The 72,089-nt window shown below is 37.9% G+C and overlaps 3 non-coding genes and 2 pseudogenes across 3 annotated transcripts; 4 read left to right on the top strand and 1 right to left on the bottom strand.

The window, feature by feature from the left end:
- The first annotated feature begins 22,263 nt into the window (after positions 1–22,263).
- LOC131342963 (U5 spliceosomal RNA) lies at positions 22,264–22,378 on the top strand. The gene has a single exon (XR_009203090.1). It is a non-coding gene; the product is annotated as a U5 spliceosomal RNA (small nuclear RNA).
- Positions 22,379–24,009: 1,631 nt separating this feature from the next.
- On the bottom strand, positions 24,010–24,166 carry LOC131342962 (U2 spliceosomal RNA; annotated as a pseudogene).
- Positions 24,167–24,689: 523 nt separating this feature from the next.
- LOC131342953 (U5 spliceosomal RNA) lies at positions 24,690–24,804 on the top strand. The gene has a single exon (XR_009203083.1). It is a non-coding gene; the product is annotated as a U5 spliceosomal RNA (small nuclear RNA).
- Positions 24,805–25,161: 357 nt separating this feature from the next.
- Positions 25,162–25,322, top strand: LOC131342961 (U2 spliceosomal RNA; annotated as a pseudogene).
- Positions 25,323–25,593: 271 nt separating this feature from the next.
- LOC131342952 (U5 spliceosomal RNA) lies at positions 25,594–25,708 on the top strand. The gene has a single exon (XR_009203082.1). It is a non-coding gene; the product is annotated as a U5 spliceosomal RNA (small nuclear RNA).
- Positions 25,709–72,089: the final 46,381 nt, after the last annotated feature.

A 72,089-nucleotide genomic window follows, 5' to 3' on the forward strand; every position in this document is an offset into this window, starting at 1 on the left:
TAAAGTTTGATTATGAATGATAGAGCACATGGGGCAGTTACTTCAAGATGGCAACCAGGTAAGATCATCTCTTTATATTTTTCCAGTTAAATATTAAATATTCTATTGTCAGAATGTTAACACGACTTTTTGATTATCATTACCGAAACAGGAAGTTTTCTACATTTCAAACATTTTTAGATTTACAATTTTTTTATGAAAATGTACTCTATTAAGGTTTAATTATATACACTGAGAAAAAATTAGTAAAGCCATCATGGGGCACCTCATCCCCTGCAACACCATTCTCATATACCGCAACCATTTAAGGCCAGTTGCAGTAAAGAGAACTTATGTTTTGGGAATAAGAATTTAAGCACATTGTTTATGACTCAAATATCTCTTATGAAATTAATATTAATTTAAAATTTACTAACTGTTGATATTTTGCTAATTTGTTTCATTGTAGATAGTCAGGAAGTGAGAAAAAATAACTTTAGCAAAGGCCAGGTTGACAAAGTTCAGGGAAAAATTATACAGCAACCCAGAACTGCTGGAGGAGTACAGAAGGAAGGAGAGAGAGAGGTTAAGTTTGGAGATGTTACAGCAGGTGTAATTAGCAAAAAAACTACAGTGTTAAGAAATGTACATGACACACACACACACACCCCTTTAGCCACTACTATAACAGGACTTTGGTGCTGGATTGAGTGTACTGTTCATACTATGGGAAATTCCCGCCACACTAAGGCATGTAGGTTGTGTGATTCTTAAAGTGACAGCAACCTAATAAATTTGCTGCACACTGTCATTAATTTTAATTAAAACAAACTTCAGTAGTTTAAATTGTTAATAATTTTGATATAGTAATAATTTAATTACATAATAAACATTTATTTGTTCTTCTGTTTGTCATTTGTTTTTTTTTTTTGTTTGTTTGGGGTTTTTTTTTTCAATTTTCTTGTTTACTTTATTTTTCAATTTATTTCAAAGACTACAACTACAGGCCCAGTATAGAACACACACACAGAGAGAGAGAGAGTAAGCAAGTCTATACTATATGATGATGTATACATAAAATGTTTTTTCCCCATGTTATGAGACATGCTAATTTAATTTAATGCTTTCTTTCCACTTCCAGATATCAAAAACGAAAACAAACTGGCAAACAAAGAAAACTGAAGAGCTGACTAAGAAGCAGCATGAAAAGAAAAAAAGACAGTGGTCAGTTATTTTTTAGTGCCATGGTAAAATGGTTCATGTTTTTTTAGGTTCACATTGAAATGTTACCCTGTTTCTTCCTGTATTAATGTTTTTCTTAATTTTTATTTTTTATTTTTGGCTTTTGTATTTTTGAAGCACTATACAATACTATACAAAACTGTTTTGAACTTGGATTCATGATTATGCAAATATTATCTGTTTTTTTCTTCATTGTCTCAGACTAGTATACTAGTCTCAGTATAAATCTCAGACTAGTATACTTATCATTACCGAAATAATTAACCACATTACCAAAACCTATATATCATTACCACAACAGATGTTTATTAGTTGTTAATTTAAATAATAGAAATATAGTACTTTGATTTTAAATGCATGTGCAGAATCTACAAATTATGTTCTTTCAGGTTTGTCACGTAATTTTGAAAAAATGTCAGGTTTCATCGAAATATTTTTAAAAAAATGGTTGTAAACTGAAAGGTGTTGCGGTAATGAGAGAAATCAGTAAAAATTTAAAAAACTGTGAAATTAAAAATAAATATTATTTCAGAACTTCAAGTAACTGTGCATGACTATTAATAATCCATTTTTAAAAATGTGAAAATGTATTTGCTTTTCTAACAATGTTGATGTTTTTAGACTGTTGCGGTAATGAGATTTTTTTAGGACTTATTTTGGAAATTATGTTCAAAAAGGTGGTAAATGGTAAATAAAAGTTTTTAAATTAATGTTCACAAATACTCCAGATTTTGTTGCTAATGTCTGAAAAAATAAAACTTAATTTAAGCATTTTTGAAATTTTTAAAAACAAGATTTCTTGAGAATCACCCAGTTAGTTGATTTCAAATATTTAATTACATGCAAAATATGTCTTCTCAGTACATATGTACTGTTAGAAACATTGTCTAAATAGAATTTTTTTTTTTACCAAAGATAAGAATAATAGAGCACAAGACACACAAAGTATAGAAATCTATAAACAAAAAACTAATATATATGTTAGTTTTTGTTTATACATTTCTATACTTTTTACTATTTAATAATTTATCACTTACGTATATTGTTATGGTTGTCACTATTTAATTATATATATATACACTATATTACCAAAAGTATTCGCTCACCTGCCTTGACTCGCATATGAACTTAAGTGACATCCCATTCCTAATCCATAGGGTTCAATATGACGTCGGTCCACCCTTTACAGCTATAACAGCTTCAACTCTTCTGGGAAGGCTGTCCACAAGGTTTAGGAGTGTGTTTATGGGAATTTTTGACCATTCTTCCAGAAGCGCATTTGTGAGGTCACACACTGATGTTGGACGAGAAGGCCTGGCTCTCAGTCTCCGCTCTAATTCATCCCAAAGGTGTTCTATCGGGTTGAGGTCAGGACTCTGTGCAGGCCAGTCAAGTTCCTCCACACCAGACTCTGTCATCCATGTCTTTATGGACCTTGCTTTGTGCACTGGTACACAGTCATGTTGGAACAGGAAGGGGCCAGTTCCAAACTGTTCCCACAAAGTTGGGAGCATGGAATTGTCCAAAATGTCTTGGTATGCTGAAGCATTCAGAGTTCCTTTCACTGGAACTAAGGGGCCAAGCCCAGCTCCTGAAAAACAACCCCACACCATAATCCCCCCTCCACCAAACTTTACACTTGGCACAATGCAGTCAGACAAGTACCGTTCTCCTGGCAACCGCCAAACCCAGACTCGTCCATCAGATTGCCAGATGGAGAAGCGCGATTCGTCACTCCAGAGAACACGTCTCCACTCCTCTAGAGTCCAGTGGCGGCGTGCTTTACACCACTGCATCCGACGCTTTGCATTGCGCTTGGTGATGTATGGCTTGGATGCAGCTGCTCGGCCATGGAAACCCATTCCATGAAGCTCTCTGCACACTGTTCTTGAGCTAATCTGAAGGCCACATGAAGTTTGGAGGTCTGTAGCGATTGACTCTGCAGAAAGTTGGCGACCTCTTCGCACTATGGGCCTCAGCATCCGCTGACCCCGCTCCGTCAGTTTACGTGGCCTACCACTTCGTGGCTGAGTTGCTGTCGTTCCCAAACACTTCCACGTTCTTATAATACAGCTGACAGTTGACTGTGGAATATTTAGGAGCGAGGAAATTTCACGACTGGATTTGTTGCACAGGTGGCATCCTATCACAGTTCCACGCTGGAATTCACTGAGCTCCTGAGAGCGACCCATTCTTTCACAAATGTTTGTAAAAACAGTCTGCATGCCTAGGTGCTTGATTTTATACACCTGTGGCCATGGAAGTGATTGGAACACCTGATTCTGATTATTTGGATGGGTGAGCGAATACTTTTGGCAATATAGTGTGTATATATATATACATATACATTATGTGTGCGTGTGTGTGTATATACAGTGCCTTGCAAAAGTATTCACCCCCCTTGGCATTTTTCATGTTTTGTTGCCTCACAACCTGGAAATAAAATGGATTGTTTGAAAGTTTGCATCATTTCATTTACAGAACATGCCTACAACTTTGAAAATGTGATTTTTTTTATTGTGAAGCAAACAACAAATAGGACAAAATAAAAGAAAACTTTGCATCAAAGTCAAAGAGGCTTTATTGTCACTTCAACCATATATAGCTCATGAAAAAAAACAAAGTACAGGTGACGCAGACAACCATAGAACTAAACATAGAGCTGAGCTTTAGAAACTAAACATACATATATATATGTGTGTGTGTGTGTGTATTCCTATATTTACATCTTCTCTGTACAACGGTGGACCTAACAACCAAATACACCAAATTAACCTGATCAACTGTCTCCTCATTATTTGTGCTCTGACCGGCACTCAGGGGGGTTCACTCATCCACCAGACAAGACATTACAGTCCTTATCCTCTACAACACTAAGAGTGAGAAAGTCTATAACACTTGACATTTAACAGCTCACATTTCAAACATCAATTAAACAACTTTTACACATTCAGCATTGTTACTCAATTAATGAACGTTTTGTCTTTCTCCTGTCTCAGTCTATTTAGGGTTTGGTTTGCAAAGGCGACCAGCTCTGGTCACATATGGAGTGTTAGAAAGAGTTTTTGTGGAATGTTTAGTAAATGGTTTCTTCTTGGTTCCTTGTGAGGTGCATTGTTCTCCGACTTCATCTGGAGTAGGGTGCTTGTGTTTGGACTCAGCAGAGGGGTCTGGACAAAGGGAAGTGATATCTCACTTTGCTTGAACTGTTGTGGTGGGGTTTCTGAGATGGTAAGGATATGTTTTTGGTTTCGTCTGTATTCTTTTCCTTCTGACTGTATGAGGTATGACCTTGGTTCTTCACAGAGTTGTTTAACAAGTCCAATTCAATTATGGCCTTTGGAAGTTGCGAGTCTCACTACTTCACCATGCAAGAGTCGTCAGAGTGCTTTACTGGATTTGTCATAGTATGTCTTTTGACATTGCCACTTCTTTGAGAGTTGATCTTTGACAGCGATGTTGTTTTTTGAGGCTGGCACAAGAACAGACTTGCTATTTGGTAGAGTCGTTCGAGTCTGTCTGGACATTAATCTCTCTGCAGGAGAACCCAGAGTATGGTCATGTGGAATGTTTCTGATGTTGAGCAAGTTTTGAAACACATCCGATCCATCTCTTTTGGATTTCTCCATTAGCTGTTTTGCACTTCGTACTGCCCTCTCGGGTAGCCCATTGGCTTGTGGATATTCTGGGCTACTGGTGATGTGTGTGAAATCCCAAGCTGCAGTGAATTCTTTGAACCGTTGACTTGTAATTGGGTGTCGTTGTCTGAAAGGACTTTGTGCGCACTCCCATGAACAGAAAAGTGCCTTTTGAGTTTTGTGATCACTGTGCTGGAGGACAGGACATGAAGTAAATCAATTTTGAACCATCCCGAATATGAGTCAACTAGCATGAGGTAGTGTTAACCATTCCACTTGAAGATGTCTGTGGCCACTGTTGACCATGAGAGATCTGGGATGTGGTGTAAGTGAAGAGGCTCTTTTTGTTGGTGGGACTTCAGACTGTTACAGATAGAGCATGACAGTACCTTATTTTCAATGTCTTTGGTAAGAGAAGGCCAGAACACAATGTCTCTTGCTCGGTGCTTGGTTGCCTCAAGGCCTGGATGGCCTCTGTGAATGATTGTGATATATTTGCTGTGTAGGGATTCAGGAACAGCTATTCTCTGTCCTTGAATGATTGTGTCTTCATTGTCCCTAAAGAGAAAATACTCACGAATTTCTACAGGTAGCTTCGACTGGCCAGATGGCCATCCTGAGTTGAGAATACTGCAAAGGCGTTGAAGAACCGGGTCCTGTGCAGTATGAGTTTGCAGCTCTTTCAGTCTGGAAGATGAGATGTGCTGGACTGACATGACTTCAAAGTCAGCTGGATCATAGAGTTCGTTTGGACAGGCTCTAGGGGAATGTGACAGTGTGTCGGCAAGGTACATCTGTTTCCCTTTCTTGTATGTGATTGTGAAGTTGTATTTCTGTAATCTTAGCATCATGCGTTGCAGTCTTGCTGGAGCTGTGTAGATGGGCTTGTTGAGGATAGCTACTAGTGGCTGGTGGTCTGTTTCGATGTGAATTTGTTTGCCATATATGTAATAGTTGAATTTGGTGCATTCAAATACCACTGCAAGAAGTTCTTTTTCGATATGTGCATAATGCACTTCTTTCTGAGTCAGTGTCCTAAGGCGTATGCGACTGGAGCACCTTCCTGAAGACATGCAGCTCCAAGGCCGAACTGGGAAGCATTGCAGGTGAGTGTGATAGGTTTTTGGACATCCTAGTATTTCAGGGTAGGTGGACTGGAAATCTTCTGCTTTAGATCGTCAAAAGCATCCTGATGTTGATTAAACCAGCACCATTCTGTGTTTTTGCAGGTCAACTCATGCAGGGGTGCGGACAGCTCACTGAGGTTCGGTATGAATTTTCCTAAGTAATTAATCATACAGGAAGCGTTGCAGTGCAGTAACATTTTCTGGTGGCTATATTTCTGTGATTGCTTTTGTTTTTTCCTGGGTCTGGTCATAGTCCCTTACTTGTGAAAATGTGACCCACATAGCTCACCTCACTTAGACAGAATTTACATTTTTGAGGATTCAGTCTCAAGTTCACTTTGTGGGCACCAACTCTTCTTAGATTTGCATCATGTTCCTCTTTGCCGTTTCCACCCACAATGATGTCATCCACTATGACTGCACCCAGGTGGCCAGAATAGATCTGTTCAAGATCTGGCTGAGTAAATGCCGAAGGGCATCCGAAGGAATCTGAATCTTCCAAATGGCATACTGAACATTGTCAGTAGAGAAGACTTGTGGTCCAGTGAGATCTGCCAAAAGGAGCTCTTGGCATCTAGCACCGAGAATACTGTGGAATTTGGCATTTGCACTGCCACCTCTTCGACTGTGCGCATGGGGTGATGTGGACGTTTTAGGAACTTAATCAGGTCTCTGGGATCAATACACAGTCTTATTTCATTTGAGTTTTCTTGTGAGTGGCCACCATGGATGATACCCAGTCGGTCGGTTCAGATACAGGAGTGAGAACACCTATAGCGACCATCCTTTCTAGCTCTGCTTTCACCTTGTGTTGCATTGCCACAGGAATTCTAAGTGCTGGATGAATGACAGGTTGAGGTGCTTTGTAAAGTTTCATGCAGTATGTCACGGGAAGTCTCCCTATTTCCTCTTGGAAAAGATCTGCATACTCTGTGCTGATCTGCTGAGCAAAACTTAATGTTTCTTTTAGACTGACCTGGTGTACTGCTTTATTGAGAAATGAGGGCCACCGAAGACAGTCAGAGAGCCCAAGCAATGGCTGTACATCCCTTTGGACCACATAGAACTGTAGAGTGTAGATCTGACCATTAAGATGGCACGGTAACACAGTGGATCCAGCCGTTTGAATCTCCTCTCCACCATAAGCATCAGGCTTTACATGGCTTGGCCCATGAAGATTCTTGTCTTTCTTTACTTGTACAAATGTCTGCAAGGACATGATGTTGCATGAGGCTCCTGTGTCAACCTTCAGTTCAGTTGTTTTCCCATTGATTTGAACTGTGCAAGATGTTGCAGTTTTCTTTGGCTGTTTTGAGTCAAATTTGGTCACAATTAACAGACTTTTTTAGATTTCTTGTGCGATGAACCTTAGTTGATTTGCAGCATGTTTGGAAGTGGTTCTGTTTGTTGCACCTGTGACATTGCTGGCCATATGCAGGACATCTCTCCCTTTTGGCTTCATGGTTGCTTCCACAATTGCTACAATTATGAATTTGCTGTTGGGCAAACTTGACTAGCCTGGGTTTGGGAGTACTAAATGGCTTCCTTTTTACCATTTGTTGAACACTATTTGCCAAGTTGTGTTTTGGTCCAGCTAGTGTTTTAGTGTGCTGAACTGTTAGTTCGTGTATCTGACATATTTCAATAGCCTTTGCTAATGTCAACTCATTGTCACACAACAGGAGTTTCCTCATTCCATTAATAAGTCCCACACACAAGTCGATCCCTTATCAGTTCTTCTTGTAAGTCTCCAAACATGCAACTCTGTGCCTTGTTTCATAAGTCACTCACATATGCCTCAATTGTCTCACCTGGCTTTTGGTTTCTTGAATTAAATTTGTGTGTAAACTTGCGTTTTAAACACTCCGGGTCTTCGCATGATTCAGCCTGTGTAATTATTCGTCGGCCCTCACCCTGACCTGTATACACTGCGGGTGCATAAACGAACGTTTGTTCATGTTCAGTGTCTTCAGAGCCGGCCAGGTTATGCAGTATGAAGTGTGAGGCTCTTTCTCTGAGTCTGCCGTGGCATTAAATATATCAAATTCCTGTTCAAAAACATACCAATTTTTGGCGATATTGCCATCAAAGACAAGCGGATCGGGTCTGCAGAAACCCTTCAGCCATTATTTATCATGCGACGATCTCTGACTGCTTACTGTGTGGATGTACAATAGAAGAGTTTCCTTCTCTTTCGCCATCGTCACTTTTCTGTATATCCCACTTCTGACACCATGTTGGATGACGAGCCGTAAGACAAGGGAACAGTTTAACAAGTGTATCTTTACTTGAGATGCAGGAGTTAGTTCTCATACATGAAACTTCTCCACAATAACACTATTGACCATGCGTAGAGGCGAGCCTAGGAACCGAGAATTTAAAGCAACAGAACACTTATGTTCTACAGCATGGCTTTATGTCTTTTCTATACATACCTTCTGGTGAGGAGCAGGTCTGTTGCCAGCTGCAGAGGGCCACACACCTGTGATGGAAAACTGCCATGGCCTTATGAGATTTTTGAGGCTTCAGTAGTAGAAAATCTGTTGAAAATAAACAAATTCTACAGTTATTCTTTTAAAATGCCCTAGGTTTCATTCACAGTTTCCATTTTTACCAGCTTAGGCAGTGTGAAATGTAAATTCAACATGTGGAATTGAATAATAATAATTAAACCATAATATGCAATAATTAAATAACAACATGCAATTTCATACAATTTCCAGCCCTCTTAAATTGTAAATTGTACATAATAATGCACATTATAATAATAGTACACTATAATGTATTTATAATGCAAATCAACACATGATAAACATCGAGGCATGGCTTTATACAAAAACAGCTCTTTCCTGTCCTGGTATAACATTCCAGAACCTACTAAAATAAAGGTTAATCAAAACACACAATTATAATAGTCCAAAAGTTATTAAAATACACAGGCAAATATGCCATATAAGAAAACACATGCTGCAAACAGCATAGATAAGCGAACACACTTAACTTAAATGACACTGCTCTTGGTGCACACCATTTGATTGGCCAATCCCATATCTTTCCTTGGGTGGGCCCATCGTCGTGAACGAATGCAATTGGCGGAGAAAGATGGAAACACGACAGATTCGATTGGCTCACTATGGGTGCAGCCATCTGTTTTTCGCACAGAGATTGGGGAGGAAAGATAGAGAAAGATGAAATGGGCCAATGTGATTTGCTGAGAAAGATGTGCAGGGTGAGCTGTGATTGGGTGGCTGAACCAGGCCATCGTTAACACAGAATATGTACATGAAAAAATAGTTTCCTGAAGTCTGTGTGGGAAACAAATTTTCTTGTGTTCTCGCAGAGTAAGGCTCACTAACCTGTTCGGGAAAGGTCGTAAACATTCTTTCTCGCAACCAAATGGGTCGCAAATCTTAGTGGGTAAACATAGTCTCTAATAGGGGGTAGGGGAAATGGGGGGGCTGCTTTAACACCACCTGAAGGACAGCCACCAAAGTCTGTATAAATACCAGAGGTTTCTTGTCTGTCTGTGGAGATCTTGATGACCACAGCACTTCTGAGAGTGTTCTAATCTTCAATAAAAGATTCCTGCAACATACTTCCAAGTCTCCGTGATCGCTCTTCTACTGGTCTTCGGTTAATTTACAACAGTTGGTGCCGTGACCCGGATAGAAGTTGACAGAAGAATCAGATGCCAGAATTCACATCAGTTGGTGCAAGGAACCTGAAAGAGCTAACTGATCCAGAGCTGAGCCTACACCAGTGACGCTGTTTGTTCCAGACTGATCACCTGAAACAAGTCCACACTGAACTTCTGCAACTCAACTCTCAGATTTGGTGAGTGTCACTCTATTAAACAAACCTAAAGACTAGGATTTGAGTAAACGAGTTATCCTCTGATAAAGTCAGGGAAGTGTTAAACACAGCTGTGGGGTGTTTTAACAATTGGTTATCCTCTGTAAATCAGGGAAGCCTCTGTACATATTCTGTTACAGGGAAGGTTAACTACCGTCGTGTGTTAACAAATTGTTTATCCTCTGTAAATCAGGGAAGCCTCTGTACATACTTTGTTACAGTTAATGTTAATTACCGTTGGGTGTTAACAAATTGTTTATCCTCTGTAAACCAGGGAAGCCTCTGTACATATTCTGTTACAGGGAAGGTTAACTACCGTCGTGTGTTAACAAATTGTTCATCCTCTGTAAATCAGGGAAGCCTCTGTACATACTTTGTTACAGGGAAGGTTAATTACCGTTGGGTGTTAACAAATTGTTTAGCCTCTCTTTATTAGGGAAGAAGTTGGTTTATTTTATTTTATTTTGTTTGTTCTTGTTGTTGTTGTTTTATTAGGGAAAAGTAATAAAACAGCAGAAATATAACTAGATAGTTTCTAAAGTAACTGAAACTGTAGTGAGCCCGACGCACCGCGGCTCTGTGAAGTTTAAAACCCGAAGTAGTGTGGTTTTGTCCAACGAACTGTGACAGTGTTTTAAACTTAAGTTTAAGCCCGAAGTACTGTGGCTAAGTTGACTGTTTTAAAATATAACACAAAAACCCAACATACTGTGACGGTGTTACTTTTAAACTGTTTGTGAGTGTTGTTTGTGAGCTGTGAGTGTTATTGTAGTTGGACTTGAGGCCCGACGGAGTGTGGCTGTGTCTGAAACAGTGAGACTTTCAAGTTCAAAAGCCGACGTATTGTGGTGGTTTATTCATTTTGAGTCCGAAGTACTGGAGATGTGAATAAATAGACTAACGGGTATCTTAAAGTAACTAGATAACGTGTAGTCACTAAAGTTGTTCATACTAAATTCATTAATTCAGTAAGATTGTGAAAATGGAAGAGCTGATTGTTAAATACATCGCTAAGCATGGCTCTCAGGGAATGTTCGATGGAATCGAGAACATAGTTGATCAGCCTTATGAATGGGCTCTTGCCAAATTTGAAAATGACCCCAATATGCCTAAGAATAAAAAAGGAAAAATTGCCAATGCGCTTCAAGCAGTTCTGGGTGCATACAAAGTAACTAAGAAGACTCTAGATGTGTTAAAGGCTGAAAATGAGCAACTTCAATCTAGACTGGGTGATGGGCTAATTTGTAAAAGAAATTTCCAGTCTAGTGAAACAATCTGGAAAGATGAAAAGGCCAACATGAAGAATGAGATTGCATTTCTTAGAATTAACAACAGCATGCTAAAGTCATCTGTGGAAACACTGTCCAAGGAATTGGAAGAATCAAAGATTGCTTGTCAATTTCTGATAAAAATGGCACATTGTGTAACCAGGTTCCAGAAATGAGAGATTTGTGTAAAGAAAGCAATGAAAATTTAAAAAGAAATTCTCAGCCAGTCCTTGGTCAGTACTCTGATGGAACAGTTGATTTACCCATGGCACCAATTCGCTGTACTGCAGCTGTGTGCACTGGTGAAGGAAGGGAGAAACCTTTGCCCTTAGCACCAATGGCAGAAGGTGTTAAAAAGCTCCATAGGAATAGAGACCGCAAGGTTTTCTGTAGAAAGGAGGACCAAGATACTGGAGATAAAAAGGAAAGACCACCCCCTTGTAACCCTGATAACCTCCTAGTGTGTTATTCGTGTGGCAAGGAAGGACATATTTCCAGAAATTGCAGATTTTCTCTTAAGAAAGAAAAGAGAACAGGCCCAAAAATTGATCAGTTACAGGTCACTGTAAACAGATTGAGTGAGGAGCTCAAAAATCTGTGTAACTCTTTGCCTGCTATTTATCGCCAAGCCACTCAGCAAATTTGGAATAGTCAGAAAAACAAGATGTCTTTTGTTCAGAAAGTGCACCATCACAAATTTGAAACTAGAGATGAGTTAATGGTAAAGAACTACCAACCTGAGGGCCCATGGGCTGCTAACTGGGTGCGACCATGCAGAGATTCAGTTTATAAGCTCTGCCATAAAACTAAATACCAACAACCTGTTAAGAGATGGTCCCACAATGATCAGTTAAAAACCATAAAAATTTGAAGCCAATCATACTGGGCCATGTAAATAGTTAAGTGTATATTGTAAGTCTTTGTAATGTTTTCTGTCTTATGTGTAGGAAAAAGGGGCATAAATTCATTAGGAGAAATCGGCAGCATAATCACATGCCTAGTCAGCCTGCTTATAACCCTAGTGTTGTCCCCACACTTTCCACTGAACGTCTAGGACAACTTGCTCAGGTACTTCTGAGAGCACAGCAGGGGCAGGCAGAGCAGGAAAAAACTAATTGTTTACCTTTCCCTGGTTATGTACGATAATGATAAAAGCTGGATATAGTTGCACAGGGTATGGGTCCATGTCTTAGAACAGTACAGGCAGTTCACCTAGCCTTACTAGCCTGTTCAGGTATTGTGTTGGGACAGGCTTTAACTGTAAGATGCCCACATGCAGTATCTGCCTTAACGAGTCAAGCTAAAATCACATCTTTCACCTTCTCACATAATATAATTTTGCAACGTGCCCCAGTCACTAATCCATCCTCTTGTATGATGTTCGCAAGGACTGATGTTTCTGAAGAGAATGAGAATGAGGTGACTCATGATTGTGTTATGCTTACACACTCATCTCCGAGTATAATTGCAGAGACACCCTTAAAGAATGCAGATTTTGAATTGTTTGTTGATGGTTCTGCACAAGTCATTAAAGGAAACAGACAGGCAGTATATGCTGTTGCCACCTTGACTGAAGTAGTAGCTTCAGGCCGGTTGCCAGATCACTTTTCTGCACAAGCTGCAGAATTGATAGCATTGACCAGAGCATGTATGTTAGCATCAGGCTCAACAGCAAATGTTTATACTGACTCTAGATTTGCTTTTGGAGTGGTTCATGATTTTGGAATTATATGGCTAAGTCGTCAGTTCCTCACATCTTCTGGGACACCTATAAAGCATGCTGACTTAGTCAAAGACCTACTGTTTGCTATGACACTTCCTAAACATCTAGCTGTATTAAAAGTGAAAGCACATGCTACCCTTAACTCTGAAGAAGCAAAGGGCAATGCTCTTGCAGACACAGCTGCAAAACAAGCCTGTTTAGGTGTGCTGGCAAGAAAGCTCAAAGTGTTGTTGTGCCCCCAGATTCATTCAGTGATCTGTAGAATGTAGATGTTCCACTTTATGAAGCTTGGACATGGCTAGACAAGGGGGCTAAAGTTGATTCATCAAGCTGTTGGGTCAAAGGGGGAAGATATGTCGCACCTGAGTCTTTGTTACCCTATCTGGCCCAACAGCTACACAACTTAGGAAACATTAATCCAACAGCAATGGTTCACCGATTTTCTAATCAGTGGTGGAACCCAGCTATCAGAGCAGTAGCGACAGAGACAGCAAAAAGATGTGTTGCATGTCAGCAGAATAATGATGTCCCAGCAACAGTCACACCAGCAGCACACACTCCAGCCCCACCAGGGCCTTTTCAGCAACTGCAGGTTGACTACATATCATTACCACGATGCAGAGGAAAAACTGAGGTCTTGATAGTGGTAGACAAATTCTCCAGATGGGTAGAAGCCTATCCCACCGGTCGAGCCACTGCCACAAATACAGCTAAATGCCTTGTCATTGACTTTATCCCCAGATGGGGTCTGCCTGACACTATTGACTCTGATCAAGGTACACACTTCACAGGTGAAGTAGTTAAAGAGGTGGCAAGGATGCTCAAGGTTAAGTGGAATTTGCATTGTCCATATAGACCACAAGCCTCAGGCCAAGTTGAAAGAGCTAATAGGACAATAAAGACCAGACTGAGTAAAATGCATCAAGAAGGAATACCCTGGGTTGAAGCTCTTCCTGCAGTACTCTGCAGCATCAGAGCATCCCCCAACTGGTCTGTTGGGCTTAGCCCTCATGAAATAATAACAGGGCGTCTTATCAGAGACCTTATCAGAGGGAATCTGCAGCCACTGAAGACATCTGACACTTTAGCACACCGAAAGTTGAAAAATCTGCCACATAGAGTTTAAAGTGTGCTTGGACTACATCATATCTATGAACCTTCATAATATGATAATGGAAAATTCCTCATGGTTTGGAGGTTCTTTTTGGTCAATCATGGTCATGGATTAAAGAAACCACTGTTTTTGTCAGTTACCTTCTATTAATTTTACTTTTAGGCTATGTATGCTGTCAAGTATTCATATGTTGCATACGACTGACAGCTAAACCACATTATAGAAATGCGTCAACTGTTAAAGTTAAAACATACTACCCCTGAAAATTTATTACAGTTATGAGAGTTTATAAGGGAACTCTCAAAGGGGGAATTGTGGGAAACAAATTTTCTTGTGTTCTCGCAGAGTAAGGCTCACTAACCTGTTCGGGAAAGGTCGTAAACATTCTTTCTCGCAACCAAATGGGTCGCAAATCTTAGTGGGTAAACATAGTCTCTAATAGGGGGTAGGGGAAATGGGGGGGCTGCTTTAACACCACCTGAAGGACAGCCACCAAAGTCTGTATAAATACCAGAGGTTTCTTGTCTGTCTGTGGAGATCTTGATGACCACAGCACTTCTGAGTGTGTTCTAATCTTCAATAAAAGATTCCTGCAACATACTTCCAAGTCTCCGTGATCGCTCTTCCACTGGTCTTCGGTTAATTTACAACATCTGACTAATATTTTTGTGCCTTGGTTTCATTGTAAATTAATTTATTTACTTATTCACTTAGTAATTTATCATAAGCAGTTGTTGACAGTAAAAGCTATGCTAACCAAATGTAATGCATTATGTGTTTGTACAGTGAAATGCTGGCAACCAGCTTCTGGTAATTTACCATAAATTTGAACTTTAAAACAACATACCATAATGTAATATATGGTTCTATTGTGTTTTTATCTGGTTTACAGTATATTTGTTATTTCAAAGTAGTTTACCGTGAACAGGTTTTACATTCTGTCTGTTTTTTGTTTTTGTTTTTTACAGTATCTTGTTGTAAACAAACAACAGTGCTCTACTGTGAAATTTACGGTTGCTAATAAAGCATTTCGTAAAGTGGTGAACAGGGTCACTGTACAATTAACCTTGAACTTCCTGCAACCACAGCTGCCGGTATTTTCCCGTAAAATACACAATACAATTTCAGGTGCTGAAAATGCGATTCCACAAGTTTCAAGGCACAACGAGAAGAGGAAAGGATTTTTTCTGACAAAGCATATGTGCTGAACGGGGATGTTTTCAATGACCTTTTGCACATCTTTGGGGTGAACCATGAAATGAAATATGATTGTTTACATTAAAATGCAAAATTTCACAACAAAGATATTAGAGATGAAGTTCATTCATAAATCTCTTAACAAATTTATTTTTCATCTAATAGGATTGTTTCCAACACTGAAAAAAGAGAAGAGGGGGTGTTGTTCACTTTATTACTATGCACTTCATATTCTCTACACAATTCACTTATATTTCTTCTCTGAACATCAGTCATATAAAAATCCTTAGATCAAAATGTATGTAAAATGAATAAGTGTCAGTCATGTGTCAACTTAAGGATGAAAATTAGAACTTGACTAATGTGACCATTCTCTGTAAACATAATTGTTATTTGAATGTCAAAGTCCCAATTTTATTTGGTTACATATAGCTACAGTTAATACCAGAATGTTTATTTTAGCTTCAACCGTTTACATTGGTTGAACAAGTTTGGCATGATCTCGGATAGAAAAAATTATTTAAGAGTTTAAGAGTTATTAACGTTAATTAAAACCGTATAAATGGCACATAGCTAGCGCATACAGTATTCAGATGCATTTGCGGTGCACCTAACATGCCTAAATTTGACTTGATGTATGTCATTATAATGCTAAAAAGTGATTTTTATTTATTTTTAATTTTTTTTATATTTAGTGTTCCTGTTATTGAACATTGACCTCCACTTTGCTTTTAGTGATTTCAAAAATGCTGATTTCATGCATTAGTTGGTATATTTGAAACATGTTTAAATTCGAATTTATGTGTTATGTGTCTTGAATTAAGGAGTGATAACCCAAATTAGTTTATTTAGTTTGAGACCAGTATACCTAAATGAATATTAATTGGTTCCTGATTGCATTTAAATGATAATAGAGAATGCTGGTGCAGGAATGTTTATTTAAAGAGAAGTTCACTCAGAACAAAAATTTACAAATAATTTACTTACCACTTTGTCATCCAAGATGTTCATGTCTTTCTTTCTTTAATCGTAAAGAAATTATGTTTTTTTGAGGAAAACATTTCAGGATTTTTTAGCATATAGTGGACTTCAATGGTACCAATGGACTTCAATGGTTCAAAACGTTAATTTGAAGTTTTTTGTTTACCTTACTGATGTAGATGTTATAATCCTTACTATTTAGTCTTATTTACTCAATTTAGTTACTGTAATATGATTTGTTTGAGTGCCATTTTGTTCAGAAAACTTTTAGGCTATTGGGTCAGTTTCCATTCTACTGTCAATCATTTTAGCTTGTACTTAGAAGTTCCTGACCTTTAAGAACCTTCATAAGATAATCCAAACACAAAAGCTAAATTAATAAAAATCGATATGAAATATGAATGAGTGATAAGAATATGTTATTTGTTTTAAAGGATGTTAAATATGTTTAAAACAAACATTTTTTAAAAATGAATTACGCATAATTTAATTAAGACCGCAACCATGTACTGAACATTGGGTATGTAGAGACCTCTCTCTCAGGTCTTTTGAGATTCCTGACTTTACTGTTGACATCCACTACAGACTGCGACAAGAAGGCCTACTTCATATGAAGGATGGAACTTGTCTCACTGTTTCTAGAGACATAAAACATGAGATACTGGAAAAGTTGGCAAAGTGCATGTACTCATATCCTACTAATGAAGATTTTGCTGAAGTTGCCACAGCTCTTATCAGCAAGCATCCATGTCCTCGAGAGCAAGGATCCTCAACAGGGTGTGGAGTCCCAATTTTAAGGTGGGCAGTTACCGGTCAAAACTCCATGGATGCCTTGATGTCACAGTTAATGGAGGAAAAAGGGGCAAGTACTCTCCTGAAGGACAGCCTCCAAAACAGAACATTAAAAAACCACGAAAAGAAAAAAAAGAAATTACCTTCCTGATTTCCCTTATGGAAAGGATAAAATATCTCTTGAAAAAGGTAAGGAACTGCTTGTTGAAGAAATGCAAAAAAGATTGCCAAACAAGACCTTACTTGCCCAAGTGATGGACCAAACATTTCCCTTACAAAGAAAAATAGTGGAAATGGAGCCATTGATCAAAACAATGTTGGAACGCTGGCCAGCACTTTTTACTGAGCGTGAGGTAAGACATCTTATTGTGATTGGTTATTTGCATTTGTTTCATTGGTTAAATAATTTTGTGTTTTGTAGATTTTTTTGTATTTTGGGTTTTTCAGTATTTACTAGGATTGCCTGCAAGAACCTTCAGTGTCAATTTTTTGGTGAACTTGCCAGACACACACCCCATCTAATGATGATTTTCCAGCCTAAAACTGGAACCTTGGGTCAGACCTTATCAAAATAGCAAGTTGAGTCAAGAAGAAACACCAGTCAAACATCAGATCAGGTATGTTTGTTCATGTGTGAATGTAGCTTAATTTCTTACTGCTACTGTGTCTTAAACAGTACACTTAAGACTCATGTCATCCCAGATGTATATGTCTTCAGATAAACACATACAAAGATTTTAAAGAAAATAATTTCTACAAATTCATATAATGCCATTGAATGGCTGACAGTCATTTGACGCATTAAAAAACATAAACTGCAATTTATTTTACCCATGTTAATCAGCCATTGTCTCAAGTGAAGCAATAGGTGTGTGGAAAAAAAAAAAACTAATATTTGGAATTTTATTTTTAAATCCAAATCAATGGTTCCAGTGTTATTAGGTTATTAATGTTATTAGGACGATCACCAAGGGCACATTGTGACATAAGAAAATGTGAAACTTGTGCAAGAATTGACGATCTTCCATGCTTCAAACATTACTTCTCATACTAACCCACTCACCTAACTCTAACTCCACAATGCACTTACATCATGGGGTCACAACATCCATTGCATGCATGATCACTCATGTGACAGACTGGAAGCATTGATTTACAGTTTAAACTTTCCAAATATTAGTGTTTCTTGCACACACCTTCACATTTTTTCTTTAGAAGACTATGATTTATCCACTTGGGTCATGAATTGGTGTCATGATCAGCCCATTTTATATATAAACTCACCTGAATTATTTTTTAATAAAAAATCTGAAGAAAGTCATATAATTGGGCATGGCATGAGAGAATAATGAACTATGAATTATCCCTTTAAATTGTTGTACTATTCTTCATGCCTTTATAAATGTTAAAGAAAAACCTATTCATGAAAATAAGATTTAATGTCATATTTTAATTTACGGATAAAAAATACTAAAATGAAATATGGTTCCTTCAAGAAACTACACTGAAGCAAATTACAAACATTAAGGCATTCTTTGCACACTCTGAATAACATGGAATCTCATGTATGCCTCTGTTTTTTTTTTAGAAAACGAAAGTTACAATTCGACAAACTGTGGTTTTTCATGGTATCCCTGTCCTTCTTGGGGACAACCCCTCAGAATTTTTCAAGGTGTGCTTTGTAAGTATAGCTGAAAAAATGATGATTAATATTTTAAATTTTTTTATAAGGTTAATGAATTTTATGTTTTGTGTGACCTGTGCTACAGAAAACGTTATGTACAGCTCTGTCTACACTACCAGTCAAAAGTTTGGACACACCTTTTAATTCAATGTTTATTGTTTAGGGATTTATTTTCTACATTCTAGAACAATACTGGAGATTTCAAAACTATGAAATAACACACATGGACTTAAGTAATCCATATGTAATGACAACAAAAAACAGTCAGTTGTTATTTTAAGACACGAAGGTCAGGTGTTCTGGAATAGTTCTTGCAAGAACGGTATTGACAAGTGCATTTGCATAACCCATCAAGCACCATGATGAAACTGGCTCACATGAAGACCATCCCAGTAAAGCAAGACTAAAACTTGCCTCTGCTGCAGGGGGGAAGTTCATTTAGAGTTACCAGCCTCAGAAATCACCAATTAACAGCACCTCAGATTAGAGCCATTATGAAGGCTTTACAGAGCATAAGTAGCAGACATATCTCAATATCAAGTGTTCAATCGAGATTATTGTGTATTTCGGGCACCTTCAGCATTGTTTTACAATGTAGAAAGAAATAAACATCAGGAAAGACCATGGAATTAGAAGATGTGTCCAAACATTAGATATATTTACTTCCATTTTTTATATTCATATCTTTTCAGGACTCGGACAAAAACAACTTGGAGCACATTCCTCTTGGCATTCTGACAGTCAACAATGAAGACTCTCCTAACTGCTCTTCATTGATCCTTGTACAACCAGTTATTTACCTGAATCAACACATCTCAGATTATTAGGTTGAAATTAACTGACCTGCAGTTCACATGGTCACTACCGAGATGACATGATTCACAACACGATGTCATAGCAAAAAAAACGTTTGGTCAGTTCCACTTTTTGAATGGATTCAGTTGTTTATTCAGTATTCATATTTGTTTAAAAGCCTTAATACATTTCAGTAATAATTTGTATTTTTCATTATTTTCCTTGTTTGACATATGTTATTGGATCACTGTATCCTTGTATTAATGTTATTATTGTGTATCAATCAGCACGATCTGCTTACAAGCATTCAAATGAGGTTTGTAAAATGTTGTACAGTACAGATGTTTAGGCAGCTGAGGTTTTCCATTCTACAGTTCTGTTGACTTTATTTCTGAGATGTCAGGTATTTCTGAGATGCCATTTTGATGCAGGACTTCTTTTCATGTAGATGTTTAGCACACAGTGGCAGTCATCCAGTAACTAGAAATTATAGTTATCTTGTGTGTTAGTTCAGATTTACTCAATTGCTTCACCTATGTCTGCTGTAATCAGCATTTTGAAAAATAAATGTTTTGAAGTGATCTGAATGGAAAGTTGTGATTTTACTAATTGCACTGTATTTGAAACTGTATATAATACTGAATAGGGATATTACTATTATAAATAAATTAATCTGTTATTATTAAGAAATTATAATAATTATTGTTGTATGCTGTAATTTAAGTAAACTTTACTGGTAACATTCCTTAAATCACAGATTCAGTTAAGTTAATAAAACCTAATTGTTAATTCTTAAAACTCTAATTCTTAAGTAAATGTGACTGAGTAGAAGTGAGTAATACTTTTAATATATTAGTAAATGTGACTTAAATGACACTTAATACGATATAGTTAAGATTACTTAATTGAATTAAGGCAAGTTTGCATAATTCAATTAAGTAAATTTAACAAATCGCTTTTTTCATTTACGTACTTTTCTAAACCTAAATCTTTTACAGTGCTGCACTGGGCAGTTCACAAGCTGAACATGAGATTTTGTGAGTTAGCATGTGAGCAACTGAACGGGGAAGGTTTAATTGACTTTTTTCACATCTTTAGTGTGAACTATGATACTAAATATGATGTTTACATTATGATGCAAAATTTCAAATTAAACATGGTAAAGGCTGAACGAGTTTGTCGTTTTTTACCTTTTGGGGCTGAATTACGATATAAAATATTGCATTAAAATGCAAAATTTCATAAAGAATGATGCAGTTTTCTTTGACTTTTTTCACGTTTGGGGTCTACTATGATATGAAATGTGATTGTTTACATTAAAATGCAAAAATTCATAAGGAACATGAAAACAGTGATAAAAAAATATGAACTTTGATATGAAATATGATTTTTTACACTGAAATGCAAATATTGATTAGAAACATGGAAACAGTGATATTTCATCAAAATTCACTTAACAAAGTCAACTTTCATCATTTTTCAACAGGCTTGTTTCCCGTCACAGCGCATTGTGTTCTCTGCATTGTGCTTCTCTGGCGCTGAAAATGCGATTCTATGGGAAGCCAAACACATCAAAAGTGGGATGTAACCGCGCCACCCGAATGAGCGGACCAAATATCTGCGCGGTCCAATGGACAGTCTGGATAGCGCAGAGATGAGGTGGTTTACTTGCGCAGCGCTGCTCGAACCACAAACCTGCGTGACCCACTGGGCAGCGCTGCGCGACTCTGATAAAAATACACCCCGCCCACCATGTCTTATTTTCTGGAGGGGAGGGTGCGTGTAGTCAAGACGGAGGCTTTAGTTCGGAAAAGAATATAGAGTTTATGATTCGCATGCAACACGTACGGCACGCCTACGTGTGTGAGGGTTAAAACATGCATCACTCATCATTTACGTACCAGTGGTGTCGCAACGCTAGTGTCGTAAATATTACATCCTCTTTCTTTTGAACAAAACAAAAACTAAAGAGAACACTAAGCAGGTGCAGCAAGTAAACTTAATGTAATTACACTAGAGCCTTGTGAAGGCTTAATGACTTATATACCTACAGCCAGGGGCGTCGCTAGGGCTATTCATTCGGGGCTCGAGCCCCGGATGTTTTTAATCTAGCCCCGAATGTTTAATCCCGAATTTTCCACAGGAGTGTAGAGGAATTAATGAAATGTTGATCGTTTTATTAGAGCACTGTTGCCGTTTACTGTACACGATTTTGACTAAAATACCGCGAGTGTGCGCTCGAATATGCTGTAGAACTGCTCTCGCGATACTTTAATGTCCTACACCTATCGGTCTGCACAGCGCCGCTTTCACACCACGTGACTTAAATACCTTACAGCCCTTAAACGGGACAGCAATAAAAATGTCAGAAAACACAACAATCTTATTATTCAGATAAAAGTCTAACTTCTAATATTTAATGTTAACACAGTTGATAAAAGTCGGCTAACACATGTATGTTGTGTCAAAAAGGAGGCCCACTGTCTCTGATTCTGAAAACCCCTGACATATAGGACCCTTTAGAATATTATTCCATACCCAAGACGAACAAAAGCCTTAAATTAAATCATCCTAAAGATAGATCTCAATAAAATCTAAACTGTTAAAGTACTAAGACATTACAGTCTGAACCTCATGACTTTCTATTATTCAACTAATGCAGTATTTAAGATAAAATACAGACATGACTTACGTGAGCAATGGACCAGAACAGACTCCATCATTCGGCTGTTCTGTTTATTGATAAAGGAATTCTCAGCACTAGAAATACTAGTATGATAATTGACCGTTTTGCTTACCCTCATCGAGCATTGTGTTTCTCCGACAAGGGTTTCCTGGTGCTGCTCGCCTCCCCTCTTTTTTTTTTAATTATAGCTCTGGTTTCTCTTAAGTCATGCATTAATCTTTCACCTTTTGTTAAAGATTTCTGTGGAGAGGAACATCAATGAATTTGATGTATTTTTATGAGCTTTGCTCTGGCAAAGCTGTGTATGCTTCAACGTTAAATGGGTTGTTTCCAGGAGTTGGGTCTTATTTGCTTATGTGACTTTATGCATGCCGGTATAGGTGTGGCCTGAGGCTGTCCGTTAAGCAGAGGAGATAAAAGTTTATTACTTCTTGGCCTTTTGGCTAAGATCGAGAGTTCTCTGGTCTGGTGCATAGACATCATTTTTCATCGAACTGGCTAGTTTCCTGCCTCGGCGCAGTGTGCTCTCTGCATTGTGCTTCTCTGGCGCTGAAAATGCGATTCCGCAAGTCTCAGCGCTCTACGAGCAAGGGAAAGCGGATTTTCAGGCAATCGCATGTTTGCAGCTGAATGGGGCAGTTTTCTTTGACTTTTTTCACATGATTCGAGTCTACTATGATATGAAATGTGATTGTTTACCTTAAAATGGCAAAATTCATATTAAACACAGGAAAGTCATAAAAAATATGAATTTTGATATGAAATATGATTTTTTTCATCAAAGTGCAAAAATTTGTTATAAATTTGGAAAAAGTGATACTCCATGAAAATTCACTTAACAAAGTCAACTTTCATCATTTTTCATCGAACTGGCTCGTTTCCTGCCTCGGCGCAGTGTGCTCTCTGCATTGTGCTTCTCTGGCGCTGAAAATGCCATTCCGCAAGTCTCAGCGCTCTACGAGCAAGGGAAAGCGGTTTTTCAGAGAATAAACGCATGTTTGCAGCTGAATGGGGCAATTTTCTTTGACTGTTTTCACATGTTTGGAGTCAACTATGATATGAAATGTGATTAATTACATTAAAATGCCAAAATTCATAAGAAACATAGGAAAGTGATAAAAAAAAATGAATTTTATTACTTTTATTCTTCTCAAGGCCAGACCAAGTATTGTAACATGAACGCAGACCACGGTCAATAAGACAGACCAGTGAACACAACAGATCCTAGCGAAAAAGCCTGAGAAGCGATCCTACACAAACCCCATTCCATCTAGACCCAACTCCTGGAAACTACCCATTTACCATTGAAGCATACACAACTTTGCCAGAGCAAAACTCACAACAATACATTAGTCATTGATGTTCCTCTCCACGGAAATCTTTAGTAATAGGCAAAAGATTTATTTTTTTCTTCAGCTTGTACTCCCTCAGCCTCTTTTTGTCTGTTTACTATTTATTTATATTTGGGGTTTGTCTTTTTGTTGTGTGTGTGTGTGTGTGTTTTTGAGATTGTGTAAGTGTGATGTCTGGTTTGTTTAGTTCCAATTGCTATTATAAGGGTATATGGGTGTTGGTGGGGGGTAGGGAACGATGGGGAAAAGGATTGTCTTTTTTTGGGGACTGATTGGAAATGTGTTGGAAAGGCAAGAAATTCATGCATGAGTGAAGAGAAACCAGAACTATAAAGAAAAAAAGCCGAGCAACACCGGGAAACCCTTGTCGGAGAAACACAATGCTCGATGAGGGTAAGGCCGGCCCCTTTGTTTTTGGTTGAGTGGAAAAAGGATGGGGAAAGGTTGACGAGCAACAACTGACAGTGGTGAGCAGAAACAGGCGAAGATAGGCTAGGGAACAGGGCGGGTTGAATGCAGACATAATTTGATAAGTAAGTAAGTAAGTCAGTAATTTTTTCTCTTTCGTTTTACATCAGAAAATGGTGTACCAAGCCTGGAAGTACTGCAATACCAGGCTGATCGGACGTAACAAGCCCCTTTTCCGGCTCCCAGTGCTAAGAATCTGATTAATATAGAGAACGTATCAGATATTAAACTGATAAGAACCGATTTTTTTTTTCAATCCAAATCCTAACCATATCCATACCTAACCATTCGCCTTCTCAAGGCCAGACTAAGGATTGTAACATGAACCCAGACCAAGGCCAAAAAGCCAGACCAGTGAACACAATAGATCCTAGCTGAAAAGCCTGAGATGCGATCCTGCACAAAATCAATGAGTTTGATGTATTTTTGTGAGCTTTGCTCTGGCGAAGCTATGTATGCTTCAGTGTTAAATGGGTAGTTTCCAATACTTGGGTCTTATTTCATTACGTGACTTTATGCATGCCTGTGTAGTTGTGGCCCGAGGCTTTCCGTTCAGCAGAAGAGATGAAAGTTTATTGCTTCTCGGCCTTTTGGCTAACATCAAGTGTTCTCTGGTCTGGCTTTGGGCTGTGACTGTATTGACATTGCACTTCTTAGTCTGCCTTTGAGATGGCGAGTGTGACGGAAAGGATATAAAAAACAAAAAGAAAAAAAAGGGGCCGGCCTTACCATCATTGAGCATTGTGTTTCTCCGACAAGGGTTTCCTGGCGCTGTTTGCCTTTTTTCTTTATGGTTCTGGTTTCTCTTAAGTTGTGCATAAATCTTTGGATTTTTACTGAAGATTTCCATGGAGAGGGACATCAATAAGTTTGATGTATTTTTATGAGCTTTGCTCTGGTGGAGCTGTGTATGCTACAATGTTAAATGGGTAGTTTCCAGGAATTGGGTCTTGTTTGCTTATGGGACTTTATGCATGCTGGTATAGCTGTGGCCTGAGGCTGTCCTTTAAGTAGAGGAGATAAATGTTTCTTGCTTCTTGGCCTTTTGGCTTAGATCAAGTGTTCTCTGGTCTGGTTTTGGGCTTTGACTGGGTTTGAGAAGGAGAATAGATGCAATTGGGTTTGTGTAGGATCGCTTCTCAGGCGTTTTAGCTAGGACCTATTGTGTTCACTGGTCTAGCTTTTTGGCCTTGGTCTGATTTCACGTGACAATCCTTAGTCTGGCCTAGAGAAGGTAAATGGTTAGGTATGGATATGGGTAGGATTTGGATTGGAACCAAAGAATCTGTTCTTATCAGTTTAATATCTCATACGTCCTCTATATTAAAAAGATTTTTAGAGCCGGGAGCCGGAAAAGGGGCTTGCTACGTCCCCTCCGAGTATTGGCCTGGTATTACAGTACGTCCAGGCTTGGTGGCAAGTTTTCTGATGTAAAATGAGGGAGAATCAATTACTGAATTATTGCTTTACTGACTTACTTATTTACTTACTTACATACCAAATTAAGTCTGCATTCAAACCGCTCTATTCCCTAGCCTATCGTCACCTCCTTCTGCTCACCACTGTCAGTTGTTGCTCGTCAACCTTTACCCACCCATTCTCCACTCAACCAACCCAAGGGGCCGGCCTTACCCTCATCGAGCATTGTGTTTCTCCGACAAGGGTTTCCTGGTGCTGCGCCGGTTTTTTTCTTTATAGCTCTGGTTTCTCTTAAATCATGCATGAATCTTTTGCCTTTTGTTAAAGATTTCGGTGGAGGGAAACATCAATAAGTTTGGTGTATTTTTGTGAGCATTGGTTCGGCAAAGCTGTGTATGCTTCAATGTTAAATGGGTTGTTGCCAGGAGTTGGGTCTTATTTGCTTATGTGACTTTATGCAGGCTGGTACATGTGTGGCCTGAGGCTATCCGTTAAGCAGAAGAGATAAAAGTTTATTGCTTCGTGGCCTTTTGGCTAAGATCAAGTGTTCTCTGGTCTGGTTTTGGGCTTTGGGTTTGAGAAGGAGCATAGACATCATTTTTCATGGAACTGGGTCGTTTCACATGTGTGCAGCTGAATGGAGCAGATTTCTTTGACTTTTTTCACATGTTTGGGGTCGAATATGATATGAAATGTGATTCTTTACTTTAAAATGCCAAAATTCATATTAAACACAGGAAAGTCATAAAAAATATGAATTTTGATATGAAATATGATTTTTTTCATCAAAGAGCAAAAATTCTTATGAAACATTGAAAAAGTGATATTCCATGAAAATTCACTTAACAAAGTCAACTTTCATCATTTTTCATCGAACTGGCTCGTTTCCTGCCTCGGCGCAGTGTGCTCTCTGCATTGTGCTTCTCTGGCGCTGAAAATGCGATTCCGCAAGTCTCAGCGCTCTACGAGCAAGGGAAAGCGGTTTTTCAGGCAATCGCATGTTTGCGGCTGAATGGGGCAGTTTTCTTTGACTTTTTTCACATGTTGCGAGTCTACTATGATATGAAATGTGATTGTTTACCTTAAAATGACAAAATTCATATTAAACACAGGAAAGTCATATAAAATATGAATTGTGATATGAAATGTGATTTTTTCATCAAAGTGCAAAAATTTGTTAGAAACTTGGAAAAAGTGATACTCCATGATAAGTCACTTAACAAAGTCAACTTTCATCATTTTTCATCGAACTGGCTCGTTTCCTGCCTCGGCGCAGTGTGCTCTCTGCATTGTGCTTCTCTGGCGCTGAAAATGCGATTCCGCAAGTCTCAGCGCTCTACGAGCAAGGGAAAGCGGTTTTTCAGGCAATCGCATGTTTGCGGCTGAATGGGGCAGTTTTCTTGGACTTTTTTCACATGTTTCGAGTCTACTATGATATGAAATGTGATTGTTTACCTTAAAATGACAAAATTCATATTAAACACAGGAAAGTCATAAAAAATATGAATTTTGATATGAAATATGATTTTTTTCATCAAAGTGCAAAAATTTGTTAGAAACTTGGTAAAAGTGATACTCCATGATAAGTCACCTAACAAAGTCAACTTTCATCATTTTTCATCGAACTGGCTCGTTTCCTGCCTCGGCGCAGTGTGCTCTCTGCATTGTGCTTCTCTGGCGCTGAAAATGCGATTCCGCAAGTCTCAGCGCTCTACGAGCAAGGGAAAGCGGTTTTTCAGGCAATCGCATGTTTGCGGCTGAATGGGGCAGTTTTCTTGGACTTTTTTCACATGTTTCGAGTCTACTATGATATGAAATGTGATTGTTTACCTTAAAATGACAAAATTCATATTAAACACAGGAAAGTCATAAAAAATATGAATTTTGATATGAAATATGATTTTTTTCATCAAAGTGCAAAAATTTGTTAGAAACTTGGAAAAAGTGATACTCCATGAAAATTCACTTAACAAAGTCAACTTTCATAATTTTTCATCGAACTGGCTCGTTTCCTGCCTCGGCGCAGTGTGCTCTCTGCATTGTGCTTCTCTGGCGCTGAAAATGCGATTCCGCAAGTCTCAGCGCTCTACGAGCAAGGGAAAGCGGTTTTTCAGGCAATCGCATGTTTGCGGCTGAATGGGGCAGTTTTCTTGGACTTTTTTCAAATGTTTCGAGTCTACTATGATATGAAATGTGATTGTTTACCTTAAAATGACAAAATTCATATTAAACACAGGAAAGTCATAAAAAATATGAATTTTGATATGAAATATGATTTTTTTCATCAAAGTGCAAAAATTAGTTATATACTTGGAAAAAGTGATACTCCATGAAAATTCACTTAACAAAGTCAACTTTCATCATTTTTCATCGAACTGGCTCGTTTCCTGCCTCGGCGCAGTGTGCTCTCTGCATTGTGCTTCTCTGGCGCTGAAAATGCGATTCCGCAAGTCTCAGCGCTCTACGAGCAAGGGAAAGCGGTTTTTCAGGCAATCGCATGTTTGCGGCTGAATGGGGCAGTTTTCTTGGACTTTTTTCACATGTTTCGAGTCTACTATGATATGAAATGTGATTGTTTACCTTAAAATGACAAAATTCATATTAAACACAGGAAAGTCATAAAAAATATAAATTTTGATATGAAATATGCTTTTTTTCATCAAAGTGCAAAAATTTGTTATAAACTTGGAAAAAGTGATACTCCATGAAAATTCACTTATCAAAGTCAACTTTCATCATTTTTCATCGAACTGGCTCGTTTCCTGCCTCGGCGCAGTGTGCTCTCTGCATTGTGCTTCTTTGGCGCTGAAAATGCGATTCCGCAAGTCTCAGCGCTCTACGAGCAAGGGAAAGCGGTTTTTCAGGCAATCGCATGTTTGCGGCTGAATGGGGCAGTTTTCTTGGACTTTTTTCACATGTTTCGAGTCTACTATGATATGAAATGTGATTGTTTACCTTAAAATGACAAAATTCATATTAAACACAGGAAAGTCATAAAAAATATGAATTTTGATATGAAATATGATTTTTTTCATCAAAGTGCAAAAATTTGTTAGAAACTTGGTAAAAGTGATACTCCATGATAAGTCACCTAACAAAGTCAACTTTCATCATTTTTCATCGAACTGGCTCGTTTCCTGCCTCGGCGCAGTGTGCTCTCTGCATTGTGCTTCTCTGGCGCTGAAAATGCGATTCCGCAAGTCTCAGCGCTCTACGAGCAAGGGAAAGCGGTTTTTCAGGCAATCGCATGTTTGCGGCTGAATGGGGCAGTTTTCTTGGACTTTTTTCACATGTTTCGAGTCTACTATGATATGAAATGTGATTGTTTACCTTAAAATGACAAAATTCATATTAAACACAGGAAAGTCATAAAAAATATGAATTTTGATATGAAATATGATTTTTTTCATCAAAGTGCAAAAATTTGTTATAAACTTGGAAAAAGTGATACTCCATGAAAATTCACTTAACAAAGTCAACTTTCATCATTTTTCATCGAACTGGCTCGTTTCCTGCCTCGGCGCAGTGTGCTCTCTGCATTGTGCTTCTCTGGCGCTGAAAATGCGATTCCGCAAGTCTCAGCGCTCTACGAGCAAGGGAAAGCGGTTTTTCAGGCAATCGCATGTTTGCGGCTGAATGGGGCAGTTTTCTTGGACTTTTTTCACATGTTTCGAGTCTACTATGATATGAAATGTGATTGTTTACCTTAAAATGACAAAATTCATATTAAACACAGGAAAGTCATAAAAAATATGAATTTTGATATGAAATATGATTTTTTTCATCAAAGTGCAAAAATTTGTTAGAAACTTGGTAAAAGTGATACTCCATGAAAATTCACTTAACAAAGTCAACTTTCATCATTTTTCATCGAACTGGCTCGTTTCCTGCCTCGGCGCAGTGTGCTCTCTGCATTGTGCTTCTCTGGCGCTGAAAATGCGATTCCGCAAGTCTCAGCGCTCTACGAGCAAGGGAAAGCGGTTTTTCAGGCAATCGCATGTTTGCGGCTGAATGGGGCAGTTTTCTTGGACTTTTTTCACATGTTTCGAGTCTACTATGATATGAAATGTGATTGTTTACCTTAAAATGACAAAATTCATATTAAACACAGGAAAGTCATAAAAAATATAAATTTTGATATGAAATATGCTTTTTTTCATCAAAGTGCAAAAATTTGTTAGAAACTTGGAAAAAGTGATACTCCATGAAAATTCACTTAACAAAGTCAACTTTCATCATTTTTCATCGAACTGGCTCGTTTCCTGCCTCGGCGCAGTGTGCTCTCTGCATTGTGCTTCTCTGGCGCTGAAAATGCGATTCCGCAAGTCTCAGCGCTCTACGAGCAAGGGAAAGCGGTTTTTCAGGCAATCGCATGTTTGCGGCTGAATGGGGCAGTTCTCTTTGACTTTTTTCACAAGTTTCGAGTCTACTATGATATGAAATGTGATTGTTTACCTTAAAATGACAAAATTCATATTAAACACAGGAAAGTCATATAAAATATGAATTGTGATATGAAATGTGATTTTTTCATCAAAGTGCAAAAATTTGTTAGAAACTTGGAAAAAGTGATACTCCATGATAAGTCACCTAACAAAGTCAACTTTCATCATTTTTCATCGAACTGGCTCGTTTCCTGCCTCGGCGCAGTGTGCTCTCTGCATTGTGCTTCTCTGGCGCTGAAAATGCGATTCCGCAAGTCTCAGCGCTCTACGAGCAAGGGAAAGCGGTTTTTTAGGCAATCGCATGTTTGCGGCTGAATGGGGCAGTTTTCTTGGACTTTTTTCACATGTTTCGAGTCTACTATGATATGAAATGTGATTGTTTACCTTAAAATGACAAAATTCATATTAAACACAGGAAAGTCATAAAAAATATGAATTTTGATATGAAATATGATTTTTTTCATCAAAGTGCAAAAATTTGTTAGAAACTTGGTAAAAGTGATACTCCATGATAAGTCACCTAACAAAGTCAACTTTCATCATTTTTCATCGAACTGGCTCGTTTCCTGCCTCGGCGCAGTGTGCTCTCTGCATTGTGCTTCTCTGGCGCTGAAAATGCGATTCCGCAAGTCTCAGCGCTCTACGAGCAAGGGAAAGCGGTTTTTCAGGCAATCGCATGTTTGCGGCTGAATGGGGCAGTTTTCTTGGACTTTTTTCACATGTTTCGAGTCTACTATGATATGAAATGTGATTGTTTACCTTAAAATGACAAAATTCATATTAAACACAGGAAAGTCATAAAAAATATGAATTTTGATATGAAATATGATTTTTTTCATCAAAGTGCAAAAATTTGTTAGAAACTTGGTAAAAGTGATACTCCATGAAAATTCACTTAACAAAGTCAACTTTCATCATTTTTCATCGAACTGGCTCGTTTCCTGCCTCGGCGCAGTGTGCTCTCTGCATTGTGCTTCTCTGGCGCTGAAAATGCGATTCCGCAAGTCTCAGCGCTCTACGAGCAAGGGAAAGCGGTTTTTCAGGCAATCGCATGTTTGCGGCTGAATGGGGCAGTTTTCTTGGACTTTTTTCACGTTTCGAGTCTACTATGATATGAAATGTGATTGTTTACCTTAAAATGACAAAATTCATATTAAACACAGGAAAGTCATAAAAAATATGAATTTTGATATGAAATATGATTTTTTTCATCAAAGTGCAAAAATTTGTTAGAAACTTGGAAAAAGTGATACTCCATGAAAATTCACTTATCAAAGTCAACTTTCATCATTTTTCATCGAACTGGCTCGTTTCCTGCCTCGGCGCAGTGTGCTCTCTGCATTGTGCTTCTTTGGCGCTGAAAATGCGATTCCGCAAGTCTCAGCGCTCTACGAGCAAGGGAAAGCGGTTTTTCAGGCAATCGCATGTTTGCGGCTGAATGGGGCAGTTTTCTTGGACTTTTTTCACATGTTTCGAGTCTACTATGATATGAAATGTGATTGTTTACCTTAAAATGACAAAATTCATATTAAACACAGGAAAGTCATAAAAAATATGAATTTTGATATGAAATATGATTTTTTTCATCAAAGTGCAAAAATTTGTTAGAAACTTGGAAAAAGTGATACTCCATGAAAATTCACTTATCAAAGTCAACTTTCATCATTTTTCATCGAACTGGCTCGTTTCCTGCCTCGGCGCAGTGTGCTCTCTGCATTGTGCTTCTTTGGCGCTGAAAATGCGATTCCGCAAGTCTCAGCGCTCTACGAGCAAGGGAAAGCGGTTTTTCAGGCAATCGCATGTTTGCGGCTGAATGGGCCAGTTTTCTTGGACTTTTTTCACATGTTTCGAGTCTACTATGATATGAAATGTGATTGTTTACCTTAAAATGACAAAATTCATATTAAACACAGGAAAGTCATAAAAAATATGAATTTTGATATGAAATATGATTTTTTTCATCAAAGTGCAAAAATTTGTTAGAAACTTGGAAAAAGTGATACTCCATGAAAATTCACTTAACAAAGTCAACTTTCATCATTTTTCATCGAACTGGCTCGTTTCCTGCCTCGGCGCAGTGTGCTCTCTGCATTGTGCTTCTCTGGCGCTGAAAATGCGATTCCGCAAGTCTCAGCGCTCTACGAGCAAGGGAAAGCGGTTTTTCAGGCAATCGCATGTTTGCGGCTGAATGGGGCAGTTTTCTTGGACTTTTTTCACATGTTTCGAGTCTACTATGATATGAAATGTGATTGTTTACCTTAAAATGACAAAATTCATATTAAACACAGGAAAGTCATAAAAAATATGAATTTTGATATGAAATATGATTTTTTTCATCAAAGTGCAAAAATTTGTTAGAAACTTGGTAAACGTGATACTCCATGATAAGTCACCTAACAAAGTCAACTTTCATCATTTTTCATCGAACTGGCTCGTTTCCTGCCTCGGCGCAGTGTGCTCTCTGCATTGTGCTTCTCTGGCGCTGAAAATGCGATTCCGCAAGTCTCAGCGCTCTACGAGCAAGGGAAAGCGGTTTTTCAGGCAATCGCATGTTTGCGGCTGAATGGGGCAGTTTTCTTGGACTTTTTTCACATGTTTCGAGTCTACTATGATATGAAATGTGATTGTTTACCTTAAAATGACAAAATTCATATTAAACACAGGAAAGTCATAAAAAATATGAATTTTGATATGAAATATGATTTTTTTCATCAAAGTGCAAAAATTTGTTAGAAACTTGGAAAAAGTGATACTCCATGAAAATTCACTTATCAAAGTCAACTTTCATCATTTTTCATCGAACTGGCTCGTTTCCTGCCTCGGCGCAGTGTGCTCTCTGCATTGTGCTTCTTTGGCGCTGAAAATGCGATTCCGCAAGTCTCAGCGCTCTACGAGCAAGGGAAAGCGGTTTTTCAGGCAATCGCATGTTTGCGGCTGAATGGGCCAGTTTTCTTGGACTTTTTTCACATGTTTCGAGTCTACTATGATATGAAATGTGATTGTTTACCTTAAAATGACAAAATTCATATTAAACACAGGAAAGTCATAAAAAATATGAATTTTGATATGAAATATGATTTTTTTCATCAAAGTGCAAAAATTTGTTAGAAACTTGGTAAAAGTGATACTCCATGATAAGTCACCTAACAAAGTCAACTTTCATCATTTTTCATCGAACTGGCTCGTTTCCTGCCTCGGCGCAGTGTGCTCTCTGCATTGTGCTTCTCTGGCGCTGAAAATGCGATTCCGCAAGTCTCAGCGCTCTACGAGCAAGGGAAAGCGGTTTTTCAGGCAATCGCATGTTTGCGGCTGAATGGGGCAGTTTTCTTGGACTTTTTTCACATGTTTCGAGTCTACTATGATATGAAATGTGATTGTTTACCTTAAAATGACAAAATTCATATTAAACACAGGAAAGTCATAAAAAATATGAATTTTGATATGAAATATGATTTTTTTCATCAAAGTGCAAAAATTTGTTAGAAACTTGGTAAAAGTGATACTCCATGAAAATTCACTTAACAAAGTCAACTTTCATCATTTTTCATCGAACTGGCTCGTTTCCTGCCTCGGCGCAGTGTGCTCTCTGCATTGTGCTTCTCTGGCGCTGAAAATGCGATTCCGCAAGTCTCAGCGCTCTACGAGCAAGGGAAAGCGGTTTTTCAGGCAATCGCATGTTTGCGGCTGAATGGGGCAGTTTTCTTGGACTTTTTTCACATGTTTCGAGTCTACTATGATATGAAATGTGATTGTTTACCTTAAAATGACAAAATTCATATTAAACACAGGAAAGTCATAAAAAATATGAATTTTGATATGAAATATGATTTTTTTCATCAAAGTGCAAAAATTTGTTATAAACTTGGTAAAAGTGATACTCCATGAAAATTCACTTAACAAAGTCAACTTTCATCATTTTTCATCGAACTGGCTCGTTTCCTGCCTCGGCGCAGTGTGCTCTCTGCATTGTGCTTCTCTGGCGCTGAAAATGCGATTCCGCAAGTCTCAGCGCTCTACGAGCAAGGGAAAGCGGTTTTTCAGGCAATCGCATGTTTGCGGCTGAATGGGGCAGTTTTCTTGGACTTTTTTCACATGTTTCGAGTCTACTATGATATGAAATCTGATTGTTTACCTTAAAATGACAAAATTCATATTAAACACAGGAAAGTCATAAAAAATATGAATTTTGATATGAAATATGATTTTTTTCATCAAAGTGCAAAAATTTGTTAGAAACTTGGAAAAAGTGATACTCCATGAAAATTCACTTATCAAAGTCAACTTTCATCATTTTTCATCGAACTGGCTCGTTTCCTGCCTCGGCGCAGTGTGCTCGCTGCATTGTGCTTCTCTGGCGCTGAAAATGCGATTCCGCAAGTCTCAGCGCTCTACGAGCAAGGGAAAGCGGTTTTTCAGGCAATCGCATGTTTGCGGCTGAATGGGGCAGTTTTCTTGGACTTTTTTCACGTTTCGAGTCTACTATGATATGAAATGTGATTGTTTACCTTAAAATGACAAAATTCATATTAAACACAGGAAAGTCATAAAAAATATGAATTTTGATATGAAATATGATTTTTTTCATCAAAGTGCAAAAATTTGTTAGAAACTTGGTAAAAGTGATACTCCATGAAAATTCACTTAACAAAGTCAACTTTCATCATTTTTCATCGAACTGGCTCGTTTCCTGCCTCGGCGCAGTGTGCTCTCTGCATTGTGCTTCTCTGGCGCTGAAAATGCGATTCCGCAAGTCTCAGCGCTCTACGAGCAAGGGAAAGCGGTTTTTCAGGCAATCGCATGTTTGCGGCTGAATGGGGCAGTTTTCTTGGACTTTTTTCACATGTTTCGAGTCTACTATGATATGAAATGTGATTGTTTACCTTAAAATGACAAAATTCATATTAAACACAGGAAAGTCATAAAAAATATGAATTTTGATATGAAATATGATTTTTTTCATCAAAGTGCAAAAATTTGTTATAAACTTGGAAAAAGTGATACTCCATGAAAATTCACTTAACAAAGTCAACTTTCATCATTTTTCATCGAACTGGCTCGTTTCCTGCCTCGGCGCAGTGTGCTCTCTGCATTGTGCTTCTCTGGCGCTGAAAATGCGATTCCGCAAGTCTCAGCGCTCTACGAGCAAGGGAAAGCGGTTTTTCAGGCAATCGCATGTTTGCGGCTGAATGGGGCAGTTTTCTTGGACTTTTTTCACATGTTTCGAGTCTACTATGATATGAAATGTGATTGTTTACCTTAAAATGACAAAATTCATATTAAACACAGGAAAGTCATAAAAAATATGAATTTTGATATGAAATATGATTTTTTTCATCAAAGTGCAAAAATTTGTTATAAACTTGGAAAAAGTGATACTCCATGAAAATTCACTTAACAAAGTCAACTTTCATCATTTTTCATCGAACTGGCTCGTTTCCTGCCTCGGCGCAGTGTGCTCTCTGCATTGTGCTTCTCTGGCGCTGAAAATGCGATTCCGCAAGTCTCAGCGCTCTACGAGCAAGGGAAAGCGGTTTTTCAGGCAATCGCATGTTTGCGGCTGAATGGGGCAGTTTTCTTGGACTTTTTTCACATGTTTCGAGTCTACTATGATATGAAATGTGATTGTTTACCTTAAAATGACAAAATTCATATTAAACACAGGAAAGTCATAAAAAATATGAATTTTGATATGAAATATGATTTTTTTCATCAAAGTGCAAAAATTTGTTAGAAACTTGGTAAAAGTGATACTCCATGATAAGTCACCTAACAAAGTCAACTTTCATCATTTTTCATCGAACTGGCTCGTTTCCTGCCTCGGCGCAGTGTGCTCTCTGCATTGTGCTTCTCTGGCGCTGAAAATGCGATTCCGCAAGTCTCAGCGCTCTACGAGCAAGGGAAAGCGGTTTTTCAGGCAATCGCATGTTTGCGGCTGAATGGGGCAGTTTTCTTGGACTTTTTTCACATGTTTCGAGTCTACTATGATATGAAATGTGATTGTTTACCTTAAAATGACAAAATTCATATTAAACACAGGAAAGTCATAAAAAATATGAATTTTGATATGAAATATGATTTTTTTCATCAAAGTGCAAAAATTTGTTAGAAACTTGGTAAAAGTGATACTCCATGAAAATTCACTTAACAAAGTCAACTTTCATCATTTTTCATCGAACTGGCTCGTTTCCTGCCTCGGCGCAGTGTGCTCTCTGCATTGTGCTTCTCTGGCGCTGAAAATGCGATTCCGCAAGTCTCAGCGCTCTACGAGCAAGGGAAAGCGGTTTTTCAGGCAATCGCATGTTTGCGGCTGAATGGGGCAGTTTTCTTGGACTTTTTTCACATGTTTCGAGTCTACTATGATATGAAATGTGATTGTTTACCTTAAAATGACAAAATTCATATTAAACACAGGAAAGTCATAAAAAATATGAATTTTGATATGAAATATGATTTTTTTCATCAAAGTGCAAAAATTTGTTATAAACTTGGAAAAAGTGATACTCCATGAAAATTCACTTAACAAAGTCAACTTTCATCATTTTTCATCGAACTGGCTCGTTTCCTGCCTCGGCGCAGTGTGCTCTCTGCATTGTGCTTCTCTGGCGCTGAAAATGCGATTCCGCAAGTCTCAGCGCTCTACGAGCAAGGGAAAGCGGTTTTTCAGGCAATCGCATGTTTGCGGCTGAATGGGGCAGTTTTCTTGGACTTTTTTCACATGTTTCGAGTCTACTATGATATGAAATGTGATTGTTTACCTTAAAATGACAAAATTCATATTAAACACAGGAAAGTCATAAAAAATATGAATTTTGATATGAAATATGATTTTTTTCATCAAAGTGCAAAAATTTGTTAGAAACTTGGTAAAAGTGATACTCCATGAAAATTCACTTAACAAAGTCAACTTTCATCATTTTTCATCGAACTGGCTCGTTTCCTGCCTCGGCGCAGTGTGCTCTCTGCATTGTGCTTCTCTGGCGCTGAAAATGCGATTCCGCAAGTCTCAGCGCTCTACGAGCAAGGGAAAGCGGTTTTTCAGGCAATCGCATGTTTGCGGCTGAATGGGGCAGTTTTCTTGGACTTTTTTCACGTTTCGAGTCTACTATGATATGAAATGTGATTGTTTACCTTAAAATGACAAAATTCATATTAAACACAGGAAAGTCATAAAAAATATGAATTTTGATATGAAATATGATTTTTTTCATCAAAGTGCAAAAATTTGTTAGAAACTTGGAAAAAGTGATACTCCATGATAAGTCACCTAACAAAGTCAACTTTCATCATTTTTCATCGAACTGGCTCGTTTCCTGCCTCGGCGCAGTGTGCTCTCTGCATTGTGCTTCTCTGGCGCTGAAAATGCGATTCCGCAAGTCTCAGCGCTCTACGAGCAAGGGAAAGCGGTTTTTCAGGCAATCGCATGTTTGCGGCTGAATGGGGCAGTTTTCTTGGACTTTTTTCACATGTTTCGAGTCTACTATGATATGAAATGTGATTGTTTACCTTAAAATGACAAAATTCATATTAAACACAGGAAAGTCATAAAAAATATGAATTTTGATATGAAATATGATTTTTTTCATCAAAGTGCAAAAATTTGTTATAAACTTGGAAAAAGTGATACTCCATGAAAATTCACTTAACAAAGTCAACTTTCATCATTTTTCATCGAACTGGCTCGTTTCCTGCCTCGGCGCAGTGTGCTCTCTGCATTGTGCTTCTCTGGCGCTGAAAATGCGATTCCGCAAGTCTCAGCGCTCTACGAGCAAGGGAAAGCGGTTTTTCAGGCAATCGCATGTTTGCGGCTGAATGGGGCAGTTTTCTTGGACTTTTTTCACATGTTTCGAGTCTACTATGATATGAAATGTGATTGTTTACCTTAAAATGACAAAATTCATATTAAACACAGGAAAGTCATAAAAAATATGAATTTTGATATGAAATATGATTTTTTTCATCAAAGTGCAAAAATTTGTTAGAAACTTGGAAAAAGTGATACTCCATGAAAATTCACTTATCAAAGTCAACTTTCATCATTTTTCATCGAACTGGCTCGTTTCCTGCCTCGGCGCAGTGTGCTCTCTGCATTGTGCTTCTTTGGCGCTGAAAATGCGATTCCGCAAGTCTCAGCGCTCTACGAGCAAGGGAAAGCGGTTTTTCAGGCAATCGCATGTTTGCGGCTGAATGGGGCAGTTTTCTTGGACTTTTTTCACATGTTTCGAGTCTACTATGATATGAAATGTGATTGTTTACCTTAAAATGACAAAATTCATATTAAACACAGGAAAGTCATAAAAAATATGAATTTTGATATGAAATATGATTTTTTTCATCAAAGTGCAAAAATTTGTTAGAAACTTGGAAAAAGTGATACTCCATGATAAGTCACCTAACAAAGTCAACTTTCATCATTTTTCATCGAACTGGCTCGTTTCCTGCCTCGGCGCAGTGTGCTCTCTGCATTGTGCTTCTCTGGCGCTGAAAATGCGATTCCGCAAGTCTCAGCGCTCTACGAGCAAGGGAAAGCGGTTTTTCAGGCAATCGCATGTTTGCGGCTGAATGGGGCAGTTTTCTTGGACTTTTTTCACATGTTTCGAGTCTACTATGATATGAAATGTGATTGTTTACCTTAAAATGACAAAATTCATATTAAACACAGGAAAGTCATAAAAAATATGAATTTTGATATGAAATATGATTTTTTTCATCAAAGTGCAAAAATTTGTTAGAAACTTGGTAAAAGTGATACTCCATGATAAGTCACCTAACAAAGTCAACTTTCATCATTTTTCATCGAACTGGCTCGTTTCCTGCCTCGGCGCAGTGTGCTCTCTGCATTGTGCTTCTCTGGCGCTGAAAATGCGATTCCGCAAGTCTCAGCGCTCTACGAGCAAGGGAAAGCGGTTTTTCAGGCAATCGCATGTTTGCGGCTGAATGGGGCAGTTTTCTTGGACTTTTTTCAAATGTTTCGAGTCAACTATGATATGAAATGTGATTGTTTACCTTATAATGACAAAATTCATATTAAACACAGGAAAGTCATAAAAAATATGAATTTTGATATGAAATATGATTTTTTTCATCAAAGTGCAAAAATTAGTTATATACTTGGAAAAAGTGATACTCCATGAAAATTCACTTAACAAAGTCAACTTTCATCATTTTTCATCGAACTGGCTCGTTTCCTGCCTCGGCGCAGTGTGCTCTCTGCATTGTGCTTCTCTGGCGCTGAAAATGCGATTCCGCAAGTCTCAGCGCTCTACGAGCAAGGGAAAGCGGTTTTTCAGGCAATCGCATGTTTGCGGCTGAATGGGGCAGTTTTCTTGGACTTTTTTCACATGTTTCGAGTCTACTATGATATGAAATGTGATTGTTTACCTTAAAATGACAAAATTCATATTAAACACAGGAAAGTCATAAAAAATATGAATTTTGATATGAAATATGATTTTTTTCATCAAAGTGCAAAAATTAGTTATATACTTGGAAAAAGTGATACTCCATGAAAATTCACTTAACAAAGTCAACTTTCATCATTTTTCATCGAACTGGCTCGTTTCCTGCCTCGGCGCAGTGTGCTCTCTGCATTGTGCTTCTCTGGCGCTGAAAATGCGATTCCGCAAGTCTCAGCGCTCTACGAGCAAGGGAAAGCGGTTTTTCAGGCAATCGCATGTTTGCGGCTGAATGGGGCAGTTTTCTTGGACTTTTTTCACATGTTTCGAGTCTACTATGATATGAAATGTGATTGTTTACCTTAAAATGACAAAATTCATATTAAACACAGGAAAGTCATAAAAAATATGAATTTTGATATGAAATATGATTTTTTTCATCAAAGTGCAAAAATTTGTTAGAAACTTGGTAAAAGTGATACTCCATGATAAGTCACCTAACAAAGTCAACTTTCATCATTTTTCATCGAACTGGCTCGTTTCCTGCCTCGGCGCAGTGTGCTCTCTGCATTGTGCTTCTCTGGCGCTGAAAATGCGATTCCGCAAGTCTCAGCGCTCTACGAGCAAGGGAAAGCGGTTTTTCAGGCAATCGCATGTTTGCGGCTGAATGGGGCAGTTTTCTTGGACTTTTTTCACATGTTTCGAGTCTACTATGATATGAAATCTGATTGTTTACCTTAAAATGACAAAATTCATATTAAACACAGGAAAGTCATAAAAAATATGAATTTTGATATGAAATATGATTTTTTTCATCAAAGTGCAAAAATTTGTTAGAAACTTGGTAAAAGTGATACTCCATGATAAGTCACCTAACAAAGTCAACTTTCATCATTTTTCATCGAACTGGCTCGTTTCCTGCTTCGGCGCAGTGTGCTCTCTGCATTGTGCTTCTCTGGCGCTGAAAATGCGATTCCGCAAGTCTCGGCGCTCTACGAGCAAGGGAAAGCGGTTTTTCAGGAAATCGCATGTTTGCGGCTGAATGGGGCAGTTTTCTTGGACTTTTTTCAAATGTTTCGAGTCAACTATGATATGAAATGTGATTGTTTACCTTATAATGACAAAATTCATATTAAACACAGGAAAGTCATAAAAAATATGAATTTTGATATGAAATATGATTTTTTTCATCAAAGTGCAAAAATTAGTTATATACTTGGAAAAAGTGATACTCCATGAAAATTCACTTAACAAAGTCAACTTTCATCATTTTTCATCGAACTGGCTCGTTTCCTGCCTCGGCGCAGTGTGCTCTCTGCATTGTGCTTCTCTGGCGCTGAAAATGCGATTCCGCAAGTCTCAGCGCTCTACGAGCAAGGGAAAGCGGTTTTTCAGGCAATCGCATGTTTGCGGCTGAATGGGGCAGTTTTCTTGGACTTTTTTCACATGTTTCGAGTCTACTATGATATGAAATGTGATTGTTTACCTTAAAATGACAAAATTCATATTAAACACAGGAAAGTCATAAAAAATATGAATTTTGATATGAAATATGATTTTTTTCATCAAAGTGCAAAAATTTGTTAGAAACTTGGTAAAAGTGATACTCCATGATAAGTCACCTAACAAAGTCAACTTTCATCATTTTTCATCGAACTGGCTCGTTTCCTGCCTCGGCGCAGTGTGCTCTCTGCATTGTGCTTCTCTGGCGCTGAAAATGCGATTCCGCAAGTCTCAGCGCTCTACGAGCAAGGGAAAGCGGTTTTTCAGGCAATCGCATGTTTGCGGCTGAATGGGGCAGTTTTCTTGGACTTTTTTCACATGTTTCGAGTCTACTATGATATGAAATGTGATTGTTTACCTTAAAATGACAAAATTCATATTAAACACAGGAAAGTCATAAAAAATATGAATTTTGATATGAAATATGATTTTTTTCATCAAAGTGCAAAAATTTGTTAGAAACTTGGAAAAAGTGATACTCCATGAAAATTCACTTAACAAAGTCAACTTTCATCATTTTTCATCGAACTGGCTCGTTTCCTGCCTCGGCGCAGTGTGCTCTCTGCATTGTGCTTCTCTGGCGCTGAAAATGCGATTCCGCAAGTCTCAGCGCTCTACGAGCAAGGGAAAGCGGTTTTTCAGGCAATCGCATGTTTGCGGCTGAATGGGGCAGTTTTCTTGGACTTTTTTCACATGTTTCGAGTCTACTATGATATGAAATGTGATTGTTTACCTTAAAATGACAAAATTCATATTAAACACAGGAAAGTCATAAAAAATATGAATTTTGATATGAAATATGATTTTTTTCATCAAAGTGCAAAAATTTGTTATAAACTTGGAAAAAGTGATACTCCATGAAAATTCACTTAACAAAGTCAACTTTCATCATTTTTCATCGAACTGGCTCGTTTCCTGCCTCGGCGCAGTGTGCTCTCTGCATTGTGCTTCTCTGGCGCTGAAAATGCGATTCCGCAAGTCTCAGCGCTCTACGAGCAAGGGAAAGCGGTTTTTCAGGCAATCGCATGTTTGCGGCTGAATGGGGCAGTTTTCTTGGACTTTTTTCACATGTTTCGAGTCTACTATGATATGAAATGTGATTGTTTACCTTAAAATGACAAAATTCATATTAAACACAGGAAAGTCATAAAAAATATGAATTTTGATATGAAATATGATTTTTTTCATCAAAGTGCAAAAATTTGTTAGAAACTTGGAAAAAGTGATACTCCATGAAAATTCACTTAACAAAGTCAACTTTCATCATTTTTCATCGAACTGGCTCGTTTCCTGCCTCGGCGCAGTGTGCTCTCTGCATTGTGCTTCTCTGGCGCTGAAAATGCGATTCCGCAAGTCTCAGCGCTCTACGAGCAAGGGAAAGCGGTTTTTCAGGCAATCGCATGTTTGCGGCTGAATGGGGCAGTTTTCTTGGACTTTTTTCAAATGTTTCGAGTCTACTATGATATGAAATGTGATTGTTTACCTTAAAATGACAAAATTCATATTAAACACAGGAAAGTCATAAAAAATATGAATTTTGATATGAAATATGATTTTTTTCATCAAAGTGCAAAAATTTGTTAGAAACTTGGAAAAAGTGATACTCCATGAAAATTCACTTAACAAAGTCAACTTTCATCATTTTTCATCGAACTGGCTCGTTTCCTGCCTCGGCGCAGTGTGCTCTCTGCATTGTGCTTCTCTGGCGCTGAAAATGCGATTCCGCAAGTCTCAGCGCTCTACGAGCAAGGGAAAGCGGTTTTTCAGGCAATCGCATGTTTGCGGCTGAATGGGGCAGTTTTCTTGGACTTTTTTCACATGTTTCGAGTCTACTATGATATGAAATGTGATTGTTTACCTTAAAATGACAAAATTCATATTAAACACAGGAAAGTCATAAAAAATATGAATTTTGATATGAAATATGATTTTTTTCATCAAAGTGCAAAAATTTGTTATAAACTTGGAAAAAGTGATACTCCATGAAAATTCACTTAACAAAGTCAACTTTCATCATTTTTCATCGAACTGGCTCGTTTCCTGCCTCGGCGCAGTGTGCTCTCTGCATTGTGCTTCTCTGGCGCTGAAAATGCGATTCCGCAAGTCTCAGCGCTCTACGAGCAAGGGAAAGCGGTTTTTCAGGCAATCGCATGTTTGCGGCTGAATGGGGCAGTTTTCTTGGACTTTTTTCACATGTTTCGAGTCTACTATGATATGAAATGTGATTGTTTACCTTAAAATGACAAAATTCATATTAAACACAGGAAAGTCATAAAAAATATGAATTTTGATATGAAATATGATTTTTTTCATCAAAGTGCAAAAATTTGTTAGAAACTTGGTAAAAGTGATACTCCATGATAAGTCACCTAACAAAGTCAACTTTCATCATTTTTCATCGAACTGGCTCGTTTCCTGCCTCGGCGCAGTGTGCTCTCTGCATTGTGCTTCTCTGGCGCTGAAAATGCGATTCCGCAAGTCTCAGCGCTCTACGAGCAAGGGAAAGCGGTTTTTCAGGCAATCGCATGTTTGCGGCTGAATGGGGCAGTTTTCTTGGACTTTTTTCACATGTTTCGAGTCTACTATGATATGAAATGTGATTGTTTACCTTAAAATGACAAAATTCATATTAAACACAGGAAAGTCATAAAAAATATGAATTTTGATATGAAATATGATTTTTTTCATCAAAGTGCAAAAATTTGTTAGAAACTTGGAAAAAGTGATACTCCATGATAAGTCACCTAACAAAGTCAACTTTCATCATTTTTCATCGAACTGGCTCGTTTCCTGCCTCGGCGCAGTGTGCTCTCTGCATTGTGCTTCTCTGGCGCTGAAAATGCGATTCCGCAAGTCTCAGCGCTCTACGAGCAAGGGAAAGCGGTTTTTCAGGCAATCGCATGTTTGCGGCTGAATGGGGCAGTTTTCTTGGACTTTTTTCACATGTTTCGAGTCTACTATGATATGAAATGTGATTGTTTACCTTAAAATGACAAAATTCATATTAAACACAGGAAAGTCATAAAAAATATGAATTTTGATATGAAATATGATTTTTTTCATCAAAGTGCAAAAATTTGTTAGAAACTTGGTAAAAGTGATACTCCATGAAAATTCACTTAACAAAGTCAACTTTCATCATTTTTCATCGAACTGGCTCGTTTCCTGCCTCGGCGCAGTGTGCTCTCTGCATTGTGCTTCTCTGGCGCTGAAAATGCGATTCCGCAAGTCTCAGCGCTCTACGAGCAAGGGAAAGCGGTTTTTCAGGCAATCGCATGTTTGCGGCTGAATGGGGCAGTTTTCTTGGACTTTTTTCACATGTTTCGAGTCTACTATGATATGAAATGTGATTGTTTACCTTAAAATGACAAAATTCATATTAAACACAGGAAAGTCATAAAAAATATGAATTTTGATATGAAATATGATTTTTTTCATCAAAGTGCAAAAATTTGTTATAAACTTGGAAAAAGTGATACTCCATGAAAATTCACTTAACAAAGTCAACTTTCATCATTTTTCATCGAACTGGCTCGTTTCCTGCCTCGGCGCAGTGTGCTCTCTGCATTGTGCTTCTCTGGCGCTGAAAATGCGATTCCGCAAGTCTCAGCGCTCTACGAGCAAGGGAAAGCGGTTTTTCAGGCAATCGCATGTTTGCGGCTGAATGGGGCAGTTTTCTTGGACTTTTTTCACGTTTCGAGTCTACTATGATATGAAATGTGATTGTTTACCTTAAAATGACAAAATTCATATTAAACACAGGAAAGTCATAAAAAATATGAATTTTGATATGAAATATGATTTTTTTCATCAAAGTGCAAAAATTTGTTAGAAACTTGGTAAAAGTGATACTCCATGATAAGTCACCTAACAAAGTCAACTTTCATCATTTTTCATCGAACTGGCTCGTTTCCTGCCTCGGCGCAGTGTGCTCTCTGCATTGTGCTTCTCTGGCGCTGAAAATGCGATTCCGCAAGTCTCAGCGCTCTACGAGCAAGGGAAAGCGGTTTTTCAGGCAATCGCATGTTTGCGGCTGAATGGGGCAGTTTTCTTGGACTTTTTTCACATGTTTCGAGTCTACTATGATATGAAATGTGATTGTTTACCTTAAAATGACAAAATTCATATTAAACACAGGAAAGTCATAAAAAATATGAATTTTGATATGAAATATGATTTTTTTCATCAAAGTGCAAAAATTTGTTAGAAACTTGGAAAAAGTGATACTCCATGAAAATTCACTTAACAAAGTCAACTTTCATCATTTTTCATCGAACTGGCTCGTTTCCTGCCTCGGCGCAGTGTGCTCTCTGCATTGTGCTTCTCTGGCGCTGAAAATGCGATTCCGCAAGTCTCAGCGCTCTACGAGCAAGGGAAAGCGGTTTTTCAGGCAATCGCATGTTTGCGGCTGAATGGGGCAGTTTTCTTGGACTTTTTTCAAATGTTTCGAGTCTACTATGATATGAAATGTGATTGTTTACCTTAAAATGACAAAATTCATATTAAACACAGGAAAGTCATAAAAAATATGAATTTTGATATGAAATATGATTTTTTTCATCAAAGTGCAAAAATTAGTTATATACTTGGAAAAAGTGATACTCCATGAAAATTCACTTAACAAAGTCAACTTTCATCATTTTTCATCGAACTGGCTCGTTTCCTGCCTCGGCGCAGTGTGCTCTCTGCATTGTGCTTCTCTGGCGCTGAAAATGCGATTCCGCAAGTCTCAGCGCTCTACGAGCAAGGGAAAGCGGTTTTTCAGGCAATCGCATGTTTGCGGCTGAATGGGGCAGTTTTCTTGGACTTTTTTCACATGTTTCGAGTCTACTATGATATGAAATGTGATTGTTTACCTTAAAATGACAAAATTCATATTAAACACAGGAAAGTCATAAAAAATATGAATTTTGATATGAAATATGATTTTTTTCATCAAAGTGCAAAAATTTGTTAGAAACTTGGTAAAAGTGATACTCCATGATAAGTCACCTAACAAAGTCAACTTTCATCATTTTTCATCGAACTGGCTCGTTTCCTGCCTCGGCGCAGTGTGCTCTCTGCATTGTGCTTCTCTGGCGCTGAAAATGCGATTCCGCAAGTCTCAGCGCTCTACGAGCAAGGGAAAGCGGTTTTTCAGGCAATCGCATGTTTGCGGCTGAATGGGGCAGTTTTCTTGGACTTTTTTCACATGTTTCGAGTCTACTATGATATGAAATGTGATTGTTTACCTTAAAATGACAAAATTCATATTAAACACAGGAAAGTCATAAAAAATATGAATTTTGATATGAAATATGATTTTTTTCATCAAAGTGCAAAAATTTGTTAGAAACTTGGAAAAAGTGATACTCCATGAAAATTCACTTATCAAAGTCAACTTTCATCATTTTTCATCGAACTGGCTCGTTTCCTGCCTCGGCGCAGTGTGCTCTCTGCATTGTGCTTCTTTGGCGCTGAAAATGCGATTCCGCAAGTCTCAGCGCTCTACGAGCAAGGGAAAGCGGTTTTTCAGGCAATCGCATGTTTGCGGCTGAATGGGGCAGTTTTCTTGGACTTTTTTCACATGTTTCGAGTCTACTATGATATGAAATGTGATTGTTTACCTTAAAATGACAAAATTCATATTAAACACAGGAAAGTCATAAAAAATATGAATTTTGATATGAAATATGATTTTTTTCATCAAAGTGCAAAAATTTGTTATAAACTTGGAAAAAGTGATACTCCATGAAAATTCACTTAACAAAGTCAACTTTCATCATTTTTCATCGAACTGGCTCGTTTCCTGCCTCGGCGCAGTGTGCTCTCTGCATTGTGCTTCTCTGGCGCTGAAAATGCGATTCCGCAAGTCTCAGCGCTCTACGAGCAAGGGAAAGCGGTTTTTCAGGCAATCGCATGTTTGCGGCTGAATGGGGCAGTTTTCTTGGACTTTTTTCACATGTTTCGAGTCTACTATGATATGAAATGTGATTGTTTACCTTAAAATGACAAAATTCATATTAAACACAGGAAAGTCATAAAAAATATGAATTTTGATATGAAATATGATTTTTTTCATCAAAGTGCAAAAATTTGTTAGAAACTTGGAAAAAGTGATACTCCATGAAAATTCACTTAACAAAGTCAACTTTCATCATTTTTCATCGAACTGGCTCGTTTCCTGCCTCGGCGCAGTGTGCTCTCTGCATTGTGCTTCTCTGGCGCTGAAAATGCGATTCCGCAAGTCTCAGCGCTCTACGAGCAAGGGAAAGCGGTTTTTCAGGCAATCGCATGTTTGCGGCTGAATGGGGCAGTTTTCTTGGACTTTTTTCACGTTTCGAGTCTACTATGATATGAAATGTGATTGTTTACCTTAAAATGACAAAATTCATATTAAACACAGGAAAGTCATAAAAAATATGAATTTTGATATGAAATATGATTTTTTTCATCAAAGTGCAAAAATTAGTTATATACTTGGAAAAAGTGATACTCCATGAAAATTCACTTAACAAAGTCAACTTTCATCATTTTTCATCGAACTGGCTCGTTTCCTGCCTCGGCGCAGTGTGCTCTCTGCATTGTGCTTCTCTGGCGCTGAAAATGCGATTCCGCAAGTCTCAGCGCTCTACGAGCAAGGGAAAGCGGTTTTTCAGGCAATCGCATGTTTGCGGCTGAATGGGGCAGTTTTCTTGGACTTTTTTCACATGTTTCGAGTCTACTATGATATGAAATGTGATTGTTTACCTTAAAATGACAAAATTCATATTAAACACAGGAAAGTCATAAAAAATATGAATTTTGATATGAAATATGATTTTTTTCATCAAAGTGCAAAAATTTGTTAGAAACTTGGAAAAAGTGATACTCCATGAAAATTCACTTATCAAAGTCAACTTTCATCATTTTTCATCGAACTGGCTCGTTTCCTGCCTCGGCGCAGTGTGCTCTCTGCATTGTGCTTCTTTGGCGCTGAAAATGCGATTCCGCAAGTCTCAGCGCTCTACGAGCAAGGGAAAGCGGTTTTTCAGGCAATCGCATGTTTGCGGCTGAATGGGCCAGTTTTCTTGGACTTTTTTCACATGTTTCGAGTCTACTATGATATGAAATGTGATTGTTTACCTTAAAATGACAAAATTCATATTAAACACAGGAAAGTCATAAAAAATATGAATTTTGATATGAAATATGATTTTTTTCATCAAAGTGCAAAAATTTGTTATAAACTTGGAAAAAGTGATACTCCATGATAAGTCACCTAACAAAGTCAACTTTCATCATTTTTCATCGAACTGGCTCGTTTCCTGCCTCGGCGCAGTGTGCTCTCTGCATTGTGCTTCTCTGGCGCTGAAAATGCGATTCCGCAAGTCTCAGCGCTCTACGAGCAAGGGAAAGCGGTTTTTCAGGCAATCGCATGTTTGCGGCTGAATGGGGCAGTTTTCTTGGACTTTTTTCACATGTTTCGAGTCTACTATGATATGAAATGTGATTGTTTACCTTAAAATGACAAAATTCATATTAAACACAGGAAAGTCATAAAAAATATGAATTTTGATATGAAATATGATTTTTTTCATCAAAGTGCAAAAATTAGTTATATACTTGGAAAAAGTGATACTCCATGAAAATTCACTTAACAAAGTCAACTTTCATCATTTTTCATCGAACTGGCTCGTTTCCTGCCTCGGCGCAGTGTGCTCTCTGCATTGTGCTTCTCTGGCGCTGAAAATGCGATTCCGCAAGTCTCAGCGCTCTACGAGCAAGGGAAAGCGGTTTTTCAGGCAATCGCATGTTTGCGGCTGAATGGGGCAGTTTTCTTGGACTTTTTTCACATGTTTCGAGTCTACTATGATATGAAATGTGATTGTTTACCTTAAAATGACAAAATTCATATTAAACACAGGAAAGTCATAAAAAATATGAATTTTGATATGAAATATGATTTTTTTCATCAAAGTGCAAAAATTTGTTAGAAACTTGGTAAAAGTGATACTCCATGATAAGTCACCTAACAAAGTCAACTTTCATCATTTTTCATCGAACTGGCTCGTTTCCTGCCTCGGCGCAGTGTGCTCTCTGCATTGTGCTTCTCTGGCGCTGAAAATGCGATTCCGCAAGTCTCAGCGCTCTACGAGCAAGGGAAAGCGGTTTTTCAGGCAATCGCATGTTTGCGGCTGAATGGGGCAGTTTTCTTGGACTTTTTTCACATGTTTCGAGTCTACTATGATATGAAATGTGATTGTTTACCTTAAAATGACAAAATTCATATTAAACACAGGAAAGTCATAAAAAATATGAATTTTGATATGAAATATGATTTTTTTCATCAAAGTGCAAAAATTTGTTATAAACTTGGAAAAAGTGATACTCCATGAAAATTCACTTAACAAAGTCAACTTTCATCATTTTTCATCGAACTGGCTCGTTTCCTGCCTCGGCGCAGTGTGCTCTCTGCATTGTGCTTCTCTGGCGCTGAAAATGCGATTCCGCAAGTCTCAGCGCTCTACGAGCAAGGGAAAGCGGTTTTTCAGGCAATCGCATGTTTGCGGCTGAATGGGGCAGTTTTCTTGGACTTTTTTCACATGTTTCGAGTCTACTATGATATGAAATGTGATTGTTTACCTTAAAATGACAAAATTCATATTAAACACAGGAAAGTCATAAAAAATATGAATTTTGATATGAAATATGATTTTTTTCATCAAAGTGCAAAAATTAGTTATATACTTGGAAAAAGTGATACTCCATGAAAATTCACTTAACAAAGTCAACTTTCATCATTTTTCATCGAACTGGCTCGTTTCCTGCCTCGGCGCAGTGTGCTCTCTGCATTGTGCTTCTCTGGCGCTGAAAATGCGATTCCGCAAGTCTCAGCGCTCTACGAGCAAGGGAAAGCGGTTTTTCAGGCAATCGCATGTTTGCGGCTGAATGGGGCAGTTTTCTTGGACTTTTTTCACATGTTTCGAGTCTACTATGATATGAAATGTGATTGTTTACCTTAAAATGACAAAATTCATATTAAACACAGGAAAGTCATAAAAAATATGAATTTTGATATGAAATATGATTTTTTTCATCAAAGTGCAAAAATTTGTTAGAAACTTGGTAAAAGTGATACTCCATGAAAATTCACTTAACAAAGTCAACTTTCATCATTTTTCATCGAACTGGCTCGTTTCCTGCCTCGGCGCAGTGTGCTCTCTGCATTGTGCTTCTCTGGCGCTGAAAATGCGATTCCGCAAGTCTCAGCGCTCTACGAGCAAGGGAAAGCGGTTTTTCAGGCAATCGCATGTTTGCGGCTGAATGGGGCAGTTTTCTTGGACTTTTTTCACATGTTTCGAGTCTACTATGATATGAAATGTGATTGTTTACCTTAAAATGACAAAATTCATATTAAACACAGGAAAGTCATAAAAAATATGAATTTTGATATGAAATATGATTTTTTTCATCAAAGTGCAAAAATTTGTTAGAAACTTGGTAAAAGTGATACTCCATGATAAGTCACCTAACAAAGTCAACTTTCATCATTTTTCATCGAACTGGCTCGTTTCCTGCCTCGGCGCAGTGTGCTCTCTGCATTGTGCTTCTCTGGCGCTGAAAATGCGATTCCGCAAGTCTCAGCGCTCTACGAGCAAGGGAAAGCGGTTTTTCAGGCAATCGCATGTTTGCGGCTGAATGGGGCAGTTTTCTTGGACTTTTTTCACATGTTTCGAGTCTACTATGATATGAAATGTGATTGTTTACCTTAAAATGACAAAATTCATATTAAACACAGGAAAGTCATAAAAAATATGAATTTTGATATGAAATATGATTTTTTTCATCAAAGTGCAAAAATTTGTTAGAAACTTGGTAAAAGTGATACTCCATGATAAGTCACCAAACAAAGTCAACTTTCATCATTTTTCATCGAACTGGCTCGTTTCCTGCCTCGGCGCAGTGTGCTCTCTGCATTGTGCTTCTCTGGCGCTGAAAATGCGATTCCGCAAGTCTCAGCGCTCTACGAGCAAGGGAAAGCGGTTTTTCAGGCAATCGCATGTTTGCGGCTGAATGGGGCAGTTTTCTTGGACTTTTTTCACATGTTTCGAGTCTACTATGATATGAAATGTGATTGTTTACCTTAAAATGACAAAATTCATATTAAACACAGGAAAGTCATAAAAAATATGAATTTTGATATGAAATATGATTTTTTTCATCAAAGTGCAAAAATTTGTTAGAAACTTGGAAAAAGTGATACTCCATGAAAATTCACTTAACAAAGTCAACTTTCATCATTTTTCATCGAACTGGCTCGTTTCCTGCCTCGGCGCAGTGTGCTCTCTGCATTGTGCTTCTCTGGCGCTGAAAATGCGATTCCGCAAGTCTCAGCGCTCTACGAGCAAGGGAAAGCGGTTTTTCAGGCAATCGCATGTTTGCGGCTGAATGGGGCAGTTTTCTTGGACTTTTTTCACATGTTTCGAGTCTACTATGATATGAAATGTGATTGTTTACCTTAAAATGACAAAATTCATATTAAACACAGGAAAGTCATAAAAAATATGAATTTTGATATGAAATATGATTTTTTTCATCAAAGTGCAAAAATTTGTTAGAAACTTGGTAAAAGTGATACTCCATGATAAGTCACCTAACAAAGTCAACTTTCATCATTTTTCATCGAACTGGCTCGTTTCCTGCCTCGGCGCAGTGTGCTCTCTGCATTGTGCTTCTCTGGCGCTGAAAATGCGATTCCGCAAGTCTCAGCGCTCTACGAGCAAGGGAAAGCGGTTTTTCAGGCAATCGCATGTTTGCGGCTGAATGGGGCAGTTTTCTTGGACTTTTTTCACGTTTCGAGTCTACTATGATATGAAATGTGATTGTTTACCTTAAAATGACAAAATTCATATTAAACACAGGAAAGTCATAAAAAATATGAATTTTGATATGAAATATGATTTTTTTCATCAAAGTGCAAAAATTTGTTATAAACTTGGAAAAAGTGATACTCCATGAAAATTCACTTAACAAAGTCAACTTTCATCATTTTTCATCGAACTGGCTCGTTTCCTGCCTCGGCGCAGTGTGCTCTCTGCATTGTGCTTCTCTGGCGCTGAAAATGCGATTCCGCAAGTCTCAGCGCTCTACGAGCAAGGGAAAGCGGTTTTTCAGGCAATCGCATGTTTGCGGCTGAATGGGGCAGTTTTCTTGGACTTTTTTCACGTTTCGAGTCTACTATGATATGAAATGTGATTGTTTACCTTAAAATGACAAAATTCATATTAAACACAGGAAAGTCATAAAAAATATGAATTTTGATATGAAATATGATTTTTTTCATCAAAGTGCAAAAATTTGTTAGAAACTTGGTAAACGTGATACTCCATGATAAGTCACCTAACAAAGTCAACTTTCATCATTTTTCATCGAACTGGCTCGTTTCCTGCCTCGGCGCAGTGTGCTCTCTGCATTGTGCTTCTCTGGCGCTGAAAATGCGATTCCGCAAGTCTCAGCGCTCTACGAGCAAGGGAAAGCGGTTTTTCAGGCAATCGCATGTTTGCGGCTGAATGGGGCAGTTTTCTTGGACTTTTTTCACATGTTTCGAGTCAACTATGATATGAAATGTGATTGTTTACCTTAAAATGACAAAATTCATATTAAACACAGGAAAGTCATAAAAAATATGAATTTTGATATGAAATATGATTTTTTTCATCAAAGTGCAAAAATTTGTTATAAACTTGGAAAAAGTGATACTCCATGAAAATTCACTTAACAAAGTCAACTTTCATCATTTTTCATCGAACTGGCTCGTTTCCTGCCTCGGCGCAGTGTGCTCTCTGCATTGTGCTTCTCTGGCGCTGAAAATGCGATTCCGCAAGTCTCAGCGCTCTACGAGCAAGGGAAAGCGGTTTTTCAGGCAATCGCATGTTTGCGGCTGAATGGGGCAGTTTTCTTGGACTTTTTTCACGTTTCGAGTCTACTATGATATGAAATGTGATTGTTTACCTTAAAATGACAAAATTCATATTAAACACAGGAAAGTCATAAAAAATATGAATTTTGATATGAAATATGATTTTTTTCATCAAAGTGCAAAAATTTGTTAGAAACTTGGTAAAAGTGATACTCCATGATAAGTCACCTAACAAAGTCAACTTTCATCATTTTTCATCGAACTGGCTCGTTTCCTGCCTCGGCGCAGTGTGCTCTCTGCATTGTGCTTCTCTGGCGCTGAAAATGCGATTCCGCAAGTCTCAGCGCTCTACGAGCAAGGGAAAGCGGTTTTTCAGGCAATCGCATGTTTGCGGCTGAATGGGGCAGTTTTCTTGGACTTTTTTCAAATGTTTCGAGTCAACTATGATATGAAATGTGATTGTTTACCTTATAATGACAAAATTCATATTAAACACAGGAAAGTCATAAAAAATATGAATTTTGATATGAAATATGATTTTTTTCATCAAAGTGCAAAAATTAGTTATATACTTGGAAAAAGTGATACTCCATGAAAATTCACTTAACAAAGTCAACTTTCATCATTTTTCATCGAACTGGCTCGTTTCCTGCCTCGGCGCAGTGTGCTCTCTGCATTGTGCTTCTCTGGCGCTGAAAATGCGATTCCGCAAGTCTCAGCGCTCTACGAGCAAGGGAAAGCGGTTTTTCAGGCAATCGCATGTTTGCGGCTGAATGGGGCAGTTTTCTTGGACTTTTTTCACATGTTTCGAGTCTACTATGATATGAAATGTGATTGTTTACCTTAAAATGACAAAATTCATATTAAACACAGGAAAGTCATAAAAAATATGAATTTTGATATGAAATATGATTTTTTTCATCAAAGTGCAAAAATTGTTATATACTTGGAAAAAGTGATACTCCATGAAAATTCACTTAACAAAGTCAACTTTCATCATTTTTCATCGAACTGGCTCGTTTCCTGCCTCGGCGCAGTGTGCTCTCTGCATTGTGCTTCTCTGGCGCTGAAAATGCGATTCCGCAAGTCTCAGCGCTCTACGAGCAAGGGAAAGCGGTTTTTCAGGCAATCGCATGTTTGCGGCTGAATGGGGCAGTTTTCTTGGACTTTTTTCACGTTTCGAGTCTACTATGATATGAAATGTGATTGTTTACCTTAAAATGACAAAATTCATATTAAACACAGGAAAGTCATAAAAAATATGAATTTTGATATGAAATATGATTTTTTTCATCAAAGTGCAAAAATTAGTTATATACTTGGAAAAAGTGATACTCCATGAAAATTCACTTAACAAAGTCAACTTTCATCATTTTTCATCGAACTGGCTCGTTTCCTGCCTCGGCGCAGTGTGCTCTCTGCATTGTGCTTCTCTGGCGCTGAAAATGCGATTCCGCAAGTCTCAGCGCTCTACGAGCAAGGGAAAGCGGTTTTTCAGGCAATCGCATGTTTGCGGCTGAATGGGGCAGTTTTCTTGGACTTTTTTCACGTTTCGAGTCTACTATGATATGAAATGTGATTGTTTACCTTAAAATGACAAAATTCATATTAAACACAGGAAAGTCATAAAAAATATGAATTTTGATATGAAATATGATTTTTTTCATCAAAGTGCAAAAATTAGTTATATACTTGGAAAAAGTGATACTCCATGAAAATTCACTTAACAAAGTCAACTTTCATCATTTTTCATCGAACTGGCTCGTTTCCTGCCTCGGCGCAGTGTGCTCTCTGCATTGTGCTTCTCTGGCGCTGAAAATGCGATTCCGCAAGTCTCAGCGCTCTACGAGCAAGGGAAAGCGGTTTTTCAGGCAATCGCATGTTTGCGGCTGAATGGGGCAGTTTTCTTGGACTTTTTTCACGTTTCGAGTCTACTATGATATGAAATGTGATTGTTTACCTTAAAATGACAAAATTCATATTAAACACAGGAAAGTCATAAAAAATATGAATTTTGATATGAAATATGATTTTTTTCATCAAAGTGCAAAAATTTGTTAGAAACTTGGTAAAAGTGATACTCCATGATAAGTCACCTAACAAAGTCAACTTTCATCATTTTTCATCGAACTGGCTCGTTTCCTGCCTCGGCGCAGTGTGCTCTCTGCATTGTGCTTCTCTGGCGCTGAAAATGCGATTCCGCAAGTCTCAGCGCTCTACGAGCAAGGGAAAGCGGTTTTTCAGGCAATCGCATGTTTGCGGCTGAATGGGGCAGTTTTCTTGGACTTTTTTCACATGTTTCGAGTCTACTATGATATGAAATGTGATTGTTTACCTTAAAATGACAAAATTCATATTAAACACAGGAAAGTCATAAAAAATATGAATTTTGATATGAAATATGATTTTTTTCATCAAAGTGCAAAAATTTGTTAGAAACTTGGTAAAAGTGATACTCCATGAAAATTCACTTAACAAAGTCAACTTTCATCATTTTTCATCGAACTGGCTCGTTTCCTGCCTCGGCGCAGTGTGCTCTCTGCATTGTGCTTCTCTGGCGCTGAAAATGCGATTCCGCAAGTCTCAGCGCTCTACGAGCAAGGGAAAGCGGTTTTTCAGGCAATCGCATGTTTGCGGCTGAATGGGGCAGTTTTCTTGGACTTTTTTCACATGTTTCGAGTCTACTATGATATGAAATGTGATTGTTTACCTTAAAATGACAAAATTCATATTAAACACAGGAAAGTCATAAAAAATATGAATTTTGATATGAAATATGATTTTTTTCATCAAAGTGCAAAAATTTGTTAGAAACTTGGAAAAAGTGATACTCCATGAAAATTCACTTATCAAAGTCAACTTTCATCATTTTTCATCGAACTGGCTCGTTTCCTGCCTCGGCGCAGTGTGCTCTCTGCATTGTGCTTCTTTGGCGCTGAAAATGCGATTCCGCAAGTCTCAGCGCTCTACGAGCAAGGGAAAGCGGTTTTTCAGGCAATCGCATGTTTGCGGCTGAATGGGCCAGTTTTCTTGGACTTTTTTCACATGTTTCGAGTCTACTATGATATGAAATGTGATTGTTTACCTTAAAATGACAAAATTCATATTAAACACAGGAAAGTCATAAAAAATATGAATTTTGATATGAAATATGATTTTTTTCATCAAAGTGCAAAAATTAGTTATATACTTGGAAAAAGTGATACTCCATGAAAATTCACTTAACAAAGTCAACTTTCATCATTTTTCATCGAACTGGCTCGTTTCCTGCCTCGGCGCAGTGTGCTCTCTGCATTGTGCTTCTCTGGCGCTGAAAATGCGATTCCGCAAGTCTCAGCGCTCTACGAGCAAGGGAAAGCGGTTTTTCAGGCAATCGCATGTTTGCGGCTGAATGGGGCAGTTTTCTTGGACTTTTTTCACGTTTCGAGTCTACTATGATATGAAATGTGATTGTTTACCTTAAAATGACAAAATTCATATTAAACACAGGAAAGTCATAAAAAATATGAATTTTGATATGAAATATGATTTTTTTCATCAAAGTGCAAAAATTTGTTAGAAACTTGGTAAACGTGATACTCCATGATAAGTCACCTAACAAAGTCAACTTTCATCATTTTTCATCGAACTGGCTCGTTTCCTGCCTCGGCGCAGTGTGCTCTCTGCATTGTGCTTCTCTGGCGCTGAAAATGCGATTCCGCAAGTCTCAGCGCTCTACGAGCAAGGGAAAGCGGTTTTTCAGGCAATCGCATGTTTGCGGCTGAATGGGGCAGTTTTCTTGGACTTTTTTCAAATGTTTCGAGTCAACTATGATATGAAATGTGATTGTTTACCTTAAAATGACAAAATTCATATTAAACACAGGAAAGTCATAAAAAATATGAATTTTGATATGAAATATGATTTTTTTCATCAAAGTGCAAAAATTAGTTATATACTTGGAAAAAGTGATACTCCATGAAAATTCACTTAACAAAGTCAACTTTCATCATTTTTCATCGAACTGGCTCGTTTCCTGCCTCGGCGCAGTGTGCTCGCTGCATTGTGCTTCTCTGGCGCTGAAAATGCGATTCCGCAAGTCTCAGCGCTCTACGAGCAAGGGAAAGCGGTTTTTCAGGCAATCGCATGTTTGCGGCTGAATGGGGCAGTTTTCTTGGACTTTTTTCACGTTTCGAGTCTACTATGATATGAAATGTGATTGTTTACCTTAAAATGACAAAATTCATATTAAACACAGGAAAGTCATAAAAAATATGAATTTTGATATGAAATATGATTTTTTTCATCAAAGTGCAAAAATTTGTTAGAAACTTGGTAAAAGTGATACTCCATGATAAGTCACCTAACAAAGTCAACTTTCATCATTTTTCATCGAACTGGCTCGTTTCCTGCCTCGGCGCAGTGTGCTCTCTGCATTGTGCTTCTCTGGCGCTGAAAATGCGATTCCGCAAGTCTCAGCGCTCTACGAGCAAGGGAAAGCGGTTTTTCAGGCAATCGCATGTTTGCGGCTGAATGGGGCAGTTTTCTTTGACTTTTTTCACGTTTCGAGTCTACTATGATATGAAATGTGATTGTTTACCTTAAAATGACAAAATTCATATTAAACACAGGAAAGTCATAAAAAATATGAATTTTGATATGAAATATGATTTTTTTCATCAAAGTGCAAAAATTAGTTATATACTTGGAAAAAGTGATACTCCATGAAAATTCACTTAACAAAGTCAACTTTCATCATTTTTCATCGAACTGGCTCGTTTCCTGCCTCGGCGCAGTGTGCTCTCTGCATTGTGTTTCTCTGGCGCTGAAAATGCGATTCCGCAATTCTCAGAGCTCTACGAGCAAGGGAAAGCGGTTTTTCAGGCAATCGCATGTTTGCGGTTGAATGGGGCAGTTTTCTTGGACTTTTTTCACATGTTTCGAGTCTACTATGATATGAAATGTGATTGTTTACCTTAAAATGACAAAATTCATATTAAACACAGGAAAGTCATAAAAAATATGAATTTTGATATGAAATATGATTTTTTTCATCAATGTGCAAAAATTTGTTAGAAACTTGGAAAAAGTGATACTCCATGAAAATTCACTTAACAAAGTCAACTTTCATCATTTTTCATCGAACTGGCTCGTTTCCTGCCTCGGCGCAGTGTGCTCTCTGCATTGTGCTTCTCTGGCGCTGAAAATGCGATTCCGCAAGTCTCAGCCCTCTACGAGCAAGGGAAAGCGGTTTTTCAGGCAATCGCATGTTTGCGGCTGAATGGGGCAGTTTTCTTGGACTTTTTTCACGTTTCGAGTCTACTATGATATGAAATGTGATTGTTTACCTTAAAATGACAAAATTCATATTAAACACAGGAAAGTCATAAAAAATATGAATTTTGATATGAAATATGATTTTTTTCATCAAAGTGCAAAAATTAGTTATATACTTGGAAAAAGTGATACTCCATGAAAATTCACTTAACAAAGTCAACTTTCATCATTTTTCATCGAACTGGCTCGTTTCCTGCCTCGGCGCAGTGTGCTCTCTGCATTGTGCTTCTCTGGCGCTGAAAATGCGATTCCGCAAGTCTCATCGCTCTACGAGCAAGGGAAAGCGGTTTTTCAGGCAATCGCATGTTTGCGGCTGAATGGGGCAGTTTTCTTGGACTTTTTTCACGTTTCGAGTCTACTATGATATGAAATGTGATTGTTTGCCTTAAAATGACAAAATTCATATTAAACACAGGAAAGTCATAAAAAATATGAATTTTGATATGAAATATGATTTTTTTCATCAAAGTGCAAAAATTTGTTAGAAACTTGGTAAACGTGATACTCCATGATAAGTCACCTAACAAAGTCAACTTTCATCATTTTTCATCGAACTGGCTCGTTTCCTGCCTCGGCGCAGTGTGCTCTCTGCATTGTGCTTCTCTGGCCTGAAAATGCGATTCCGGAAGTCTCAGCCCTCTACGAGCAAGGGAAAGCGGTTTTTCAGGCAATCGCATGTTTGCGGCTGAATGGGGCAGTTTTCTTGGACTTTTTTCACGTTTCGAGTCTACTATGATATGAAATGTGATTGTTTACCTTAAAATGACAAAATTCATATTAAACACAGGAAAGTCATAAAAAATATGAATTTTGATATGAAATATGATTTTTTTCATCAATGTGCAAAAATTAGTTATATACTTGGAAAAAGTGATACTCCATGAAAATTCACTTAACAAAGTCAACTTTCATCATTTTTCATCGAACTGGCTCGTTTCCTGCCTCGGCGCAGTGTGCTCTCTGCATTGTGTTTCTCTGGCGCTGAAAATGCGATTCCGCAATTCTCAGACCTCTACGAGCAAGGGAAAGCGGTTTTTCAGGCAATCGCATGTTTGCGGTTGAATGGGGCAGTTTTCTTGGACTTTTTTCACATGTTTCGAGTCTACTATGATATGAAATCTGATTGTTTACCTTAAAATGACAAAATTCATATTAAACACAGGAAAGTCATAAAAAATATGAATTTTGATATGAAATATGATTTTTTTCATCAATGTGCAAAAATTTGTTAGAAACTTGGAAAAAGTGATACTCCATGAAAATTCACTTAACAAAGTCAACTTTCATCATTTTTCATCGAACTGGCTCGTTTCCTGCCTCGGCGCAGTGTGCTCTCTGCATTGTGCTTCTCTGGCGCTGAAAATACGATTCCGCAAGTCTCAGCCCTCTACGAGCAAGGGAAAGCGGTTTTTCAGGCAATCGCATGTTTGCGGCTGAATGGGGCAGTTTTCTTGGACTTTTTTCACGTTTCGAGTCTACTATGATATGAAATGTGATTGTTTACCTTAAAATGACAAAATTCATATTAAACACAGGAAAGTCATAAAAAATATGAATTTTGATATGAAACATGATTTTTTTCATCAAAGTGCAAAAATTAGTTATATACTTGGAAAAAGTGATACTCCATGAAAATTCACTTAACAAAGTCAACTTTCATCATTTTTCATCGAACTGGCTCGTTTCCTGCCTCGGCGCAGTGTGCTCTCTGCATTGTGCTACTCTGGCGCTGAAAATGCGATTCCGCAAGTCTCAGCGCTCTACGAGCAAGGGAAAGCGGTTTTCCAGCCAATCGCATGTTTGCAGCTGAAAGGGGCAGTTTTCTTGGACTTTTTTCACATGTTTCGAGTCTACTATGATATGAAATGTGATTGTTTACCCTAAAAAGACAAAATTCATATTAAACACAGGAAAGTCATAAAAAATATGAATTTTGATATGAAATATGATTTTTTTCATCAAGTGCAAAAATTTGTTATAAACTTGGAAAAAGTGATACTCCATGAAAATTCACTTAACAAAGTCAACTTTCATTTTTCATCGAACTGGCTCGTTTCCTGCCTCGGCGCAGTGTGCTCTCTGCATTGTGCTTCTCTGGCGCTGAAAATGCGATTCCGCAAGTCTCAGCGCTCTACGAGCAAGGGAAAGCGGTTTTTCAGGCAATCGCATGTTTGCGGCTGAATGGGGCAGTTTTCTTGGACTTTTTTCACATGTTTCGAGTCTACTATGATATGAAATGTGATTGTTTACCTTAAAATGACAAAATTCATATTAAACACAGGAAAGTCATAAAAAATATGAATTTTGATATGAAATATGATTTTTTTCATCAAAGTGCAAAAATTTGTTAGAAACTTGGTAAAAGTGATACTCCATGATAAGTCAACTAACAAAGTCAACTTTCATCATTTTTCATCGAACTGGCTCGTTTCCTGCCTCGGCGCAGTGTGCTCTCTGCATTGTGCTTCTCTGGCGCTGAAAATGCGATTCCGCAAGTCTCAGCGCTCTACGAGCAAGGGAAAGCGGTTTTTCAGGCAATCGCATGTTTGCGGCTGAATGGGGCAGTTTTCTTTGACTTTTTTCACGTTTCGAGTCTACTATGATATGAAATGTGATTGTTTACCTTAAAATGACAAAATTCATATTAAACACAGGAAAGTCATAAAAAATATGAATTTTGATATGAAACATGATTTTTTTCATCAAAGTGTAAAAATTTGTTAGAAACTTGGTAAACGTGATACTCCATGATAAGTCACCTAACAAAGTCAACTTTCATCATTTTTCATCGAACTGGCTCGTTTCCTGCCTCGGCGCAGTGTGCTCTCTGCATTGTGCTTCTCTGGCGCTGAAAATGCGATTCCGCAACTCTCAGCGCTCTACGAGCAAGGGAAAGCGGTTTTTCAGGCAATCGCATGTTTGCGGCTGAATGGGGCAGTTTTCTTTGACTTTTTTCACATGTTTCGAGTCTACTATGATATGAAATGTGATTGTTTACCTTAAAATGACAAAATTCATATTAAACACAGGAAAGTCATAAAAAATATGAATTTTGATATGAAATATGATTTTTTTCATCAAAGTGCAAAAATTTGTTAGAAACTTGGAAAAAGTGATACTCCATGAAAATTCACTTAACAAAGTCAACTTTCATCATTTTTCATCGAACTGGCTCGTTTCCTGCCTCGGCGCAGTGTGCTCTCTGCATTGTGCTTCTCTGGCGCTGAAAATGCGATTCCGCAAGTCTCAGCGCTCTACGAGCAAGGGAAAGCGGTTTTTCAGGCAATCGCATGTTTGCGGCGGAATGGGGCAGTTTTCTTGGACTTTTTTCACGTTTCGAGTCTACTATGATATGAAATGTGATTGTTTACCTTAAAATGACAAAATTCATATTAAACACAGGAAAGTCATAAAAAATATGAATTTTGATATGAAATATGATTTTTTTCATCAAAGTGCAAAAATTAGTTATATACTTGGAAAAAGTGATACTCCATGAAAATTCACTTAACAAAGTCAACTTTCATCATTTTTCATCGAACTGGCTCGTTTCCTGCCTCGGCGCAGTGTGCTCTCTGCATTGTGCTTCTCTGGCGCTGAAAATGCGATTCCGCAAGTCTCAGAGCTCTACGAGCAAGGGAAAGCGGTTTTTCAGGCAATCGCATGTTTGCGGCTGAATGGGGCAGTTTTCTTGGACTTTTTTCACGTTTCGAGTCTACTATGATATGAAATGTGATTGTTTACCTTAAAATGACAAAATTCATATTAAACACAGGAAAGTCATAAAAAATATGAATTTTGATATGAAATATGATTTTTTTCATCAAAGTGCAAAAATTAGTTATATACTTGGAAAAAGTGATACTCCATGAAAATTCAATTAACAAAGTCAACTTTCATCATTTTTCATCGACCTGGCTCGTTTCCTACCTCGGCGCAGTGAGCTCGCTGCATTGTGCTTCTCTGGCGCTGAAAATGCGATTCCGCAAGTCTCAGCGCTCTACGAGCAAGGGAAAGCGGTTTTTCAGGCAATCGCATGTTTGCGGCTGAATGGGGCAGTTTTCTTGGACTTTTTTCACGTTTCGAGTCTACTATGATATGAAATGTGATTGTTTACCTTAAAATGACAAAATTCATATTAAACACAGGAAAGTCATAAAAAATATGAATTTTGATATGAAATATGATTTTTTTCATCAAAGTGCAAAAATTTGTTAGAAACTTGGTAAACGTGATACTCCATGATAAGTCACCTAACAAAGTCAACTTTCATCATTTTTCATCGAACTGGCTCGTTTCCTGCCTCGGCGCAGTGTGCTCTCTGCATTGTGCTTCTCTGGCGCTGAAAATGCGATTCCGCAAGTCTCAGCGCTCTACGAGCAAGGGAAAGCGGTTTTTCAGGCAATCGCATGTTTGCGGCTGAATGGGGCAGTTTTCTTGGACTTTTTTCAAATGTTTCGAGTCAACTATGATATGAAATGTGATTGTTTACCTTAAAATGACAAAATTCATATTAAACACAGGAAAGTCATAAAAAATATTAATTTTGATATGAAATATGATTTTTTTCATCAAAGAGCAAAAATTTGTTATAAACTTTGAAAAAGTGATACTCCATGAAAATTCAATTAACAAAGTCAACTTTCATCATTTTTCATCGAACTGGCTCGTTTCCTGCCTCGGCGCAGTGTGCTCTCTGCATTGTGCTTTTCTGGCGCTGAAAATGCGATTCCGCAAGTCTCAGCGCTCTACGAGCAAGGGAAAGCGGTTTTTCAGGCAATCGCATGTTTGCGGCTGAATGGGGCAGTTTTCTTTGACTTTTTTCACATGTTTCGAGTCTACTATGATGTGAAATGTGATTGTTTACCTTAAAATGACAAAATTCATATTAAACACAGGAAAGTCATAAAAAATATGAATTTTGATATGAAATATGATTTTTTTCATCAAAGTGCAAAAATTTGTTAGAAACTTGGTAAACGTGATACTCCATGATAAGTCACCTAACAAAGTCAACTTTCATCATTTTTCATCGAACTGGCTCGTTTCCTGCCTCGGCGCAGTGTGCTCTCTGCATTGTGCTTCTCTGGCGTTGAAAATGCGATTCCGCAAGTCTCAGCGCTCTACGAGCAAGGGAAAGCGGTTTTTCAGGCAATCGCATGTTTGCGGCTGAATGGGGCAGTTTTCTTGGACTTTTTTCAAATGTTTCGAGTCAACTATGATATGAAATGTGATTGTTTACCTTAAAATGACAAAATTCATATTAAACACAGGAAAGTCATAAAAAATATGAATTTTGATATGAAATATGATTTTTTTCATCAAAGTGCAAAAATTTGTTATAAACTTGGAAAAAGTGATACTCCATGAAAATTCAATTAACAAAGTCAACTTTCATCATTTTTCATCGAACTGGCTCGTTTCCTGCCTCGGCGCAGTGTGCTCGCTGCATTGTGCTTCTCTGGCGCTGAAAATGCGATTCCGCAAGTCTCAGCGCTCTACGAGCAAGGGAAAGCGGTTTTTCAGGCAATCGCATGTTTGCGGCTGAATGGGGCAGTTTTCTTGGACTTTTTTCACATGTTTCGAGTCTACTATGATATGAAATGTGATTGTTTACCTTAAAATGACAAAATTCATATTAAACACAGGAAAGTCATAAAAAATATGAATTTTGATATGAAATATGATTTTTTTCATCAAAGTGCAAAAATTAGTTATATACTTGGAAAAAGTGATACTCCATGAAAATTCACTTAACAAAGTCAACTTTCATCATTTTTCATCGAACTGGCTCGTTTCCTGCCTCGGCGCAGTGTGCTCTCTGCATTGTGCTTCTCTGGCGCTGAAAATGCGATTCCGCAAGTCTCAGCGCTCTACGAGCAAGGGAAAGCGGTTTTTCAGGCAATCGCATGTTTGCGGCTGAATGGGGCAGTTTTCTTGGACTTTTTTCACGTTTCGAGTCTACTATGATATGAAATGTGATTGTTTACCTTAAAATGACAAAATTCATATTAAACACAGGAAAGTCATAAAAAATATGAATTTTGATATGAAATATGATTTTTTTCATCAAAGTGCAAAAATTAGTTATATACTTGGAAAAAGTGATACTCCATGAAAATTCACTTAACAAAGTCAACTTTCATCATTTTTCATCGAACTGGCTCGTTTCCTGCCTCGGCGCAGTGTGCTCTCTGCATTGTGCTTCTCTGGCGCTGAAAATGCGATTCCGCAAGTCTCAGAGCTCTACGAGCAAGGGAAAGCGGTTTTTCAGGCAATCCAATGTTTGCGGCTGAATGGGGTAGTTTTCTTGGACTTTTTTCACGTTTCGTGTCTACTATGATATGAAATGTGATTGTTTACCTTAAAATGACAAAATTCATATTAAACACAGGAAAGTCATAAAAAATATGAATTTTGATATGAAATATGATTTATTTCATCAAAGTGCAAAAATTTGTTAGAAACTTGGAAAAAGTGATACTCCATGAAAATTCACTTAACAAAGTCAACTTTCATCATTTTTCATCGAACTGGCTGGTTTCCTGCCTCGGCGCATTGTGCTCGCTGCATTGTGCTTCTCTGGCGCTGAAAATGCGATTCCGCAAGTCTCAGAGCTCTACGAGCAAGGGAAAGCGGTTTTTCAGGCAATCCAATGTTTGCGGCTGAATGGGGCAGTTTTCTTGGACTTTTTTCACATGTTTCGAGTCTACTATGATATGAAATGTGATTGTTTACCTTAAAATGACAAAATTCATATTAAACACAGGAAAGTCATAAAAAATATGAATTTTGATATGAAATATGATTTTTTTCATCAAAGTGCAAAAATTAGTTATATACTTGGAAAAAGTGATACTCCATGAAAATTCACTTAACAAAGTCAACTTTCATCATTTTTCATCGAACTGGCTCGTTTCCTGCCTCGGCGCAGTGTGCTCGCTGCATTGTGCTTCTCTGGCGCTGAAAATGCGATTCCGCAAGTCTCAGCGCTCTACGAGCAAGGGAAAGCGGTTTTTCAGGCAATCGCATGTTTGCGGCTGAATGGGGCAGTTTTCTTTGACTTTTTTCACATGTTTCGAGTCTACTATGATATGAAATGTGATTGTTTACCTTAAAATGACAAAATTCATATTAAACACAGGAAAGTCATAAAAAATATGAATTTTGATATGAAATATGATTTTTTTCATCAAAGTGCAAAAATTTGTTATAAACTTGGTAAAAGTGATACTCCATGATAAGTCACCTAACAAAGTCAACTTTCATCATTTTTCATCGAACTGGCTCGTTTCCTGCCTCGGCGCAGTGTGCTCTCTGCATTGTGCTTCTCTGGCGCTGAAAATGCGATTCCGCAAGTCTCAGCGCTCTACGAGCAAGGGAAAGCGGTTTTTCAGGCAATCGCATGTTTGCGGCTGAATGGGGCAGTTTTCTTGGACTTTTTTCAAATGTTTCGAGTCAACTATGATATGAAATGTGATTGTTTACCTTATAATGACAAAATTCATATTAAACACAGGAAAGTCATAAAAAATATGAATTTTGATATGAAATATGATTTTTTTCATCAAAGTGCAAAAATTAGTTATATACTTGGAAAAAGTGATACTCCATGAAAATTCACTTAACAAAGTCAACTTTCATCATTTTTCATCGAACTGGCTCGTTTCCTGCCTCGGCGCAGTGTGCTCTCTGCATTGTGCTTCTCTGGCGCTGAAAATGCGATTCCGCAAGTCTCAGCGCTCTACGAGCAAGGGAAAGCGGTTTTTCAGGCAATCGCATGTTTGCGGCTGAATGGGGCAGTTTTCTTTGACTTTTTTCACATGTTTCGAGTCTACTATGATATGAAATGTGATTGTTTACCTTAAAATGACAAAATTCATATTAAACACAGGAAAGTCATAAAAAATATGAATTTTGATATGAAATATGATTTTTTTCATCAAAGTGCAAAAATTAGTTATATACTAGGAAAAAGTGATACTCCATGAAAATTCACTTAACAAAGTCAACTTTCATCATTTTTCATCGAACTGGCTCGTTTCCTGCCTCGGCGCAGTGTGCTCTCTGCATTGTGCTTCTCTGGCGCTGAAAATGCGATTCCGCAAGTCTCAGCGCTCTACGAGCAAGGGAAAGCGGTTTTTCAGGCAATCGCATGTTTGCGGCTGAATGGGGCAGTTTTCTTGGACTTTTTTCACATGTTTCGAGTCTACTATGATATGAAATGTGATTGTTTACCTTAAAATGACAAAATTCATATTAAACACAGGAAAGTCATAAAAAATATGAATTTTGATATGAAATATGATTTTTTTCATCAAAGTGCAAAAATTAGTTATATACTTGGAAAAAGTGATACTCCATGAAAATTCACTTAACAAAGTCAACTTTCATCATTTTTCAGCGAACTGGCTCGTTTCCTGCCTCGGCGCAGTGTGCTCTCTGCATTGTGCTTCTCTGGCGCTGAAAATGCGATTCCGCAAGTCTCAGCGCTCTACGAGCAAGGGAAAGCGGTTTTTCAGGCAATCGCATGTTTGCGGCTGAATGGGGCAGTTTTCTTGGACTTTTTTCACATGTTTCGAGTCTACTATGATATGAAATGTGATTGTTTACCTTAAAATGACAAAATTCATATTAAACACAGGAAAGTCATAAAAAATATGAATTTTGATATGAAATATGATTTTTTTCATCAAAGTGCAAAAATTAGTTATATACTAGGAAAAAGTGATACTCCATGAAAATTCACTTAACAAAGTCAACTTTCATCATTTTTCATCGAACTGGCTCGTTTCCTGCCTCGGCGCAGTGTGCTCTCTGCATTGTGCTTCTCTGGCGCTGAAAATGCGATTCCGCAAGTCTCAGCGCTCTACGAGCAAGGGAAAGCGGTTTTTCAGGCAATCGCATGTTTGCGGCTGAATGGGGCAGTTTTCTTGGACTTTTTTCACATGTTTCGAGTCTACTATGATATGAAATCTGATTGTTTACCTTAAAATGACAAAATTCATATTAAACACAGGAAAGTCATAAAAAATATGAATTTTGATATGAAATATGATTTTTTTCATCAAAGTGCAAAAATTTGTTAGAAACTTGGTAAACGTGATACTCCATGATAAGTCACCTAACAAAGTCAACTTTCATCATTTTTCATCGAACTGGCTCGTTTCCTGCCTCGGCGCAGTGTGCTCTCTGCATTGTGCTTCTCTGGCGCTGAAAATGCGATTCCGCAAGTCTCAGCGCTCTACGAGCAAGGGAAAGCGGTTTTTCAGGCAATCGCATGTTTGCGGCTGAATGGGGCAGTTTTCTTGGACTTTTTTCAAATGTTTCGAGTCAACTATGATATGAAATGTGATTGTTTACCTTAAAATGACAAAATTCATATTAAACACAGGAAAGTCATAAAAAATATGAATTTTGATATGAAATATGATTTTTTTCATCAAAGTGCAAAAATTTGTTAGAAACTTGGAAAAAGTGATACTCCATGAAAATTCACTTAACAAAGTCAACTTTCATCATTTTTCATCGAACTGGCTCGTTTCCTGCCTCGGCGCATTGTGCTCGCTGCATTGTGCTTCTCTGGCGCTGAAAATGCGATTCCGCAAGTCTCAGCGCTCTACGAGCAAGGGAAAGCGGTTTTTCAGGCAATCGCATGTTTGCGGCTGAATGGGGCAGTTTTCTTTGACTTTTTTCACGTTTCGAGTCTACTATGATATGAAATGTGATTGTTTACCTTAAAATGACAAAATTCATATTAAACACAGGAAAGTCATAAAAAATATGAATTTTGATATGAAATATGATTTTTTTCATCAAAGTGCAAAAATTAGTTATATACTTGGAAAAAGTGATACTCCATGAAAATTCACTTAACAAAGTCAACTTTCATCATTTTTCATCGAACTGGCTCGTTTCCTGCCTCGGCGCAGTGTGCTCTCTGCATTGTGCTTCTCTGGCGCTGAAAATGCGATTCCGCAAGTCTCAGCCCTCTACGAGCAAGGGAAAGCGGTTTTTCAGGCAATCGCATGTTTGCGGCTGAATGGGGCAGTTTTCTTGGACTTTTTTCAAATGTTTCGAGTCTACTATGATATGAAATGTGATTGTTTACCTTAAAATGACAAAATTCATATTAAACACAGGAAAGTCATAAAAAATATGAATTTTGATATGAAATATGATTTTTTTCATCAAAGTGCAAAAATTAGTTATATACTTGGAAAAAGTGATACTCCATGAAAATTCACTTAACAAAGTCAACTTTCATCATTTTTCATCGAACTGGCTCGTTTCCTGCCTCGGCGCAGTGTGCTCGCTGCATTGTGCTTCTCTGGCGCTGAAAATGCGATTCCGCAAGTCTCAGCGCTCTACGAGCAAGGGAAATCGGTTTTTCAGGCAATCGCATGTTTGCGGCTGAATGGGGCAGTTTTCTTTGACTTTTTTCACGTTTCGAGTCTACTATGATATGAAATGTGATTGTTTACCTTAAAATGACAAAATTCATATTAAACACAGGAAAGTCATAAAAAATATGAATTTTGATATGAAATATGATTTTTTTCATCAAAGTGCAAAAATTAGTTATATACTTGGAAAAAGTGATACTCCATGAAAATTCACTTAACAAAGTCAACTTTCATCATTTTTCATCGAACTGGCTCGTTTCCTGCCTCGGCGCAGTGTGCTCTCTGCATTGTGCTTCTCTGGCGCTGAAAATGCGATTCCGCAAGTCTCAGCGCTCTACGAGCAAGGGAAAGCGGTTTTTCAGGCAATCGCATGTTTGCGGCTGAATGGGGCAGTTTTCTTGGACTTTTTTCACGTTTCGAGTCTACTATGATATGAAACGTGATTGTTTACCTTAAAATGACAAAATTCATATTAAACACAGGAAAGTCATAAAAAATATGAATTTTGATATGAAATATGATTTTTTTCATCAAAGTGCAAAAATTAGTTATATACTTGGAAAAAGTGATACTCCATGAAAATTCACTTAACAAAGTCAACTTTCATCATTTTTCATCGAACTGGCTCGTTTCCTGCCTCGGCGCAGTGTGCTCTCTGCATTGTGCTTCTCTGGCGCAGAAAATGCGATTCCGCAAGTCTCAGCCCTCTACGAGCAAGGGAAAGCGGTTTTTCAGGCAATCGCATGTTTGCGGCTGAATGGGGCAGTTTTCTTGGACTTTTTTCAAATGTTTCGAGTCAACTATGATATGAAATGTGATTGTTTACCTTAAAATGACAAAATTCATATTTAACACAGGAAAGTCATAAAAAATATGAATTTTGATATGAAATATGATTTTTTTCATCAAAGTGCAAAAATTTGTTAGAAACTTGGAAAAAGTGATACTCCATGAAAATTCACTTATCAAAGTCAACTTTCATCATTTTTCATCGAACTGGCTCGTTTCCTGCCTCGGCGCAGTGTGCTCGCTGCATTGTGCTTCTCTGGCGCTGAAAATGCGATTCCGCAAGTCTCAGCGCTCTACGAGCAAGGGAAAGCGGTTTTTCAGGCAATCGCATGTTTGCGGCTGAATGGGGCAGTTTTCTTGGACTTTTTTCACGTTTCGAGTCTACTATGATATGAAATGTGATTGTTTACCTTAAAATGACAAAATTCATATTAAACACAGGAAAGTCATAAAAAATATGAATTTTGATATGAAATATGATTTTTTTCATCAAAGTGCAAAAATTAGTTATATACTTGGAAAAAGTGATACTCCATGAAAATTCACTTAACAAAGTCAACTTTCATCATTTTTCATCGAACTGGCTCGTTTCCTACCTCGGCGCAGTGTGCTCTCTGCATTGTGCTTCTCTGGCGCTGAAAATGCGATTCCGCAAGTCTCAGCGCTCTACGAGCAAGGGAAAGCGGTTTATCAGGCAATCGCATGTTTGCGGCTGAATGGGGCAGTTTTCTTTGACTTTTTTCACTTTTCGAGTCAACTATGATATGAAATGTGATTGTTTACCTTAAAATGACAAAATTCATATTAAACACAGGAAAGTCATAAAAAATATGAATTTTGATATGAAATATGATTTTTTTCATCAAAGTGCAAAAATTTGTTAGAAACTTGGTAAACGTGATACTCCATGATAAGTCACCTAACAAAGTCAACTTTCATCATTTTTCATCGAACTGGCTCGTTTCCTGCCTCGGCGCAGTGTGCTCTCTGCATTGTGCTTCTCTGGCGCTGAAAATGCGATTCCGCAAGTCTCAGCGCTCTACGAGCAAGGGAAAGCGGTTTTTCAGGCAATCGCATGTTTGCGGCTGAATGGGGCAGTTTTCTTGGACTTTTTTCACGTTTCGAGTCTACTATGATATGAAATGTGATTGTTTACCTTAAAATGACAAAATTCATATTAAACACAGGAAAGTCATAAAAAATATGAATTTCGATATGAAATATGATTTTTTTCATCAAAGTGCAAAAATTTGTTATAAACTTGGAAAAAGTGATACTCCATGAAAATTCACTTAAGTCAACTTTCATCATTTTTCATCGAACTGGCTCGTTTCCTGCCTCGGCGCAGTGTGCTCTCTGCATTGTGCTTCTCTGGCGCTGAAAATGCGATTCCGCAAGTCTCAGCGCTCTACGAGCAAGGGAAAGCGGTTTTTCAGGCAATCGCATGTTTGCGGCTGAATGGGGCAGTTTTCTTGGACTTTTTTCACATGTTTCGAGTCTACTATGATATGAAATGTGATTGTTTACCTTAAAATGACAAAATTCATATTAAACACAGGAAAGTCATAAAAAATATGAATTTTGATATGAAATATGATTTTTTTCATCAAAGTGCAAAATTTTGTTATAAACTTGGAAAAAGTGATACTCCATGAAAATTCACTTAACAAAGTCAACTTTCATCATTTTTCATCGAACTGGCTCGTTTCCTGCCTCGGCGCAGTGTGCTCTCTGCATTGTGCTTCTCTGGCGCTGAAAATGCGATTCCGCAAGTCTCAGCACTCTACGAGCAAGGGAAAGCGGTTTTTCAGGCAATCGCATGTTTGCGGCTGAATGGGGCAGTTTTCTTGGACTTTTTTCAAATGGTTCGAGTCTACTATGATATGAAATGTGATTGTTTACCTTAAAATGTCAAAATTCATATTAAACACAGGAAAGTCATAAAAAATATAAATTTTGATATGAAATATGATTTTTTTCATCAAAGTGCAAAAATTTGTTATAAACTTGGAAAAAGTGATACTCCATGAAAATTCACTTAACAAAGTCAACTTTCATCATTTTTCATCGAACTGGCTCGTTTCCTGCCTCGGCGCAGTGTGCTCTCTGCATTGTGCTTCTCTGGCGCTGAAAATGCGATTCCGCAAGTCTCAGCGCTCTACGAGCAAGGGAAAGCGGTTTTTCAGGCAATCGCATGTTTGCGGCTGAATGGGGCAGTTTTCTTGGACTTTTTTCAAATGTTTCGAGTCAACTATGATATGAAATGTGATTGTTTACCTTAAAATGACAAAATTCATATTAAACACAGGAAAGTCATAAAAAATATGAATTTTGATATGAAATATGATTTTTTTCATCAAAGTGCAAAAATTAGTTATATACTTGGAAAAAGTGATACTCCATGAAAATTCACTTAACAAAGTCATCTTTCATCATTTTTCATCGAACTGGCTCGTTTCCTGCCTCGGCGCAGTGTGCTCGCTGCATTGTGCTTCTCTGGCGCTGAAAATGCGATTCCGCAAGTCTCAGCGCTCTACGAGCAAGGGAAAGCGGTTTTTCAGGCAATCGCATGTTTGCGGCTGAATGGGGCAGTTTTCTTGGACTTTTTTCACATGTTTCGAGTCTACTATGATATGAAATGTGATTGTTTACCTTAAAATGACAAAATTCATATTAAACACCGGAAAGTCATAAAAAATGTAAATTTTGATATGAAATATGATTTTTTTCATCAAAGTGCAAAAATTTGTTAGAAACTTGGAAAAAGTGATACTCCATGATAAGTCACTTGACAAAGTCAACTTTCATCATTTTTCATCGAACTGGCTCGTTTCCTGCCTCGGCGAAGTGTGCTCTCTGCATTGTGCTTCTCTGGCGCTGAAAATGCGATTCCGCAAGTCTCAGCGCTCTACGAGCAAGGGAAAGCGGTTTTTCAGATAAACGCATGTTTGCAGATGATTGGGGCAGTTTTCTTAGACTTTTTTCACGTTTGGGGTCAGCTATATAATGATATGTGATTGTTTACATTTTAAGGACCACC

This window comes from Hemibagrus wyckioides, linkage group LG21 (assembly GCF_019097595.1).
Source record: "Hemibagrus wyckioides isolate EC202008001 linkage group LG21, SWU_Hwy_1.0, whole genome shotgun sequence".
NCBI lineage: Eukaryota > Metazoa > Chordata > Actinopteri > Siluriformes > Bagridae > Hemibagrus > Hemibagrus wyckioides.